At 46.5% G+C, this 62,729-nt stretch overlaps 1 protein-coding gene across 3 annotated transcripts; it reads right to left on the bottom strand.

Annotated features, from left to right (window-relative positions):
- Nucleotides 1-33,792: 33,792 nt before the first annotated feature.
- Nucleotides 33,793-53,544, bottom strand: Det1 (DET1 partner of COP1 E3 ubiquitin ligase). 3 transcript variants are annotated; one of them, XM_052712378.1, is made up of 5 exons: nucleotides 53,264-53,540; nucleotides 47,882-48,974; nucleotides 44,733-44,920; nucleotides 38,293-38,484; nucleotides 33,793-34,431 (listed from the first exon to the last, which is right to left on the bottom strand). In XM_052712378.1, the coding sequence occupies exons 1-5, from the start codon at nucleotides 53,446-53,448 to the stop codon at nucleotides 34,197-34,199; spliced, it is 1,893 nt and encodes a 630-aa protein (XP_052568338.1). In that variant the 5' UTR covers nucleotides 53,449-53,540; the 3' UTR covers nucleotides 33,793-34,196. The 3 variants fall into 3 exon arrangements, with proteins under 3 accessions (XP_052568338.1, XP_052568339.1, XP_052568340.1); XM_052712379.1 differs by lacking the exon at nucleotides 53,264-53,540 and adding an exon at nucleotides 52,381-53,213; XM_052712380.1 differs by lacking the exon at nucleotides 38,293-38,484 and having other exon boundaries at nucleotides 53,264-53,544.
- Nucleotides 53,545-62,729: the final 9,185 nt, after the last annotated feature.

Here is a 62,729-nt window from a genome sequence, read left to right as displayed (position 1 = left end):
AATCCCACTATGTGTAGCTCAGGCTGGCCTTGAACCTTGTGAGCGCTTGGTTTACAGTGTCATCACGCCTGACATATACACACACACTTACATACATACATATATATATATATATATATATATATATATATATACACACACACACACACAGTTGCTATGTGCGAACTGCGGCTATTTCTTTATTGATGGCAATAAAAGTAAAGATTTCAAATAAAATAGACTTGAAAAGTGAAGCTTTTGAGGCCATTCTTCATGGTTTGCTGTGGTTTGGCCTTCATAAAGTGGAGAAGGGGCCTGAAGCAGCTGATTGGGGCTCCAGCAGAAACAGCGAAAAGGTTTAGGAAAACAGCTATGTGAAGGTTCTCTACAGAGGACTGGGCAGGCTCAAGAGAAGAAATAAGGGGCGTGGGGGAGTGCTAGAAACTCGGGACCGGTGAGAACCCAGAGCAGCTTCCACCCTAGGCCTGAGGTCTGGTGAAGGAACTGTAGCCTGATGGGATCTGAGCCAAGGAGACAGGTACTTCACAGGAGTGGCCACACAGACAGGGACAAGAGGAAGTTCTCCAACAGCTTTGCTCCAGACACTGGCTGGGCTCTTGGTTCAACCCAACAGATAGCCAAAAGGCAGTAGTGTGGACCTAGGGAACTCAGGATAGAGCCAGAGGGGCCCATGGTGAAAAGCAAGCCAACTACAAGTGAAGTCTTTTACTGTACCCCACAGATAATGGTGACTTTGAAGCCTGCCAGGGCTTCGTGAGACATGGTATCAAATCAACCAAAGCCTTCTTGTCAAACCCGACTTGAAGATCAAGCCCACTGTTCAGAAATGCAGCCCCGGCAGACCTAGCCTCGAGCTAACCTTGTGTGGACCACTTTTTCCAAATGCTTCACCAGGAAATGAATTGGCTTTATTGTGGCAAATGGTTGAGTAGCAAGCAACACCCTCCTCTTTTTCCTGTATCATCTCAGTCTTTTGGACTTGGCTTCTCAAAGGCTGTTGTGTACCCCTTGCAGAAACCAAGGCCTCCTCTGGGAAGGCTGACCCATCCAGGCAACTTTTGCTTCCTCATACTGGGCTGTTGCCCCAGGCCTTTCTCACCATCAGCCTCTACCCAGAGGAGTGGCGAGCTGTGAACTTATCCTCCCATGCAGAGAAGAGGCCTATGATACCTTCTATTATGGCACATATAGCACTTACAGACTTCCTCCTAAAGCCAGTGCCACAGGACTGGCAATGTAAGGATTCCTTTCCTCTCCTGTACACACGGAAAGAATGAAGTCTCTCCTTTCAGCATAGAGCACTTTCATTTCTCTCAGCCAAGATACGGTCACTGCCAAAGGAAGCCTGTTTAACAGTGTGTCCCTGGCTGCTAGAATATCACTGGCTTTCCAGAAACCATCTGCCCCCAGCCTGAATGACATGCCAACTTGAAAGAAGAAACAAAGAGAAAAAGTACAAGAAAATGTATACCTTTCCCCCTCCAGGCTTTTTTTTTTCTTCTATTCTTTGTTTTGTTGTTGTTGTTTTGTTTTTGTTTTTCGGGACAGGGTTTCCTCTGTGTAGCTTTGGAGCCTCTCCTGGAACTCACTCTGTAGACCAGGCTGGCCTCGAACTCACAGACATTCGCCTGTCTCTGCCTCCCGAGTGCTGGGATTAAAGGTGTGCACCACCACCGCCTGGCTCGTTTTGCTTTTTTGAGACAGGGTCTCACCTCCCTTCCCCCCTCCTCCTCCCACACACACAAAAAAAGTCCAGGCTGGCATTGAACTTGCTGTGTAGCTGAAGACAACACTGAATTCCTAATCCTCCTATCTTAGAAGCATCCCAAGTACTGGTTACTGGTATATGCCACCAGGCCCTGCTTTCTTTATCTTTTTTTTTTCCTAATTTGGAAAGACAGGTTGGTATTTAAAAATTTGAATATTGTCAGCCCCAAGTGATGGAGTGGTGTTCTAGTGTGCTTTCTCTTCCTGTGATAAACACCGTGACCCAAACAACCTGGGGAGAAAGGGATTTCTTTTCTCTTACAGGTTACAGTCCATGAGTGAGGGAAGTCAGGGCAGGAGCTCAAGCCAGGCAGGAACCTGAAGCAAGGATGCTGCTTCCTGGCTTTTCCCCAAGTTCATGTTCATTTCCTTTCTTAGACAGCCCAGGCCCACCTGCCTGAGAATGCTCTTTCCGCATGGTTCTAGGCCCTCCTGTATCAATCAGCAGTCAAGAGAATGCCCCCTGCGGGCATGACCACAGGCCAACTTGATGGAGGAAATGTCTCAGTTAAGGTTGTCATCCAAGACTGTCAAGTTAACAAGATTAGCCATCACAAGTGGACACCTGCCTTAGGGTTTTTATTGTTGTGAAGAGACACCATGACCACAGCAACTCTTATAAAAGAAACGTTTAATTGGGGTGTCTTGCTTACAGTTTCAGGGGTTCAGTCCATTGTCATCATGACAGGGAGCATGGCGGCATGCAGGCAGATGTGGTGCTATAAGAATAGCTGAGAGTCCTAAATCTTGCAGACAATAGGAAGTGACATTGTCACCCTGAGGGAAGCCTGAGCAAAAGAGATCTCAAAGCCCACCCTCATAGTGGCACACTTCCTCCAACAAGGCCACACCTCCGATTAGTGCCACTCCCTTTGAGGGTCATTTCCTTTCAAACCACCACAACACCCAATTTCCTTTTACCAAAAGCAAAATCTATCCACTCACCCAAACTGAGCTATGATAGGTTCTTCTACAGACACAGAGGCTAGACATAGGGAGCACAGAGGTCTGGTGTGGACACTGCTCTCCTGGGGATAAGTCTGAGGCCAGACAGGCATGTAGCAAAATTATGAAGATGTCCCTTAAAGGAGGCATAAATGTTACCAATGTTTATGAGAGTGGTGCCTTTAAGACAACATAAGGGAAGGCTTAAGGAAGAGGTGGCACTGGAGACAGGGTCAGATGGGTTAGTATATGACACTTGAAAATTGATTCACAGCCAAGGCAAGAGTAAGAGGTCATCAGTTTATTGTTACAACTTATTTGTCATGGAGAGTCATGGGATTCAGACTGGAGAGGAAGGCATGGCGGTCAACACTTACCGAGGGGTCAGAGGGAAAACAAAGTGAAAAAATTGATAGTCACACCAATGATAGGCATGCTCAGCTGATGGGATGGAGAAAGAGTGCATATGTAGAAGTCTGTGGCCAGGAAAGAACTTGAGTGTCAAGTCTTAGAGATAGCTCATTTACAGGAAGTAAATTTCATTATGTGGTATCTTAGTTAATTCTCAGTTGCTGTGACAAAACACCATGACCAAGTCAACTTGCAAATGAAAGTGTTTGATTAGGCTTACAGTTTCAGAGAGTTAGAGTCCATGATTGGGGAACAAAGGCATAACAGCAGGAACAGCTGGGAGAACACATCTTGATCAGAAGGCAGCAGGAAGAGAGGACAGTGGGAAGCCTCGAAGCCCACCCCATCACACACACCTCCAACAAGGCCATGCCTCCCAATCCTTCCCAAACAGTTCCACCAACTGGGAACCAAATATTCAAACATATGAGCTTATGAGGGTCATTCTCATTTAAGTTACCATACATGGTGTCTACATAGAGTTGAACTAAGTCACTGGGGTTTAAATAAAGCAACTATGAGATGTGAACCAAGAAAACTATGGCTTTAGATTTCAGTAGAGAGCACTGGAGCAAGGAGCAGGAGACATGCACACGTCCATCAAGTAGTGGTTCCACCCACTGTTTTCTCAATTCCGAAGACATCCTTGTCCAATGCCCTCCTCTCAGCTGCCATTTGTTTGACATCAATCTGGTTCTGTCAAGATGATTCCTTTGTTCCAGGGTCTAGCCTCGCCCTCTTGGATAACTGCCCTCATTGGGGGGAGGGGGTGCAGGAGCTGTCCTGTGAGGTTTTATTCTTCCTGCTATCGAAGGTGGCTTGTAAGCCTGAGTGAAGAGTCAATGCTTTTTAACGAAAGCACCTTCTGCATACCTGTTTCCACAGTGGGGATGAGACTGCCCAGGGAAAAGTACAGAACTCTGAAAGAAGATGGTGTTGTCTTCTCCTAAACATCGTAAGAGAGCCAAAGAAGGGGTGGGAATAGAGTGATGAGAGATAGAAGAGCATCACCTCTCAGGGGCTGCAGAGACCCAGTACATCCTGTGTAGAATGCCACCTAGAGGTCAACTAGCTGCTGTGTGAGGTGAGCTCTAGCAGCCTGGAAGGTCATGAAATACTAAAGTAAGAGAGGGTGGAAAACATCGAGGAAGGAGAAAGTGGAGACCTGAGCCAGATGCCGAGCCTGGTAAAGATGTCTGCTGTCATGAGATCTGTGAGGGCCCAGCACTTTCTCTCTGACATGGTGGACTGTGGGTTCGGGTGCACAGAGAGGATATGATGCTTAGAGGTAAGAAGCAGATCTCAGCAAAGCGGCAGAAGGCTGGGCTTCCAGGGCAGACAGTCATGTGAGACCCCAGGGGCAGGTGTGCCCATTGTAAGCCGGGAACAGCCAGGCTGATGAGAGCAGTATGGACAAATCAGAAGCAAAATGTCCTTGGAATCGGTACACAGGGACCGTTCCTTGTTCTTTCTAAGATTTCATATGATTGTCTGAAACAAAAGAGGGCGCCTGCTCCCCCAGCTCTTACCGAAACAGCACAAGTAGCCAGAGCTGCTTCAGAGGGAGGGAGAGCTGGCTGTGTCTGGTGCTGTATCTTACACAGGGCGGCTTCAGCTTCATAATTGCTTGTAGGAACACTCCATCCAGTAGGCAGTTCTATCCCCCGAAATCTGCCAAATGGCAACATGCTGTATCTGCTCTGCCAGCAGATAGCCCCGCGTGGCTCTTAAATGTGGCTAGCATGGTTAAAGAACTAAATTTTAAATTTCATCCATCTGAACTCATTGTAATTTAGATAGCTACACACAGCTGGTACTACTGCATTGGGACAGTGTGGCCCTGGGTATCCTCCCTGTGCCCCCACCCTGCAAAGACATCGTGAAGGCCTGTGAGTCAGAGCAAAGAGCGGGACTTAAATGGCCATCAGTCTGGAGCTAGTGGGAGAAATTGCAGAACATCCACGGGGGATGTTAGCCAGGAAACAAGCCAAGATGTGTGGCTAGGGGACAAATGGAGATGTGGGTGGTGGAATGACGTGTGTGGTATTAGTTGCAAAATTTGATAGGAAAAAGGAGCCTATGGTGCATACATGTATGTGTGTGCATTGACATGTGACAGTAACACAGAGGCCATGAGTGGACGGAAGACTTAACTTTCTGCCTTCCTCACCTTTAGACTCAGGTTCCCTGAACATGCTACTTATTCAGATTAATTACTAAACCAATAAATAGAAATAAAGACCTGGTTTTACCAAAAATATTCAAGGTATAGATAAATATACAGACACACACACACACGCACACACACACAACACACACGAGCTGCAGTTGGGCAGTGTGTAAATTACCTGCTGAAGTGTGTACAGAACATTTTTTTAATATAATTTCACACGCACAGACCCTGTAACACTGCCTGTCGCCCTGGTGGTCCTATAAAAGACGCTGGCTTCGGCTCTGAGGTTTGCTCTGCTAATTAATCTGATTTCTCCCCTCTGCCGAGCTAGGTTCAAATCGAATTGTGCACTTGCTCTCAAATTAGCATAACAAGTCCTGCCAGAAAAGTCACCTCAGTGTCATTATTGCCTGGCTGGAAGGAGGGGGGAGATGGAGCAGGTGCTGTTTCCATAGTGCCCTGTGGCAGCTTAACCACCTAGGATTTGTGTAATCCCCTTGAACGAGGAAGAAATGTCAACTGAGGGGCAGGGCTGTGTCACAGGGGACCCGGGCTGGGAAGACACCTGCTGTCTAGACTCAGGTTGAGCCCACACTCCCCTCCCCCATCAGACGTGGGTGTCCCCCTCAGGACAATGGAGGAGAAAAGAGGATCAGTGCTGATCCAAAGAGCCTAAAGTCATTTATGGAGCATTGCTCAGAGGAGAACCCTGGGGGTTCTGCAGAGACCAAACTGGAAGTCCTCGAGACCCTGTTAGGTCTCCGCTGGGCTCGGGATACTGCTTCCTGTGGTCTCCTAGTTTTTCTTACATGTTGGGATGGGAAGAGCTTGGGAGTTAGAGTCCCATCTGTGTTCTTGTAACCTCAGCTGTTCCCTTCTTATTAGTCCCTAATATGGGGGTCCAGGAAGACAGTGTTACTCCACTTGCGCTCAACTGGTATTGTCCAGCACGACTCTGCCCCCACTTGTTGGGCCCCTTGGATGGAGAGACCTTCAGCTCCACTCTGTGGAGCCCTGCCTGGGAACCTTGTCGTGAATGCAGGTGTTAGCCCATCTGGCCCTGGTCGTGCTGTTGTTAGTACTGTTATTATTCTCAAATATTTACCCTGAGATTGTCATTAGAAAGTGTTGTATAAGAGCCAATCGCCCATCTTCCATTTTCCCTTAACCTACTCAGCTGTGGAACAAGCCAGATTGTTAAAAATGTGCAGCCAAAAACTAAAATGAAATAGGAAAGCCAAATGATTCAAGAATATCCCTCAAAAGACTTTCTTCCCTCCCTCATTCCTCAACATCTCGCTGTAACCAGATGCAGGATTGTGATGCCCTGATAACTGTCTTGAGCAAATAAGAGGCCAGTAGGGAAGAGAAATTCCAAAGCCTATGGTAATTTCACAGGATAGAAAGTGAGTGTAAGTGTGCATGTGTGATGTGAGTGTATATGGTAGAGAGTATTGATAAGAAGGGGGATCAAAGAATAGGGAACACTGCTACTCAAAATCCTAATAAGAGGCTATGAAGGTGGGGTGGTGGGTAATGGTGATTTTCAGAGAGACCACGGGGGAAAGTGTAATACATAGTCTGTGGGTGAATTAGTTACTTTCCTCATTGATGTGACCAAAATACACAAGAAAATACCTGGGCTTACAGTTGAAGGAGACACAGTCTTGGGAAGGCGTGGTGGCAGGAGCGTGCATCGGCTGGTCACATTGCATCCACAGTCAGGAAGCAGAGAGAGATGAATGCTGGTACTCAGTTTCCCCTTTTTTTTCAGTCCATCAATCAGTGGTTCCACCCACTTAGGGTGGTCTCCTCTGTTCAGTTAAACCTTTCTGGAAACACCCTCCGAGACAAACCTAGAGATGCATTTCCAGGGGTGGGTATAACTCCAATCTGGTTGGTGGTGGCGATGAACTGCTACACTGTGGCAAGTGGGAAACAACCCAGTGTGGGGGAGGGAAGTGCGGTGGACTCTGAAGGCCTCAGATCCCAGCCAGGAGCCTTTGGATGTTGCCTCAGACAAGCAGTCTTTGCAGATGGGGCTCAATTAAGGACTCCAAGACCCAGTGCAGAAATGCAGGGGATTGTGCTGGGCTACCTGTGTGGGTCCTACATACAACTCCCGAGATCCTTATAAAACAGAGAGAGGTTGGACCACAGAGAAGAAAGAGGGTCATGTGCCTCAGAGGAAGACTAGAGAGAAGCATCACAGGAAGCCACAGAAGCAGATTCTTTCCTGGGCCCTGGGAGAGCTCACAGACTCAGGAACAACTCAATTTGTGTCCACCGCTGCCTGACTTCAGACTCCTGGCCTCCAGAACTTCACATAACCAAACTCTTCGTTTTCCTTCTTTTCACTGTCCGAGAAATCAAACTTAGAGCCTCAAATGTGCCAGGCAGGCACTCCACCGCTGAGTGCCAGCTCCAGCCCCAACACCCCCTGCTCTTCCTCTTTTTATTTTGGGACAGTATAAGCTGGCCTTGAACATATCCTGTAGCCTAGATTGGCCTTGATCTCAAGGGCCTCAGGCTTCAGCAGCTGGGCAGCTGGGATTACAGACCTGTGCTACCAGGGCTTGCTAGCTCTGTTGTCTCTCAAGACGACAGAATGTACCCATTTGTCTTAGCAGCCTCCAGCGTGCATGCAGAGGGGCAGGAGAGAAAGTGGGGAAAGTCAGTGAGGGGAGACTGGGTAGAGGGCAGTCGTGTGGGAGATAATTAGACCAGGCTTGGGTGGACTGTGCGTGGGGAAAGGAATGGGGGGGGGGGGGGTTCTATAGGACTGTGGCCAGTAGGCAGGAGGAGCCCTTGGCAGGTGCCAGGGTCACAGCATAGGAGGAAAAGCATTTGAGAAAGATCTTTCTGGAGCCCAGTGGAGGCAGGGAGGCCCAGGAGCCCTGCTTTAGCCCAGGTGGAAAGTGAAAACGCAGCTGACAAGCATCGGCAAGCAGGAGCATAGCGCAGTGCCCATCCAGACAGGCTTGGGAGGGGCAAAGATGGGGAGAGACATGGAGGATGCCGCAGGGCGTATCCCAAAGGGGCCTGCCAGTCCTCTCCAGTGCCTCAGCCTCTGGGAGATGGGGTACTCTTTCCACACTTGCATCCTGGGCCCTCAGAAGGGGCAAGTGCACCCCCCCTCCCTATCGAGCACAGAGGTTCACAGGGATCCTGAGGACAGGCAGGGATCCTGAGCACTGCATCCCTGGGAGCAGGCAAAAGCACATTTTTTTTTGTCCTGTTGGGACTGGGATAATTGGAGCATTAAGGAAAATGCATTTCTCACCTATTTTCTGTCTGATTGAATCGTACTTTGCAGTCATTTAGAGCCCTCACACCTCCTATAATCAGAGCTCAGTTCACTCAGATGGAGGCAGAAAACTGGGACATCTCATGGCTCTTGAGGCTCCCAGGATTTGACAAGCCAAACATGTAACCTTACCCACTTCCCTATCACCTGAAGACATGTCCATTCTGGGCAGACTAGGCCTCTTGCCTGCCAGGACCCTCCATAAGCAAGGTGGAAGTCCAGGGCTCCCCAAAGAGAACTGCATTTCCCTCCCATCACTGCTTCAAGACAATGCTGTGTCTTATCGTCCTCTCTAGATCCCAAGGGCACCATTTCAGGGAGAGTCCCTGTCTTCGTGGTTATTCCTGATGGCAAGACTAAGTCCCCTGTGAAGCTGAAAGAGGGAATGTGGGTCAGTGATAGGGTGCTTGCCTACCATGTGCAAGGTTCTAGGTTCAACCCTCAATCACACACACACACACACACACACACACACACACACACACACACACACATACACATACATACACAAACATACTCACACATGCACACACACATTCATATACACAAACATATACTCACACATGAACAAGGTGCACACATGCACAGCACACACACATGTGCTGTGGGTTGTTCTGCATGCTGTGAATGTGTTGCTCTGATTTGGTTGATAAAATCCTCATTGGACAGTAGCCAGGCAGGAAGTATAGGTAGGACAAAGAGAGAGGAGAATGCTGGGAAGAGGAAAGCTGAGTCAGGAGTCGCCAGCCAGACACAGAGGAAGCAAGATATAAAGGCAGAACTGAAAAAAGGTACCATGCCATGTGGCTAAGCATAAATAAGAATTATGGGTTAATTTAAGTGTAAGAACTAGTCAATACTTAGCCTGAGCTAATGGCCGAGCAGTTTTAATTAATATAAGCCTCTGTGTGTTTACTTGGGTCCAAGTGGCCACAGGACCGTGAGAGCTGGCAGGACCAGGAAAACTTCAGCTACACACATGCACACCCATACATACATACACAAACATATACTCACACACAAACACATATACACACATATACACAAGGCACACATACACAACACACACACACACACAGGAAGCCTGGATATCTTCCTTTTTCTCTTTCTTTTCTTTTTTCTTTTTTTTGACTAAAGGAAAAAAAAGAGAGAGTGCATGTGTCTGAGAGAGGATAAGGAGCTTTGGCCTGGATCCTGCTCTAGGCCCAGCACTTATACTACCCATCCTCCTTTGTAGAGCCCAACCATATGAGATTTAAGAGAAAAAGGTTAGTCTTTCAAAGAATGTTCTTTTTCCTCCAGCACCATATAAAACTGAGTGTGGTGGTACACACCTGCAATCCCAGCACACAGGCAAGAAGATCAGGCATTCAAGGTCATCCTCTTGGGATATGTGAGAACCTGTTTCAAAAAAAGTTCAATCTGATAGTTATAATTCCTTCAGTGGTCTGAAAATCTGCCCAAATATTTAACAAAACCTAAGCCTCACAACCTGCTCAAAGTTTCTCTTCCTCTGGCTCCCCACCTCCATTGCCAGGCTGAGTAGTAGAAGATGGAGCCAAGATGCTCTGCAAAGGATGCTGTACCTGGCAGGTGCTGTTCAAGGACCTCTCAGACAACACGGGTCATCACACCTTCCTTACTGACATGGTGGCTTTGCTGTGGGGCCCATGCTGAGCTCTGTGGACACCACCCCACCACCCTGCCCTAACCTCCCCCACGCAGAGCTCTCTGTCCTGCACCTTTCTATGCTGGCCACAGATCTGTGCACCCAGATATGCTCAAGGAAGGACCTGTCACTCACCTGATAGAAGTGCTTTTAGTCGAAGGGACAGTCCCAGAGAGCTGTCTTATCCAGTTCACATGCTTCCAATGGGCATAGCCAGTCAGAATCATGGTTGTAGAAATCAAAACCACTCTGGCTATTTTAGGCAACAAAGGGTTTATAATTAAAAATTGTGTGTTCCCAGATTCTGGGAGGGGTCTAGCTTTGTTGCTCCAACTTGACCTCATCAGGAAGACAAGTATTCTGAGGGACTGCAGAGAAGGATAGCCTTCAGACCATTGCTTCTCCTTGACCCAAGAGTCATGACTGCCTCTTATCATTGGCAAGGCTGCCATGGAAGAAGTCTAACATCTCTCCAAATGCCATGGGGAGCAGAAGGGATGTAGCAAGGTAGTTTCCAACTCACTCCTTCCTCCCATCTCCTATGCAGCTGACTCATAAGACATCATACGCAGCCTTGGCTGCTCCCCACTGTGCCACCAAGTGGTGGAGAGAGTGGCTTGGGGTGGGGGAGGGGGACACACATGGCTGTCATAAGTGACAGCAGGTCTTGTGAGTCGCAGACCTGTGAACTGGCTCCATGCCACCTGGAGAGCAGAGTTGGACAGGAGCATTCCTGGTAAGGAAACACTGGTGATGTCTCATAGAGCTTGACTAGGGGACAGGCACAAAGATGGAGATACTGCCTGATGCCAGCCTGGGGAAAAGAGCCTGTGGGGCAAGAGGAAATGCAGGTTTGTTGTTGTTTGTTTGTTTGTTTACTCTTCGCTCTTTGGGGGCCCGCCACCCAGCTCCCAAATAAAAACACAGAGACTTATTCTTACTTATGAATGCCCAGCCTTAGCTTGGCTTATTTCTAGCCAGATTTTCTTAACTTGAATTATTTCATCTATCTTTTGTCTCTGGGCTTTTATCTTTCTCTAGTCTATGTGTCTTTCTTTACTTCTTACTCCATGGCTGGCTGTGTGGCTGAGTGGCTGGCCCCTGGAGTCCCCCTCTCCTTTTTTTCTCACTCCTCCCTCTTCTCCTTCTTTCTCCTATTTATTCTGTCTGCCTGCCAGCCCCACCTATCCTTTCTCCTGCCTAGCTATTGGCCATTCAGCTCTTTATTAGACCAGTCAGATGTTTTGGACAAGCAAAGTAACTCAGATTCACAGAGTTAAACAAATGCAACATAAAAGAATGTAACACACATACACTCACACCACATATACACACTCACCACACACACACCACATACACACACATACACTCACACTCATACCACATACACACACACACATTCCACATACACACACTCATACCACACATATACACATACAACACACACACATTCACACCACATACACACATACACCACATACACAAACACACAGCAAACACACATGCACACATGCATAATAGTAGTAATAGTAATAGTAATAACAATAAGTGCTGGGCGGAAGTGGAGCACACCTTTAATTCCAGCACTCGGGAGGCAGAGGCAGGCAGATCTCTGAGTTCGAGGCCAGCCTGGGCTACAAAGTGAGTTCCAGGACAGCCAAGGCTACACAGAGAAACCCTGTCTCAAAAAAACCCAAAATGATAATAATAGGAAGAAGTAATCGAAAAGATTACTTACAGTCAACAAGATGGCTCAGTGGGTAAAGGTCTCGCTGCCAAGCTGGACAGCCCGAGTTAGATCTTGCTACCCATGTGATAGAAGGAGAGAACAGACTCCGAAAAGTTATGTTCTGGCCTCCACAAATGCACCGTGGCATGTGCATGTCACACAAATAAACAAATGTAATAAAAATGACTTACTTCTATGTATATATACACATTTTTCTGTTTTCTAGATGACCTATGAAGTCATATTTCTCCTATGAATGCAAATTCACAAATCTCTGCATCACAATTTTATGACTCAAAGTATTCCTATATGTTTCCTATATATCTCAAAACAAGTTAACTGGTAACTTTTTTTCCAAGCAGAAATCGTTCTTGAAAGACTGAAATCAGTTTTCTTTTTAAAAATACAGTTGTTTGTTTCACATCCACACGTGCGCGTGCTTGTGAATCCACACAGAGGCCAGAGGCGTCAGTTCTCTTCCACCACGTGGGGCCCAGGGATAGAACTCAAGCGGTCAGGACTTCACCTGCTGAGCGAGCTCACTGCCCTCACAGACTTCTTTTAAGCTGCAAAAATCTACATGCTCTATTACTGTCTAAAAATCACCAACATAATTACAGTATATACATTAAAAAAAAAAAAAACAAGAGACAATGTCTGGAGAGATGGCCCAGGAGTTAAAAGCACTTGCTGTTCTTATAAGAAAACTGGCTGGGCGGTGGTGGTGCACGCCTTTAATCCCAGCACTCGGGAGGCAGAGACAGGCCGATCTCTGTGAGTTCGAGGCCAGCCTGGGCTACAAAGCGAGTTCCAGGAAAGGCGTAAAGCTACACAGAGAAACCCAGTCTCGAAAAACCAAAAAAAAAAAGAAAGAAAGAGAGAGAGAAAGAAAGGAAGGAAGGAAGGAAGGAAGGAAGGAAGGAAGGAAGGAAGGAAGAAAAGGAAAACTGGATTCCATTCCCAGCACCCATATGACAACTCTCAACTGTCTGTGACTCCAGTTCCGGGGGATCTGAAGCTGTCTTCTGACCTCTGTGGGCACTGCACGAATATGGTTCCCACACATACAGGCAGGACATTAATCCATATAAGATAAAAATAAATAAAATCTTTAAGAAAGGGAAAGACAATCAGTTAACCCTTCTCACTTAGTGCAATGTAGAATCCAGACATATTTTAATGCTTCTGGAACTTTCTTGGCCCATAATAATTCTCTGTATTTCCTGGCAGTGTGATGCGTGTCTGTAATCCTAGCACTTGGGAGTCAGAAACAGGATGGGGAGTTCAAATCATCCTCAACTACATATCAAGTTTGAGCCCAGCATGAGATCCTGTCTCAAAAAAATAAAAAAAGTAGGCTTGAGAGGACTGGATAGAAATCCACTGCCCCCCAGCTAGGACAGAAGGCACACATTGGAAGGGAGGCACTCCAGGGGGTGATCTGGAGATCTGTCATTCTCTTATCTCTTCAAGCTAGGGGACATTTGCTGGGTGAACAGTTTGGCCCTTGAGAAGTAGGAGATTTGAGTGTCTTAGGGATGGCTCTGGCATCTTCTGCTGTCGTGGGGAAAGAGATTAGCAAGCAGTATGCACCCAGGGTTTGGAGTTGCGGGAAAGGGCATCCAGAAGGGCCCATAGTGCCTCATTCTCCAATAGTCGCTGAGGCCCCAGGGTACACCTAATCCCACAAGTCACCCAGCACTTGCCGCCAGGGCCTTTTCCTGCAAACAGCAGCTGGTCCCAGCTAAGTTCCATGGCTGCCCATCTGCCACTACTCTTCTAGGCCAGAGAGTCACAGGTGTCCCTAAGACAGCCCCTGTCCTTAGAGCATATTGTCCTCTTCCACCTGCCTTGGATCAAGAGGTCACGTGGAAATTTGCATCTTTCCCACATGGCTAGACTTTTACATGCAACATGAGCCCAGATATGCCAATTGCCTCCCTCCATCCAAGCCCTTTGCTAATGCCCCTCACCACCTGTCAGGTAAGAGGGTAGCTGGAAGGCAGACTCTAGTGTCTGAGTTAGAATTCTGCCCCTGTGACTTATTTAACCTCTCTCTGCCTCAGTTCCTCATCCAGAAGATAAAATCCACTCCACAAGGCACCTCAGGAATTGAGCAGATTAAGTTAGTTCACACACACACACACACACACACACACACACACACACTCTTAGCACTACATCTGCTTTAAGTGCCCAAGAAATGATTACTCTTCGTAGCTCCCCAGTAATTCCCTGGGGACTTGTAACCACAGCTCTGGGAACCCCCTTGACCTCCACCAGGACTTCTGTTCCATCTGCTTAACAGCAGCTTTAAGAAGCCTCTTCAGAAGGTGGCCCGAAACAAGTGGACTCAATGAACCTACTGGAAAACCTGTCAAATGAAAGAGAGGCCTGTGTGCGAGCCACGTTCCCTCAGTTCTCCCTGGAGATCTTGTCCTCTTTGCTTTTCCCACGCTGGAGGATGAGAGTCGCTTTGCCTGATATGGTTACTCCAGCCTAGGGTCTCAACACTCTTGTTTGCTGTTTCCAGATATGAGAGATATGAGCTGAAAAATGCTACTTTGACACTAAAGCATAGTCTTACTATAAGGGGCCCACTGCCATAGCCAGGGAGCTCCCCACATCAGCCCCTCCCACCCCTGCCACACACACACACACACACACACACACACACACACATACACACACACACACACACACACACACACAGCTGATTCCAGAAGTCTGCCATGGGAGGGCCTGTGGAAAGAGCCTCAGCAGCGATGGCCCTGTTGGGAAATCTGGTCTTGGCTCACACAAACCAGGAAGTGATTCACTGGGATATAAAACTGACGTGTGACAGCGTCACTCAAAAGTTGTGAGTAGAACTGTGAATTCTACTCACTGAACTGAACTGTTGTGAGACCGCTGTGATGAACAGAGGCCTTGAACTTGAGGCCGTAGGGGTTCTGAATGAGGTGACCTCCGCCCCCCTTTCCAGCTCTGCCTCACTGTCAGAGTGCAGGACAGGACTTCCGCTCCATGACACCCAGGGCACCCGAGGGCAGAGCCCAGCCGCTCTTCTGTGTTCGCCAGGGCAGGGTGAGGAGGGAACAGCCTTCCCTGGTCTTCTTGTGGACTCCTCAGGCCAGGCTTCCTTGTGTTCTGTGGTTCACAATACAAGATGCACACACCTCCAAGGCCCCTACAGGCTGGGACAGGCCGGCCTTGCCTGCGCAGTGGGGAATGGCGGCGAGGTGGTAGCTTCCTATTTTCACTTCATCAATAGGAAAGCAGCTGCAAGGGAAGGCAGAACCAGGGTTGTCATCTCCCGCGGTCTCTCTAGAAATGGAAAAACCCTCATCTTTTCTTGCCTCGGGTGGAGGGGCTGGAGCCTGCCAGGTTAACCCTTCAAATACTCCCTTGCTCCCACCTTAGCCCAGTAAGAGGCTGCAGGCTCTCTAGAGGGGAGTGCAGATCACTGGTGCTTGGCAAGTATTTCCTATTATAATTAATTATTATTGTGTTTGTATGTGTGTGGATGATGTGGGGGACCTGCCACTACGTATCTTTGGAGGTCAGAGGACAACTTTCTGGAGCCAATTCTCTCCTTTTCCCTTTATGTGGGTTCTGGGGGGGAAACATAGTTATGAGGCAAGTGCCTTTACCCACTGAGCCATCCTGTCTTTCCAACAAGTGCTTTCTTCTATGTGCTGAGAACTGACTGTGTGTCACAACCAGACTAGATATGCAGTCTCTTATTTCATACACACTCAACCGTGGGAAGTCAGTATTGTCGTCTAGTTATAAATTAAGTAAAGGCTCAGAGGTGACGCAATAGAGTGCAGGGAGTCGGGAGCCGGAACTGCAGTCACTCACATAGCCTGCCCTCCCTCAGTGAGTCCCATGGACCCTTCGCTCCTCTTGTAGTTTGCCTCTCAAATGTTCCCTCACAGCTCAAGAGTGGAAAGTTTGGTCCTCAGCTGGTGCATTCCAAGAAGCTGGGGAAACCTTTAGAAGGCAGAGCTTCCGCAGTTGGTGAAAGCAGGTTGGCGGGGTGTTCCCTTGGAGAGCATGCACGATGTTAGTCCTACCCTCTCCTTCCTTCTCTGCTTCCTGGTGGCAGCTTTAATCCCCCTGTAGTGGGTAGCCATTCCAGCTTTGACCTGGAAGCTCCAACACCCATTGAGGCTTCGGTAACGGTCACGCCTACAAGGCGGGGCTGAGAGAGGACCCTGAAGACCCAGGTTCCAGATGCATGGGCTCTCTTGGTTCCTGGACCCTGGACGCTGGAGGTAGACAGAGCAGAGTTCTCCAGAGAACACCGCTGGACTGCGCCATGCCTTTCCCAGACCCTGTAAACTATCCCTTCACTTGTAAGTTACCCCACAAAATAAACCTCCCTTTTAACTACGTAGAGTGGCCTTAATAATTACACCAATATCCGCCCACATGGCCCCTACCCTGATGCTCTGCCTCACCACCATCCCCAGCACGAGGGAGCCATGAACTGAGCCTCTGAGGCTGGGAGCCAAATAAATCTCAGCCCCTTTCAGGTAATGTCCTCGGGCATTTTGTCACAGCAACGGAAAACTGACTGACTCACTTTAGTTAGTTTTCTTCCCTCTTCTTCACCCTTCTGTGTGCATTGTCCTAGTCAGGGTTACCATTGCTGCAATGAAACACGTGACCAAAAGCCACTTGGAGAGGAAAGGGTTTATTTGGCTTCCACTTCCACTTGGTCGTCCATCCTTGGTGGAAGTCAGGACAGGAACTCGAACAGGGCAGGAACCTGGAGGTGCGAGATGATGCAAAGGCCATAGAGGGATGCTGCTTACTGGCTTGCTTTCCATGGCTTGCTCAGCCTGCTTTCTTATAGAACCCAAGGCCACCAGCCCAGGGATGGCACCACCCACAATGGGCTGGGCTGCCCCCCCACCATCAATCACTAATAAGAAAATGCCCTACAGCCAGATCTTATGGGGGCATTTTCTCAATCGAGGTTCCCTCCTTTCAATAACTCTAGCTTGTGTCAAGTTGACATAAAATTAGCCAGCACATGCATCGTTTGACCCTCAGCTGACTAGTGTCATGTGAACTTGACATGAGCTAGTGTCATCTGAGAGGAGGGAACCTCAGTTGAGATTAAGTTGTAGGCAGACAAGCCTGAAGGGCATTTTCTTTTTCCTTGTTGTTTTGTTTTTGCTTTTCAAGACAGGGTTTCTCTGTGCAGCCCCGGCTGTCCTAGAGCTCGCTCTGTAGCCCAGGCTGACCTCAAATTCAGAGATCCACCTGCCTCTGCTTCCCAAGTACTGGAATTAAAGGCTTGTGCCATCACTATTCAGCTTGAGGGAATTTTCTTAATTAGTGATTGATATGGAAGGGCCCAGCCAATTGGGGGGGGGGGGCAGGGAATACCCCTGGGCAGGCGGGTCCTGGGTTCTATAAGGAATCTAGCTGAGCAAGCCATGAGGAACAAGCCAATAAGCAGCACTCCTCCATGGCCCCTGCATCAGCTCCTGCCTCCAGGTTCCTGCCTAGTTTGAGATCCTGCTTTGGCTTCCCTCAGTGGACTATGATTCAGGACATGCGAGCCAAATAAACCCTTTCCTCCCCAAGTGGCTTTTGGTCATGGTGTTTCATCATGGCAGTAATAGCCCTAACCAAGAGAGCCTTCTGGTCCCCCAACCCTTTGGATGCAGGTCTGCATGGAGTCTTCCCAACCTTCACTGTCTAGTCTGGACCTAAAGACAGAGCGTTTGTGCAGGCAGCTTGACCTCTGAATTAGGCAGAGCTAGATTCAAATCCTGAATGTTTTGTCCAATGTGTGTTATCCAGTACATTGTTCCCACCTTAAAAAAAAAAAAGAAATATTGTCAACTCCCTCACAGGGCCCTCATTTTGACTGCTATACCTGACAGAGAACCCTCTAGGACAGGAGCTCAGAGACTCAACAATGGAGGCCGGTGACAGGTCTCCATATAAGCTCGGGAGACAGACCACTTGCTTTCGACCCAGACTCTTCTACTCATAACCAACTCCAGAAGCTGAGGGGCTAGAAGCATCTTCTAATCCCCACTTGGTCATCTTCAAAGTGACAGCTCACAGTGTCTGCCTCACTGGGTTTGTATTAGTTACATTGTCATAGCTGTGCCGTATACACCTGCCAGAAACAGATTCAGGAAGATTTATTGGGGCTCATTGTTTCTGAGAGCTCAGGCCATCATGGCAGAGAGGAGATGGGAGAGCAGACCCTTTCATAACTACGGCAAGCAGAGAAGCAGAACACCAAAGCACTCGGCTGCCTTTCTTCTTTGTCTCCTCTTATTCCACCCAGGCCCCCAGGCCATGGAATGGGGCCACCCACATTCAAAGATGAGTTCCCCTCCTTCAATTACTCCTCTCTGGAAGTGTCCTCATAGACATGCCCAGAGGTGTACTTCAATTTCCCAAGTGATTCTAGATTTTTTTTTTAATGTATGTGATTATTTCATATGCCTGTTTATGCACTTTGAGTGTGCCTGGTGCCCACAGAGGCCAGAATGATTGTGAGTCAGATGATTATGAGTCATCGAGTGGCTGCTGGGAATTGAACCGGGGTCCTCTGCAAGAGCAGCCAGTGCTCTTAACTACTGAGCCGTCTCTGCAGCCCTCCTAAGCGATTCTAAATCAGTCAGCCTGAGATGAAAATTCACCATCACAAGGTGGTTGTAGGATTTAGGAATTAATAAAGGCGAAAAAACTATTTTCTTCTCAAACAAAACACTCTCCTGGGTAAGCCCTGTCACCGGCTCCTAGAGGTCAGCACATGCTTTGCCTCTGACTCCTCAGTGACCTCCGGTCTAGAGCTCTGTCCCTCTAGGTCCGTGCCACCCTGATGTCTCGAGCATGGCCAGCCATGTATCTGGTACCTTCCCCTCCCGGGGGCCTAACTCATCCTTCACTCTATCCTTCCCTCGTTCTCCACACGTGACTGCTCCCTGCTCTACAGCCGTCCACCCTCCCATCCTCGCCACCTCTCAGCCGCTGCCAGCCCGTGGATACACACGTCCATCCCATCCAGGCCACGGGGCACTGAAGTCTGGTAAGCGGTTGGAGGGGCAATGCCCGGGGCCACGTGTGAGTGTCCAGCGCTGAGATGACCATCAGAGAGAGGGTGACCAGCTGAGTATCCTGGTGAGAGCCGTCACTGACTGATGCTGACTCCGTGAGCCTCTGCTGACATTATAGCCTGACACCTTGTCCTGAGCATCAAATCAAGAAATCAAGGGTGGGAGAAGGTGGGAACAAAGTGGACAGGGCAGTGTGATGGCTATTATGGGTTGTCAACTTGACTACATCTGGAATGAACTACCATCCAGAAACGGAGGGCACACCTGTGAAAATTTGTTGTTGTTGTTTGGTTGGTTGGTTTTGTTTTTGTTTGTTTTTTTTTTGTTTGTTTTTTGCTTGGTTTGAAGTGGGTGAGTCCACTTCTATTCTGGATCTTGAGGTGAGAAGACATATGCCTTTGATCCGGATCTTGAGGCAGAAAGACACACCTTTAATCTGGACCATACCTTCTGCTGGAAGTCTATACAAGGACAAAGAAGAAGGAAACTCTTGCTGTTTGCCTGTTTGCCTTGTCTTGCTAGCATGGCCATTCCTTCACTGGCATTAGAGCCTACTTCTCCAGGATTCCAGCATGTACTGAAGACCAGCTGAGATACCCAGCCTTGAGGACTGAGCAACTGCTGGATTCTTGGACTTTCCATTCACAGCTAGCCTTGGTTGGACTGCAGCCTGTGAATCATTCCAATAAGTACTATGGATAAATAGATGATAGATAGATAGATAGATAGATAGATAGATAGATAGATAGATAGATAGATAGATAGATAGATAGATAGACAGATATGTAGGTAGGTAGGTAGGTAGATAGATAGATAGATAGATAGATAGATAGATAGATAGATAGGTAGATACATACATACATAGATTCATTCTATAAATTCTGTTATTCTAGAGAACCCTAACTAATACAAGCAGTTGCAAAAGTGCAGTTGGACACAGTGCACAGTTTTTGATCCTCTGAAAGCAGATCTGCTCCTCGCTGCTGTGGGTTCAGCTGCTTAATAGGTGGGAGGGAATCAGGAGACCCCCGTGCCTTGGTTATTCTTTCTCTTGAATGCTGTAACGGCCTCTTTTCTCACCTCCCTGCTCCCTGACTGTTATTTCCTCAACAAATCCATTCTGTAGATAGTGCTGTCTTTCTTTTTATATTTTACCCTTTCATTCCCCCCCACCCCGAAACCCAATATATTTGTCCCTTTAAAATATTATTAATGCATAATAGTCATGCATATCAATGGGCTTCATGATATTTCCAATCATTAGTTGAACTAATTTTATGAACATAAATTTGACAAATGACTTCCCAAATTAAACTCAAGGTCTCTGTAAGCACACAGCCTCAGCAAGATAGCAAGGCTCCTCACATTCGGGCTGGCTCCCACACTCCCTGCTCTCCCCAACCCACCCCACCTGCCTATCTACTTCCACAGGAGCACTTAGCATTAGGCTACTGAAGGTCTTGTTTGCTGGCCCCTACATATGCCAGCTCCCCTCTGCACCCCATCCTTCTTGTCTTACCCCCCAACCTTTCCTCCTTTGTCACCAGGTGAATTTCACTCATCTTGGAGAATTTTCAGCTCGGGTAACATCATCACTGAATTTTCTATGCCATCTCCTTCAGTTTGGGTCATATATTAGAGGTTTCTGCACTCCCCTGGGGTACTCTGATACTTCCTAAAGACAGTTCATGTCCACTGCCTGTTTACATCTCCATTTCCCATTCTGGCCCATAAGTTTATCGAGTGCAAGAACTATACCTTATTGGATTTCTCAGCCCAGTTACTGGCTCAAGATCGGATACTCAAAGACAACTTAGTAAATATTCACAAGGTGAGTGGAAGAGAGAATCCAAGACAACCTCCTCAGAGGCAGCCATGCCATGATGGCGGTCTCCAAGGAGCACAGCAAGTTACATACTCACACAGGATTGACTCAGGAGCGCACAAGCCCAGTCTAGATGGCCCCAAATGATTGGCACGCTGGACTGGAGGCCCCCTGATGGCAACATAAAAAGGCAGGATATTAAGTTGGAAAAAGACCAAGCAAGGTAAATGAAGCCTAGCAGCAGGCAGCGTCTTAGCTCAAAGCCTCCAGCACTGAGAGGGACCAACCACAGCTCGGCCTTAGAGTGCATTTCTCAGGCACCAAGGATAGGCAAGTTCAGCCTCCGAGTAATGGCTGCTGCCCCCCTACTCTCTCTTTCCAAGCCCTACAAACCCAAAGCAGCTAGCTGGACATCCAATATGAGGCATCCCTGTTAGCGCCTCACAGATGGTGTGCCTCAGGGGCCTAAAATAGCCCTCATTACCTCCGGAAAGCTACACTCACCCACCAGAGGCTGTGAAGCTCTTTCCTCTCCAAGTCATTCATTTTAGCTGCTCTTTGGAATCCCAGTGACCTTAATTTGTTAACATGTACTTATTGTGTGTGTGAATGCACATGTCCATATGTATATACATATACGTTTGTATGTGTATATATTCGTACATGTATGTACATATGCATATACACTCATGCTGCGGCACATGTATGGAGAGCAGACAATAACTTGGAGTCAGTTCTCTCCTACCAAGTGGGTCTTCTTCTGTGGATCCAGCATGTACCTTTACCCTCTGAGCCACCCTGCTGTCACTCAGGGGACTTTCTGTGGCTGTGACTATTCCACAGCTGCAATGTTCTTTCTGTCTGCTTTGATCATGAATTTGGAAGGAGGGGGTTAGTAAAGCACCTGACCCACTGGGAGTAGGTCATTCAAGAGTCAGAGGACTTAGCACCATAGCTGGCAGAAATAACAGGTTCAGCTCACTCACACCTCTGGAAAATTAGCCTGGGACCCAGGGCTCCCTCCCCCCCACCAGACATGACAGCAGGTGGACGGCCATGGACAGAAAGTGCCTTAGAGCAATCTGCTGTACAGGCGGCATGTTGCTAGGAAGCAACTGGTAACAGCTGGCTGGAAAATCAGTCCTGTCCTTGGCAAAGCATGTCCCTGGCTGCTAATTAAATGCTGCCACAGCCTCTCTTCCTTCAGGGAGCCATAGAAATGTGCTGAATTAATGCAGACGGGAGTAGTTGGGCTCGCAAACAGGCTAAGCCTCCTCCTGCCTCTGTACAAGGGTCGGGGGGGGGGGGGCTACAATGAAGTCGCTAACCCTCCCCAGGAAGTTGGTAAAGAAAATCCTAGCCTCAGAATACTTGGTTCAACTCACTCAGAGTATCTCCCTGATACCTGCACCGCCAACACAGATGAATTCATGGGGGATAACTACTTCTTAGCAGTCCCGTTAAGCTCCATATCTGGATATAGATCTAGAATAATGGAAAGCAGATTTCCAAGAGATGTTTGTACTCCCATAATTCATAGCAGGCAGCACTGTGATTCAGCCAAGAGTTCACAACCCAAGTGTTCATCAGTGAATGAGTCGGTAAACAGCTGTACGATGTATTCAATGTCGTTCAGCCTTAAAAGGGAAGAGAATTCTAAAATATGCTGCCACGTGAATGAACCGTATACACACAGTGCTGACACGAGCCGGGAAAAACACTGTAGGATTCTATTCATAGGAGATGTCTAGAGTAAGCAAATTCACAGAATGAAGTTGTGTGGTGCTCTCCCGGGACTTGAGGAGAGGAAAATGGGCAGTTACTATTTAATGGAAAACACAGTCTCAGTTTTACAAGATGCTATTTGCAGGGGCTGGGTTCAGTGATAGAGCAGAGGCTCAGCACTTCCTAGCACTGAAAAAAAAGTTCTAGAGACTGGTTGTAAAAGATACATATGATAATGTGACTAGGGTTTGAAGGCAGGGCTCAGTTGGGTAGAGTGCTTGTTTAGCATTCGGGAAGCCCTGGGTTCTACCCCCAGCACCATATAAACCAGGTATGCTAGTACACACCCATAATCCCAGCTAGGCGAGGACAGGAGGACCAGAAGTTCAAGGTCACCCTCAGCGACATATGGAGTTTTAGGCTAGCCTGGGATACATGAGGCCCTGCCTCAAAAAAAAAAAACCAATATATTTAATACTGCTGAACTCTGTGTATACTTAGACAATTCAGATGACAAGCTTTGTTTTTTATTAAATTATGTTGGTGGTACTGGGGATTGAACCCAGAGACCCACAAATTTAAAAAAAAAATAAGTGCTCCACCAGTAAACTATATACCAACCCTATAATTTTTTTCATTTTCTTTATTTTTGAGAATTTCATACATATATGATCATATTTACACCATTTACCCCCACCCCACCTTGCTTCCAACTTCATCTTTTTAATTTTTTTGGATAACCCACCAAGTCTGGTTAGTGGTGCCCATACATGCACAAGTGGGGAGCCATCCACTGGAACATGCAAAACCTACCAGAGGCCACACCTCCAGTAAAGAAGGAAATTCTCTCCCCAGCCCCTATCAACTACCAGTAGCTTCTCAGTAAGAGGTGGGGCCTGGAGGTCACCTAACCCATCTATACTGGGATTTTAGCTGTCTTGATCTTGTACACATCCTTGGGAAGACAACCACAGCGGCTGTGCGTTCGTTCCCAAATGCAAAAGCCATGTCCTCCCCAGAAGCCAGCCTTTTACAGCTCCTCCCCTCCTCCAGCTCTTTGCACTTCCTGGATGTTGTAAAAAGTTTTATTGTTGTTTTTAAGAAATACCTGTTCAGCTGGACATGGTAGCTTATGTAATTCTAGCGCTCAAGAGGCAGAGACAGGAGGATTGCTGCCAGTTTGAGGTCAGCCTTGTCTACATGGTGAGTTCTAGATCCTGTATCAAAAGAAAAAGAGAAAAAAAAATTTCAATCTTAGGAATGAAGAAAGAGGGGACAGAGGGAAGGAGGGAGAGAGGGAGAAAAAGAAATGTTTAGAGCTGGGCATGGTGGAGCACACCTATAATCCTAGTGCTCAGGAGCCCAAGGCAGGAGGATCCCTGCTAGCTCAAGGCCAGCCTTGGCTACACAGTGAGCTCTAGGACAGCCTGAGCTATATAATCAAAACCTCAAAATCAAAACCAAACAAAGCAAAACCAAGAAATTTGAGTTCATCATAAAGCAAATCACCAAGATTAAAGGAATAAGCAAAATAGTAAATGTCTGCCTCCACACCCAGACCCACCTTCCAGGAGCTCACAATAGCCGTGTCCTCTTAAAATCCTTCCCTGGCTCAACAAGCATGCACCTATTTATATCTATATTGACTTCAAATGCAGTAAAGAGCTTAGACCTTAGTTATTGGTTTGTTTTTACTTTTGCAAAAACAAAACAAAACAAAACAAAACAAAAAGCTAGCACCACACTGAACACGGTTCTTCAGTTAGTGTGTCTGGGAGAGCTTTCAATATACACAGATCTGCCCGTTATCTCTCACAGCTGTATCGGATTTCATTGTTTTATGGATGTTGCATAATTTAGCCTGCCTTCTATCAGCACACACTTAATAGCTTCCAGTTTTTATAATGAAAAAGTTGCAGTGAACATACATCTTGTCCACACACACACACAAATATTTTCCCATGATACATGTTAGAGTTAGAATTTACCTGGTTAAAATGTATGTGTATTTACTACAGTATTTCTTTGTCTTAAAAGAAATCTGAGCCGGGCGGTGGTGGCGCACGCCTTTAATCCCAGCACTCGGGAGGCAGAGCCAGGCGGATCTCTGTGAGTTCGAGGCCAGCCTGGGCTACCAAGTGAGTTCCAGGAAAAGGCGCAAAGCTACACAGAGAAACCCTGTCTCGAAAAACCAAAAAAAAAAAAAAAAAAAAGAAATCTGAATCAATCTATTCTACCATCACTGGCTAAGGCCAGCCTATGCCCTTGGCAATACAGGTCCAGCAAATGTTTTTAACCTTTGCCAATCTACTAGATAAAAATAAATACTACAAGCATTTTTTGTTGTTGTTGTTTTTAATGTAGCTGCTTACTGTGTGCTAATTTTTTCCTACAAACACCCTACTGATAATAGCTTCATATTTTCAATTTTAGATTTTATAAAATGTTGTTACTAAAGAAGTCAGTCCCTTGATAAAGGTATCTCATTTGACTTTGCTCTGGTATGTTTGAGCAGACGTATATTTTCAGTCGTAGGTATTCCGTTTTATAGGTCCTTTCTCACTGTAAAATTACAAATGGAGTCTTGACTAGTCAGGTCTAGTCTGTAGCCCTGGCTCCCTCTGACCACCACCACACCAGCTTGTCTCTCCTAATTGTCTCTTCCCGAATCTCAGGGAACATTCTCAGCCCTGTTCCAGCTCTGCCCCTGCTCCCACCAGGAAAACTGGTGTTTGTCTTTTTCCTTGGCCTGTCTTTTCTTTTCTTTTCCAATAGGGGATCTGCCTACGGAGCTCACATTGCCCTCAGATGTGCGACCCTCCAGCTGCAGCTTCCCGAACAGCTGGTGCAAACAAGGGCACATTGAAACTACCATGTGTGAAGAAAGGTTCATTCTGGTGAATTCAAAACTGCCATGGCTACCTCTTCGGGGCACAGAGAACAGCAAAAATGATGGAAGAATCTTGCCAGTTATATGGGGTTCTGTTGCCGTGGGAGGAGGGCGAGTTAGCTGGAACAGCCTGGGAAGGAACTAGCCTGGGGCTTTGATCTGTTGAAGGCTTGTTTGAGTTAGTGGAGAATTAGCAGCCCTGTCCAGAAGTTGGGGGGCTGTAGGTAGCAGATAAGAAAGTGATGGGTTTTCCTGGCTAACAGAAACTCACATTATAATGTTTCTGAGGAACGCTGATTTTGAGTAGCAGTCCTTCTGTTTACCAGTCAGAGATCAGCCTGAGCTGAGGCCAGGCTGCCACCTATGATATTGTCAGTGGCACTGCTGTTTGTGGGGGGGGGGGGGGGGCTGGGATGACAGGCATGTGCAAGCATTCAGGAACTGCATTTTCCTAATACATTTCTCAACCTTCTACTACCAGCAGGATAACCAGGAAAAATCTCATGTCCTTCCAAGACTTTGAAAGGATGTGTTCCAACTACTAATTACTGTGCCCTCTGTATGACCTCATCAGGAAATTGCTTTCTCAAACCCTTAAGTTTCTAACATGAAAATTTACGAATTTTTCATTCCTCCCCAAAATGATACTAATTGGGTCCCCCCCTTTTTTAGCTGCCCTTAAGAGCCTCATATGCCCACTACCTCAATCTTACCTGTGGCCTACCTTAATTTGAAAATCACTTCTCAGATACGCTTTATCAAAAAAATTTTTTTTATCCAAAATGACAGCAGAAAAGCAAACTGTGACCTCAAGGGGACAAGGTAGATGCAATAGTTGTGAGTAATACATTCCTCTTGGGGACAGATTCCAAACCTCAGAATCTGCAACAAAACCTTTCCAAGACTAGGCTGAGGAGCCTGAGTTTGAACTCACCACCGGGCACACCCAGCCTTTTGACACAGCGGCATGACATCACCATCTACAGAGTCCACACTCATATGGAGCACCATGCAATAGAGAACAATTTCAGGTTTTAAGTGAAGTTTGCCGTTTTGTGTGGGGTGATGTTCAAGACATGTTGAGGAACATCTCATTTCACCAGTGTTCCGGATTCAATTTAGACTCGTTTTCAGGTCTTCCTCTATTGGATCACCTATCCTTAGGAGCTAATGAGCTCCTGTTCAAAGGCAGCAGGGAGCCTCTGACAGATCTATTCCCACCTTAACGATTGGCCCTGTGCTTAGCATGCATTGGTCCTGCTAGGCTCTGGTCCTATTAAAGCTTCTTCCATCTATTTCAAGGGGTGAGATGATCTCTCCTTCATTCACGTGACTTCTTGATGTGGCAGGTGATACTGCACCAAGCTTCTTCCATCTATTTCAAGGGGTGAGATGATCTCTCCTTCATTCACGTGACTTCTTGATGTGGCAGGTGATACTGCACCACTTCATCATGTCAGTAAACTGTCATTTCCTGGTGGTACCTTCTGCTCTGCAAAAAGCTACGGCTTGCTGACAGTCCTGCGCTTCACTGATTTGAACGCCGCCGCCATGGCTCTGCATCTGCGCCAAGTACAACAGCCTTGCATTAGGAGACCCGACCATTGAGGTCTTTTCGACAGTACCTTACAAAGCGCTTCTGTGGAAAACCCGTGACACCAACGGTGCACGTGACCAAAGTGATGGCAACAGGGACAAACACAGCCAGTCTGCACGTGCACAGGTGATAACAGCAGTCACATCACGATAGCTGCATGCTTTTTTGTTTTTTTTTGAGACAGGGTTTCTCTGTGTTGTTTTGGTGCCTGTCCTGGATCTCGCTCTGTAGACCAGACTGGCCTCGAACTCACAGACATCCGCCTGGCTCTGCCTCCCAAGCGCTGGGATTAAAGGTGTCCTCCACCGCCGCTCGGCTCGACAACCTCCCATTTTTAAGAATGCACAGCAATATATATTACAGAACTGATGGCATGGATTCCATTCCTTCCTATGCAAGGCACTTAATGTAGTTTCTGGCTCTTGACAATGATAATCAACAGCCCAACAGAAACAAGCCTCAGGAGACCAAATTCCCTTTAATCAACAAGCTCTGCAAAGAGCATAGGGATGCTTGGGTCCTCTCAGACACAGGTATTCTGGGAACAGAGGCTGTGGCAGCAGAATGACACCTCTTGAGATGCCACCAGTTTTCATTCAGTGGCCAGGGTCAAGTTGATCTCAGTCACCAGGGCTGTGGGATGTCCTGTGTGCTGTAAATACATGTTGCTATGATTGATTGATAAACAAAATGCTGATTGGCCAGTAGCCAGGCAGGAAGGATAGTGTAGGCGGGACAAGGAGAGAGGAGAGTTCTGGGAAGTAGAAGGCTGAGGCGGAGAGATAATGCCAGCCACCACCATGGAGAGCAAGATGTAAAGTACTGGTAAGCCACAAGCCATGTGGCAAGGTATAGATTTATAGAAATGGGTTAATTTAAGATATAAGAACAGCTAACAAGAAGCCTGAGCCATTAGGCCAAACAGTTTAAATAATATAAGCGTCTCTGTGTTTATTTGAGTCTGAGTGGCTGCTGGGCAGGACCAGAGATAACTCCAACTACACACTAGGGCTGGGAGCAGTCTCTGAGGTGCTGAAGAAACAAGAAACTCCCCTTCTGGCCAAAATGTCTAAAGGGAAGAGAGAAGGCAGTAGATATTTAATGAGTCCTTAGTAGAGTAAGACCTTTAACTGACACCCACTGTGTGCTTGCATCTGTCCTGTGAAGTAGGAGAAATACTCCCATTTTATAGCAGGGAAACTGATACTTAGTACAGCTCTGACGATCAAGCCTAGGGTTGCCCAGCTAGTAGGTGATAGAGCCAAGGCTGGTACTAGGCATCCATGCCAGCCAGAGCTGATCCCACAATTGGATAAGGGCACCATGGATGAAGAATCTTGGTCCTACTATGCACCCCTCGTCCAGTCCTAGAATGCATCTCTTAGCTCCCTACACGCATAATCAAATGCTGTCTGATGCAGAAAACCTCTAAAATGTTTTCTCTGAAACAAAAGAGGTTTACAGAGATCAAGGCTATGTAGGCAGCAAGTTAATGTTGTAAACAAAATTGCCCCTTGGAACATCCAAGTCAGCTAATAGGCTCAATTGCTTTCAAAGCACGTGTTTCGGGGAACTGTTATGCTGATTAGCAATAATTATAATCTACTCATTAAGAAATGTCCCTAAGAGCTGCTACAACAGAACACTTCATTGCCGAGTTTAAGTTACTCTGTGTACTCGAGAATAATGAAGCTACTGTCCTTTTAAAAATTATCTAATTTAGGCTTTTCACTCACTCATGCTTCTCTGCAAGGGCTACAAATGAAAGAGGCAGTACTAAATTAAATGGCAGCATTCTCTGAGGGCCAGAGCAGCAGCTCTGAGGCCAGCTCTGCCAAGGGGGCGTGGGGGGAGGGAGGAAGCTCAGGGAAGATTTAGATCTAAAAGATATTCCCTGAAGTCTACTCCCACTTTTCTCAAACATATGAATTTCAAAGAATTGGTTTCTCCAAAGGGTCTTGAGACTCCTTGGACATTTACTAGAATTTACCGGGTGCCACCTTAAATCCTTTAGGAGCTAAGCCAATATACACAATGCACACAGATTGAGAACTTAATATCGGCAGGTACTCAACAGGCTGAGTGCCTCATCTCCAGTTTTAGTTAAATCCTCTTAGTTATCAGAAACACACAGAGAAACCCAAGGATGGCTGCAGGGAAGCCACAGGAACACCAGAAACTGTCACAGAGCCCCGAGAGCAGGAACCCTGGCAGCTGACTTCATGGAAACCATCACCGGATCCATTAAGCTCCAGCCTCCTCAAATCCCATGAATCTACGACAGACATGTGGAACTGTACACTCTGATAAACACTGGAGCTGTTAGCGACTCCGGAGGTCAAGGCAAGATGATCTCCTGGACTCAGGAGATCAAGGCCAGCCTGAGGAACATAGCAAGACCCTGGCCTGTCTCAAAAAAAGAAAGAAAGGGAAGAAAGGAAGAGAAAGAAAGAAAAGGGGAGGAAAAAAGAAAGAAGGGATGACGTCAGGCTGAAGCTTTCCACAAGGACCTTTCTCTTTACATCTATAAATTTGCTCTCAATTGCAAGAAACAGACCACCCAATTCAAAGAGCTTTAAGCAATAAGGACATTGTCTCACAGAACTGGAAATGCAGACGTATTTGCTTTCGAGGCCAACTAGCCATGTCATCAATAAGCAGGGCTTGTTCCTGCTCTGTTTTACACCAGGTCAATTTTATCCTAAGGCTGATTCTTTTGAATTTGGATGTAGAGCCTTGGACTATGGAAAAGTAGGTTTATATGGTCTCTCACTGCCACTATCAATAGGGAAATATTACTCAGAAGCCTATACCCAGCATGCCATTGACTTGAATTAAGTCACATGCTGTCTTTAAAGTAACCCCCTAGGCTAGCAGGTTTTGGTCTAGACTCCTGTTCTAGTCAGTAGCAATGAAAAAAGGGGCTGCCAAAATTGGTTTAGACTGCACATGGCAATCCCCTAGAATGAAGTCAGGTATGGGGGTAGGGAGCAGATTAGAGAGGCATTATTCTATTATTCAAGCTCCAGTCAATGGGTACAGATTTTGAAGCCATATGGGAAATCATTTTGTTTGTTTGGTTGTTTAAGTTTTTTGAAACAGGGTCTCATTTAACTCAGGCTGTCCACAAACTATGAGCTGAGATTGGCCTTGAACTCCTGATCTTCCTGCCTCAGCCTCCCAAGTGCTGGATTACAGGCATGTGCCATTACAGCTGGTTCTCTATGGGGACTCTTGAAAGAGAAATAGATTGGAGGTAGGACAAGAATGTTGTTAGGGATGTACTAGTTTTGAAAAGCCTACTAATATCCAAATGAAGACTTTATGTAAGTCATGGGCTATATGAATTAGGAGCTCAATTAGAGTTATAACTTTGAGGGCCATTGGCCTATCACTAGAACTTAAAACCATAGGAAAAAAGAGAAATCTACTAAAGAAAGAGGTGAGAAGCCAAGGTCCAGTGCTAGAACATCCCAACATCTAAAGGCAGAGCTTAGAGGAGCCAGGAAAGGAGCAAGAAAGCAATCATGAAGGCAGGAGAACTAGAAACATGCTGTCCTAGAAACCAGAACCAAGTGTTTCTCTACTGACGCACTAGGTGTCCTCAAACGGTGTACAGAAGGCAGTGCCGTGATGTGGGGAGTAGACGAATTTACCAAGATGTGAAAAGACGAAGAGAGAATTTATTGAAATGCACTGCATGAAAGCAGTGGGCAAGTTCCCAGTGAAGGAATTGTGCCATTGTGTGGGGGGCGGGTCTTTTATAGCAGTTAATTCTTCTTCTTCTTCTTCTTCTTCTTCTTCTTCTTCTTCTTCTTCTTCTTCTTCTTCTTCTTCTTCTTCTTCTTCTTCTTCTTCTCCTTCTCCTTCTCCTTCTCCTTCTCCTTCTCCTTCTCCTCCTTCTCCTTCTCCTTCTCCTTCTCCTTCTCCTTCTCCTTCTCCTTCTTCTTCTTTTTCTTTTTTTTGGTTTTTCGAGACAGGGTTTCTCTGTGTAGCTTTGCGCTTTTCCTGGAACTCGCTTTGGAGACCAAGCTGGCCTCAAACTCACAGAGATCCGCCTGCCTCTGCCTCCTGAGTGCTGGGATTAAAGGTGTGCGCCACCACCGCCTGGCTGCAGTTAATTCTTCTTATCATCATACCACAGATGAGATGGTCAGCTCTAATTGTCACCCTGGAACAGTCTAGAATCACCTGGGAAGAAAGTCTCAGTGAAGGACTGTCTGTCAGGTTGGCCTGTGTGAAGAGGAATTATGGTAATTGTGTTAACTGATGCAAGAGAACCTGCCCACCGTGGGCAGTACCATCCCTTGGCCCTGGACTGTTTAAGAATAGAAAAAGAGAGTTTAACAATAAGCATGCATACATTTGTTCTCTGTGCTCTGAACTGTGGATGCTACTACATCAAGTTCCTGCAAGGAACAAGTACAGGCATGTCTTCTGGTTGACAGGGTAAAGGAAAGGGGGAGAAATCCCCACCTGATGATTTCTGTCTTGACATGAGGAGCAAGGTGGCCAGCTGAGAAATATAGAAGGAATTCTGAAGACAGACAGAGGCAGGCAAAGGTGAAAACTAGCAGCCTCCAGAAGTGGGAAATGAGACAAAGAGAATGTAAAAGGCTGACTCTGCAATGCTGAGAGCCCACTTTCAATGCTGAGAGTGACCATGAACTCAAGAGCAAAGTTTTCAGCCACTCAAAGTAAACACAGAGTTGAGGTTCTAATACAGCATGCAGGAAGAACAGAAAAACAAAACAAAACAAAACAAAAGGCAGTGGCCCTGGCAAGACAGTATCTATATTATACCAAGTCACCTGGGCTGAACTAGAAAAGAGAGGACCCTGAGGGGAGGTGACAGCTAGGGAGGAAGCTCATATCCGCCCAGCAATGGCTAGTTGTCTATCAAAACTCAGTCTCCTTCCTTTTGAATACAAGAAAAACCAGCAAACGGCTAGCCAGGCACATGACAGGTCTCACTCTTGCTAATATGTGTCCATTTGGCTAGGTTCACTACAACGGGATGTCTGTACAAGGGATGTCTACCACTCACGGACAGGGGCCTATGAACAAGAAGAGCCGTCTCCACACTCTTCAGCCTTGCCCTAACTCAATGCAGAATTATGGCACAGGGGACAGCAGGGAGACCAGAGGCAAGACTTCTGGGTCCTAGGAGAGTTAGCTGTGTGGCAGAACTGCTCACTGACTAAACACCTGCCTGATCAGAGGCGGGGCTGTGAACAGTTTGAGTACACAATGTCCCTCGCAGGTGTCTATGTTTGAGTGTTTTTCCCCAGATTGGTGATGCCAGTGTCGGAGGAGGTTGTGGAACCTTCTGCACCTAAGACTTCACTGGCAGATGTCGGGCCATGGAGATGGGTTATAGCAGGCCATTTCCTACCTCAGGTGTTTCGTTCTGCATTTGCAGCCAAGATGAGAGTAAATTAAGACTCTCCTTCAGCCCCATGAACATCGCCATGGCTTCTTCACCAGATAACTGCGAACTAAGTAAAACCAACCCTTGTTGCCCTAAGTTGCCTCAGTCGGGTTATTTGGTCATAGTGACAAGAAAAGTAATATAGAGGTGTGGTGGCTTTCAACTTGACAGGAACTAGAATAATTTGAGAGACAAAGCTGTGGGCATGTCTGTGACAGAATTTCAAGGTAGGGTTAATAGAAGCAGGGAAAACCCATCTTAAAGGTAGGTGGCACCATTCTGGATTACAGAACACACTCAGTAATCCAGTAACTCTTCCCCAGGATTCCTTGCTTCTCCTTCACCTCCCACCACTGTCCTCAGGGAAACTCTGTAAATGATTTTTCTCTGTTGAATGAACAGCCACATCTTTCCAACTCTCCTCACTCTTAGTACACTATCACCCCGATTCACGGTAGGTACTCACAAGCTTGAAGGCAGAGAATAAATTTAGCTATTCAATACTGAAGACAACGACATTAATAGAACTGGCTTGGGTGCGGCTCAGGATCTCCTATCACCTTTCTTAGGCTCCCCAGAAGTCTGGCTGGCAGAAGGAATATAGGACCCAGCTGCTTGCATCCATGGCTCCTTCTTTGGTACAAAACATTTCAAAGGTACCTTTTGAGACAGATGTTTCTAAACAAGCGGACTACATCATTACTGGGGGGAAACATTATGCAAATGAAATGTAAACAGGCTGACAAGCCCTCTGGAGGAGACTGGTTGACAATGTGACAGAAGGGTGCAGTCTAGGGCCAGCAGGGGTCTAGAGGACAGCTATGAGAGCTCAGCCACCCAGGGACAACCAGTTTGATCTGTTTAGGGACACCTGGAGCTTTCCAGCTCCTGCTACTCAAGGACAGTACGTGCTACACATTGTTTGTTTCTGCCAAGACTCCCAGGGCTGCACGCTCTCTCACCAGCATGACATGGGCAGCAGATGTGAGCATGCTTCCACATGAGGATGTGTGATTACCCCCACTTCTCCGGTGCTAACAATTACCAGCAGAAAACCCCTGGGAAGGAAACAGTGCCGGCAAATGACTGCCTTTCATGCAGGCACTGGCCACTTAGCACACCCAGGAGCAGCTGCTGCATTCAGGGCCTTTCGTTTCTCTCACGGTCCCTCTTTCAACCCAAGCATCCAAAAAGGATCGGTGTAGGGGAACATCAAGCGAGAGAGAGAGTTTCATAAGAAAATACCAAGGCTTTATTCTCTTTTATAAAGAGCCCTGCTTGTTGGAGAAATGGAAAGGTGTACATAATTCTCAGGCGTAAACATGATTTACCTGCTGCAGGCTTCAGACCTGAATGCCAAAGAGGGGCAGCCAGGAGGAAAGGTGTAATGCTTCTATTTTCACAGCCATAAAATGCTAAGTAAACAAAATAAAATGGACTTAATGCTAGGTGTTCCCACAGGGAAAAGTGAGAAAACCTTAAAAAACCATCAGCTGGGTATCAGGAACACCAATCCCACTCGGTTGCACCCCATCCTCCACTCCTCTAAGGCTCTGTCTTAGGTGGGGGGGAGGTTCCAGTCTGGAATCCCCAAAGCTGGCAACCAGTGGCTTCCGCTCTGGAGTCCATGGAGTCAAGCAGGGGCGAAGTCCTGGCCGGCGCGGCTGTGGTGAGGCGCCGAGGTGCAGCAGTGTCGCATGTGGAAGTTGACAACGTACTCTGCATTAGTCCTCTGCACCGAAATAGCAAACGGCTCAAAAGGGTGGAAGGTGAAGGCAACGAGGCGGCGCACCGTGTGGTTGATGGGGCGGCCCAGCAAGCCCGCCTGGATCTCGAACTTCAGCAAGCCAGAGTCCCGGGCATAGAACCTAAACAGAGAAAAGACACGGTGCTGTATCACTGCCATCTTGATATCTGGACAGCAGGGGAGGCAGACCCTCAGGAGTTCATCTGATAGCAGAACCACGAGGCCACCTTATCTGATCAGCTCAGCTGAGAGGCAGAGTGACTGTAAAGTTAACTCCTGTCCTGAGTCAGTGATCACCTCTTCTCACGATGACCCTGAACTAGACTCTAAAGCAGAACCTCCCTGCTTCCAGAAGCTCCTGCCTGAAGACTATTTAAGGTGGTATTAAAAATGAAATGCAAACAGCAAATCTAAGCTTCATGTGTAACTTTAAATCTTTGAATAGCCACATTTTAAAAAAGTAAACCAAAAAAGTGGAATTTATTTTGTAAAATATTTAATGTAATCCAATATATCCAGAATATTACCATTACAACCCACAGTCATGCAAAACAAACCAACCAACCATGGGATACCATACACTCTTCCTTTCACTACATCTTTGAAATCTAAACATACCTGACACCTGCACACATCTCTGACTGGCCGTGGCTCACATTAGGTGCTCAAGTTGTAAGTGGCTAGCGGCTCCTGTATAGAACAGTGCCATTCTGGGCTAATCTTTAAGATTTTCAGTTATAAGAACAAATTCTTGCACCAGGTATAGTGGCACGTGTCTGTAATCCCAGTACTCTGGAGGGCAGAGGTAGGAGGATCAGAAGTTCAAGGCCAGCCTTGGCTATATAGCAAGTTTGAGGCTTGCCTGGGCTACATGAGAGCACCTCAATAAATAATAAAAAATAAAATAAATTCTCTCTGAAGGCTGTCATTTTTCACACACAGAAATAAAATCACATGCTAGGGATGCAGCTCAGCAGTAGGGCACTTGCCTACAAACAAAATGGCGAGTGATTTGGGTTAGGATTTTCCACCTTACACAATTAGACAAAAGATGTTTCTGAATAACTTGTGCTTTGGGAAACTAGAGATGATGAACAGACTGGAGAATTCCAGAAAATGGAGAGTTCTGAACCAAATGGAGAGTTCTGATTTTCTTTTTTGGATACTCATACTTTTATTATAACTACTATTTTATTATTATTTTGCAGAGCTGAGGCTCAAATCCAGTGCCTTGCACATACTAGGGAAATGTACCACCCCTGAGCTCAAGGATAGTCATACTTTTTGATAAAATAATCCCATCATTGAGAATTCATATCCTCAGAATTTAATTTAAATGATTAACAATGGCATTATCAGAGCTGCTCTAATATAAAAATGCATAAAAAAGAAGGGCAGAAGGCTGGATAAATGATGACATGTCTACTTGATAGAACAGTGAATCAGTGTGAGGATCGTGTAACACAACGGCCAAACACCCCTAAAGTTAAAGCAATTGACACCCATGATGCCTGTTGTGATTAAAGCTGCAAATGAAAACATGAACACACACACATATTGACAAAGACCAGAATGGAGGAGACGGCGAAGGTGTCTGACAGTACAGCCTTGTCAGAAGCCTGTAATATCCTTCCAGTTCTCATCTGGAGTGAAAACATTAAGGAGTTACAAGAGAAGCCTCCTCAGTCCGGCAATGGCATTGCAGGGGTGTTCCTTGGGCTCATCTTTTCAAACTGAAAAAGCAAAGAAATCAGCAAGGACAGAAATGTATCTATTTGACTATATCAAAGAGGCCCATTATGTGCTCTTATGCATAAAAAGCACACTAACCTACCCACATAGTTCTCAACACATACAGGGTTTATAATTTAAAGTGAGTTGTTGGGGCTTCTAAATCTAACCACCCATTTGTAGGCAAGCAGGGGGAATGAGAAATGTAGTAAATATTTCTACTCCCAGCATGCAATGAACAGAGCCCAGATGTGAGAAGACTACGGGATGAACAAGTTGGTGATGAACAATGATGTCATTGCAAGGAAAAGCAAGAGAGAAGTAAACCTGTAGACTACGATTTGAAGGGTAGAGCCACATGCATATGAACATGAGTCAAACAGAGGAACTGTGCAAAGAGGACTCACAGGCAATGCAGGGGAACTAATAAGATGCTTGGGGACATTAACAAATGACTGTTCTGAGGCATGGTCTCGTGTAGCCCAGGCTGGCCTCAAACCTGCTATGTAGCTGAAGATGATCTTGAACTCCTGATCCTCCTGCCTCCGTCTCCCAAGTGCACCACCAGGTGTGCACCACCACCACTCCAGGTCTATGTGGGGCTGGGAAATGAACCTAGGGCTTTGTGCATGCCAAGGAAGCAGTCTACCTACTGAGCTACATTTCCAGCCCCATTAATGCATTGTGAATTTTGTTTAGATAGGATGATATCAAGGCTTTTGGTGTTTGTTAAAGCTTGTTAACTTTTAGAAATCCACACTGAAATGTTTGTGGGTAAAATTCAAGGGAAACAGCGATTTACTGAAAAGTAATCCAGAGCAGCAGGGAGGTGAGACGAGGAAACAGCTGGTCAGGAGTTGACAACCTCTGAAGCTAGGAGGTACAGAGGGCCATCACAGATATAAAATTTGCCATGATAAAATAAAAAAAAAATTTAATTGAGTTTAGGAACTTGACTGCAATATACCAAAGGAAATACTGTGAATAGTGATTAACTATACAGAATATGTTACAAAGATCCATTTAATACATATACATAATGATGCTGATGACAAACAGACTTACTACAGGTAGGTGTGATAAGGCATTACTTATAAAACAAGGGGGGATGAGGAGTTCAAGGTCATCCTTGGCTGTACATTAAGTTCAAAGCCAGCTTAGAGAAGAAGGGAAGGAGGAAGAGAAGGAGAAAGAGGGAGGAAAGGAATGAACAAAACTATAAATTCTGCGTGCTACTGTCTCTGTGTGAAAAGACCTTCCAAGCTACAGCTAAGGGCTCCAAGCCCTCCCAGCCAGTCAAGCCCACTAGAGACAGAGCCCGTTCCACCTCACAGCATCCATCGCAGCAGAGGCTCAGATTAGAAGAACAGGTGTGGCTTTAGGAGAGGAGGAAGCCTACAAGGGGCTAAGTTTAAGGTCCCAGCAGTAGAAGTTGGGAAGACAGATAACTCAGTGGTTAAGAGTACTTGTTGCTCTAGCAGAGAGCCTGGGTTCAATTCCCAGCATCCACATGGTCTCAGACGACCACCTGTAACTCCCAGGATGGTGGCTCACAACCAACCATAACCAGGTCAGGGGATCTGACACCCTCTTCGGACCTCTGTGGGTGCCAGACACACACGTGGTGTACACACACATGTAGGCAAAACACTCATACACATAAAATAATCTTAAACAAACAAAAAGATTCCAAAAGTAAAAATTATCTTTGCTTTTTCTACTTAGTAACATTGATAAAATAATTTCAGTAAAATATAGTGGATACAAAATCTGTTATGGAATGCCATTGGGTTATTAAAAATGGGAAATAAAGTTCCTTTCCTTGGATGCTTTTATTTTTTTGTTTTATTTTGTTTTCAAGACAGGGTTTCTCTGTGTAGCCCTGGCTGTCCTGGAACTTGCTCTGTAGAACAGGCTAGACTCAAACTCAGACATCCACCCTGTTTCTGCCTCCCAAATGCTGGAATTAAAGGCATGCATCAATCACCGCCCGGCTTCCTTGGATACTTTTAATAGCAGACAGCAGTTACCTGAATAAAATGTTTTCATGGGAAGCCAAGAGCAGTAGTAGCTAACTTCTGAGAATAATACCTAAGTGATCCAAGCCCTCACCACTCAGAAGAAATGGCCTGCCCTTTCCTTTCAGCACAAGAAGAGACTACCAGTCACTGACCCATGTCACAGAAGAGGAAGAGAGGAAGCGCGGTGCCCTTCGCCTCAAGCAGCGTGGAGCTGTGGGGTGACAAAGTACCTGATGGGGTGATCTCCACAAGTCTTGGGTCGCTCCATGACTGACACCCACTTGTCATCGTAGCTGAAGAGAGACAAATCCAGGTAGGGGCTCCCACTGTAAGACTGGGCACTGATGGGGAGCTGGCCTAGCAGCCGGCGCACAGCCTCCGTGTGCCCTCCATACTTGGCATTTATAATCGTATCTTTGAACCTAGAACAAAGCACCAGTGAGGAAGGCTTTCTCAGCAGCTGCCTCAGTTTAAAACTCACATGCACAGGTTTAAAATCCAGAGAGTTCAGCAGGTGAAAAGTGCCACACAAGCCTGAAGACCTGACCTGAGTTCAGTCACCAGACCCCACAGTGGAAGGAGATAACCGACTCCCCAAAACCGTCCTCTGACAGCCTAAGTGTGCTATGGCACATGCACTCATACTATACACATACAGTAACGTGTGGTGATATTGTGTCCCCCAATATATTGTGCACCCTAATAAACTTATCTGGGATCAGAGAACAGAACAGCCACTAGACAGACATAGAGGCCAGAAAATGGTGGTACGCACACCTTTAATCCTATCACTTGGGAGGCAGAGATCCATCCAGATCTCTGTGAGTTCAAAGCCACACTGGAAACTGCCAGGCATGATGACACAAACCTTTAATCTCAGGAAGTGATGGCAGGAAGCAGAAAGGTATATAAGGCGTGAGGACCAGGAACTAGGCTTGTTAAACTTTTAGGCTTTTAGCAGCAGTTCAGCTGAGATTCATTCTGGATGAGGACTCAGAGGCTTTCAGTTTGAGGAAACAAGATCAGCTGAGGAACTGAGGTGAGGTGAGGTGGCTTGTTCTGTCTCTAATCTTTCAGTGTTCACCCCAATATCTGGCTCCCATGTTTTTTGTTAATAAGACCCTTTAAGATTCGTGTTACAGTAACGTTTTTAAAAATTTTAAATCTTAACTTCCCCTGCAGCTTGTGAACCAGGGCCTTCATCAGCTGTACTCCTAGTCTACATATCTCTGAAACCATCCTAAACCTCATTCACCAGGCAAGAAAAGGTTTCTTAGCAACCCTTTTAGATATAACCAAGAAGCCACCAAACCAAGTACATACGCTACTGTAAAGACGTTTTACCACAACTCCCATGTGAGAGCCCCATACCACGTGGGTATGTCTCACCCTTTCCCGAGCACCTCTCTACTAACCTTGTTCTTTACCCTGCTCTTAAATCTGTTCAAAATGTCTTCTAATAACTTCCAATACTGCCACACCCTGGCTCATCCTGAGATTCTTTTCTGCTGCCATGCCATGGATCTGGTTTTACTCCGGTGAAGGTCCCCAAAGGATAGGGAACTCCTCAGGCTACTGAAGGTGGCACCATGGAGCTGTGTCTCTGTCCTGTCACCACTGACAGTAACATGATGGGAGCTGTCTCACGGCTTTGTGAGGCCCCAGAGCCTCCAGGGGGGCCTCAGGATCTGTACATTGAAGCAGTTCCTATTCTTCAACAACCAACACCATAGCTCCCTTCTCCCAGCTCCCCACTGCCTGAAATATGAAGAAGCCTTCCCTCCGGTATCTGCAGCACTTAGCTCTTGGCTGTGTCACTCTGTCCAACTAACATCTCTTAGTTCTAGGGGACTTTAAAATTCTCAGTAACCATCCTTCTAACTGCATGGCCTCCCAGCCCCTACCTTCTCAGCTGCAACCCTACATTCCCACAGCCTCACTCTCACCACGCAACCACTGTAACCCCAGGGGACCATCCCATGTTCCGGCCATCCTCTATCTCCCCAGCTCCAGCCTTCTACACATCCCAACTTCAACAATCCTTCAAAACCCACTGACTCCACCACCATTTCCTCCCATTTCACACACCCATTACGTCATCTCTCTTTTCTGAGGCATCTTACAATCCATAGTTAATCATGAAACAGCTCCACTGCATGCTCTAACCCTTGATCTATGCTTTCAAGTAGGGCTCTAGTGAAGTTCAGCTCTTCTGACTCTATGCTTGTGCCTGCTCAGTTTCCCATGGCTGGAGAAAAGCAAACAGAAATGCTCACTTCAACCTTCTGGCCATGAACCCTGCACAGGCCTTCAATGTGGAGGGATACTCCTCTGCGCTTCCACAGTCCAGCCATCTCCTACTCTCTCCACGGCTACCTCATCTCCCCCTGGTTTGTTACTGATGAACACAGGGAAGCAGAAGAGGACCTTTGTCCTTGCATGGCATACCAATCTCTCTCTTGGGCCAGTAGATCTCATTCCCTCTCACATACTAGGCAGGTTCTTTCTCTACAGGATCAGTCCCATCAACACACAAACTTGTCCTTTTTACTTCTCAGTTTAAAATAAGGAAAACCATCTAGTTAGTGACAGAGGTATGTAATCCCAGCTATTTGGGACACTGAGGCAGGAATGAAAGTTCAAGACCAGTCTGGGCAACTTGGTGAGACCCCGTAAAATAAACAATGTAGAAAGATGGCTGGGATATAGCTCAGTGACAGAGCATTGCCTAGCATACCAGAGGCCCCTAGGGTCAATCCTCAGTGGGCAGAGGCAGAGAGGGAGAAAGAGAGAGAAATCAACACCATTTGCCACTACTCTGGTCAAACACTGTACCATCTGAAGCTGTGTCTCTGGTCCCATCTCCAACTACTGTCCCTTGCTCACTCCAATCCAGCCATCTGCCCTCCTTGGTGTCCTTCACAGGCCTCAATCCAGCCATCTGCTCTCCTTGGTGTCCTTCACAGGCCTCAATCCAGCCATCTGCCCTCCTTGGTGTCTTTCAAAGGCTTCAGAAATACTGCAGCCCTTGGCCTTGCTATTGCCTCTGCTGGATGTTATCTATCTTCCTGATTAACCACGGGTAGCTCCTGGTCTCCTTCAACACCTCTGCTCACATACCATTGATGACCCTACAGAACAGCAGTGAAGATACACTCAGACCCACCAGATAATGCCCCAGCTCTGCCTTTTCCTGAAATCCTTCCTTCCTGGATCCTTCACTCTCTCATGCTCCTCCGGTCTGACCTGTGAACTGTGATCCTGCAGCTTCCCTTTTAGCACCCTCGGAACTCTGACTCTGTGGCCTACAAACCATCTCTTAAGGGTTTACTGATGACATGTGTTTTCCAAAGGCTTCCTCAGAAATGCACATTAAAAATGATTTTATTTTTGAGTCCCACAGATCTGAAAATGTCTTTGTTCTACTCTATTTGAATACAGGATTCTAAATGAGAAATCCTTTTCACCAGGCAGTGACAAGCATATGTAATCCCAGCACTCAGGAACCCAAGGCAGACGAACTGTAAGTTCAAGGCCAGCCTGGACTGTTCTTGTCTCAAAAAAATAAAGAAAAGGCCGGGCAGTGGTGGCGCACGCCTTTAATCCCAGCACTCGGGAGGCAGAGCCAGGCGGATCTCTGTGAGTTCGAGGCCAGCCTGGACTACCAAGTGAGTTCCAGGAAAGGCGCAAAGCTACACAGAGAAACCCTGTCTCGAAAAACCAAAAAAAAAAAAAAGAAAGAAAGAAAAGAAAAAGAAGACGGTCGTTTTGGGTGGTACCAGGGGTGGGAGCAGGATTGAACCCAGATCTTTGTGAGTAGCAGAAAGTACTCTTTCACTGAACTACAGTCCCACGCTCTTGAAGTCACTCCTTTCACAAGACTTTGGAGGCACGGTCTTCACGTGTGTAAGCCCTCAGCACGTCACTGTCACGTCTGATGCCATTCTGACACTATTTCTGCATGTGAAATGTGTGTTCTCGCTCAAAGTTTTTATGATTTACCGTTTCTCCAACATTTTGAAACTTCATAGCATGCCTCCGTGTGGGCCTTTTTCTCACTGACTACACTAAGTACTTGATTGAGCAGAATGCTGGCAAAGCGGGTGATTTTTCTTGGGGGTAGGCATGATTTGTAGCATTTGCCAATTTCTGTGGTGTAAAGCTTCCTGCTGGGGCCCATCTCAAGGTACCAATGTGACATCATCAAACACTGTTGGAGATGAGCCACAGCACTTCACTATGTAGCTTCCAGCAACCTGGTAAAGACAACCTCAAAAGGATGGATAATGCCAAAGTAAGGAAGTGATTACAATTTAGTAATGGCTATGTTTAACAATCAGCTTGCAAAAATTCCTCAAAGTTTAACAGTTGGCTCCAATAGCCATGGATGGTCCTGCCAATCTAGACAGTTCTATCTGTCAGAGTTAGAAAGTGCTCTTTGGTCTTGGATTTCTCTTTTTTTAGAAACAGCCAGGTATAGAACTTTAGGGCAAATGCTCTCAACTTGAACTCTTTAACTCTTTCCTTCCCATTTCCCTACCCTGGCCCCTTCTTTTTCTCTTGGAGAGTTCTTCAGCTAAATCTAACAAAGTTTAGGTCTCCTAGAGCATCAGTGTTCTAGAATACCCTTGTATTTACAGCTTCAGTTGTTTCAATGACTACAATTCTGACGCTCCCTCTCCTAGTCTGTTTTGGTCTCTTTTAGGATAATGGCACTTCTTAAATGATTCAAGACTTAAGAGTCCATTTTGTCTGTTTGCATGCTTTATGCTAACCCATAAGCTACTCATGTTTTTTGTTTTTACATAAAGACTACTAGAGAACATTTACCACACAATTTTCTATTAAGAGCCATGTGTTTACAAGAAATAAAAAAGATTATTTCAGTTTACATGTACATTATATATTCATTAAAGCAAACTACTAAAGGGCACTTAACAAAATCTACTCAAGATATATTTTGTGGGCAAGATGTACAAGAGCATCTATACTTTTCAGTCTTTGGTGGCATGAAACAAAATTTTTAGGCTCACTGAATGAGTATACAACTTTTTTCCTCAACTGTTACTGCCTCTTCACAAGGTGCCTGCGATGCTCCTTAATTTGAAAGGAATTCTGACATCTTTGCCAGCAGAGTGTCCTCTGACTCCTCGATGACTCCATCCATTCAACAGGCATCTATCTCTCTGCTCCTCTCAGCAGATAGACACTAGCCTCGCTGTGGACATGGCAGTGAAGAAAATCAAAATTCCCAACCACATGGCGCTTGCCTCTTTGCTGTTTTGACTGAGTATACCCACTGTACTAGTATGGAAGAATTGCCACACTGAGGAATTACCCAGATCATACTGGTCTGTGGCCACATCTGTGGTGAACTGTTTTAATTATTGATGAATGAAGGAGGGCCCAGCCCACTGTAGAAAGGCGGTTCCAGACTAAATAAAAAGCTAGCTGGGAAAGAGCCAGGAACAAGAGTGTAAGTGGAATTCCTCTGTGTTTCTGCATCAGTTCCTGCTTCCAGGTTCCTGCCTTGAATCTCTGCCCTGATTTTCCTCAGTGATGGAGTGTGACCTGGAAGTGTAAGCTGAAATAAATCCATTCCTCCCCAGGGTGCTTTTGGTCATGGTGTTTATCAAAGCAACAGAAAGAAACAAGAACACCTACCTTCTGTAACTTGTTAATGATATGATTAACTTAATTCTGAAAGAAGATTCCCAGGTTCAGTTCCCAGCACTGCCACCGAACAGGGAGTGGAGTGTATTCCACACCTGTAATCCCAGCACTAGGAAAACTGAGGAAGTGAATCACCATGTACAAGACCAGCCTAGGCTACACAGTGAGACTGAAAAGAAAAAAATCATGCTTCTAAGGCAGAAGTAAGTGCACTGAGAGAAGGCACAGGCAAGGAGGACTCCGACTCTCGAACTCACAACTGTCCCTGGACACACAGAGCCACGGCACTGAGCTACCTTTTTGCTCCTCTTTCCCAGAAGCAGTAATGCTGGCTCTGATTCATCTGCTCAATGTGATCTGGCCTATTTGGGAACCAAAACCAGGTATTTTCCACACCTCGTTAAGGTTAGAGCAATTTAGGTATGAAAGCTGAGGAGGCCTTGCCTGGCTATACCAGATTTTGCTCTTAGCCCAAAAGAACCAATTCTTTCATGCTAATATACTAAGATGGTTCTTAGGTAACATGGACTTTCTACTTCCAAAACCATATCAATCGCTCTGGTTTGTCTTCTCTTCTTATGGTCCCCCCCATCCCTTGACTTTACTTTTAGTGGGATTTACTATGGAACAGAGATAAATGGATGTGTTCAGCATGCCATATTTAACCAGAAGTTCTAAAATCATCTCCATCACTCATTCCATAAATATGCAAGGGCTTGGCAGTGTACCACTAAGAGTATAGCAACAAACAGATAGATGTAGTTTCTATCTTTCTGCAGCTCACATATGGTCTAAGAAGGACCCAGAAAATGCATGAATTATTACATAGGTCCTCAGAGATAGGAAAACTTGAGGATGACACGAGAGTTGGTTCCAAAAGGCACACCTACCAAGGCCAGGTGGACAAACAGAATACATAGTTCCTGAAACAAATGGCTACCAGCCTAACCCCGACCATTTTCAAGTTAAGCCTGGGAGGGCTGGCAGAACAGCTTACCGGCGCTGGATCTGCCGTGCAAAATTGTTGCTAGAAGCCGAACAAGGAAACTGGACTTCACTGTGCAGGGTAGCATTGCGGAAGAGGTCACAGAAGTTCTCAAAGAGCTCCAGAAGCTCATCTGATGTATTCTCAAACACTGCGATCACCTCCGTTGTCACCATGTTGTACACCACAAAGAAGGACGCCTGCAGAAGGAGAGAGGCAGCCATGGGACAGCCATGCCTAGGAAACTTCCCACTTGACTTAAAGTCCACACCCTACAACAATCCGCTCAGGGACCACCTCAGTCTTGGCCCGGGAGAGGGAGCATGGCTCCAGAGAGGCTGGAGCTGGACGACATAGCACTGGCTCCATCAGCTGAGAGCCGTGATGCCACCAGATTTCCCACGGCCACCGCGCGCGGTGAGGATTACTGAGCTAGCCAGCATGTAAATATAAAGAGGCTTTCAATCTTTCATTTCACACTGTGCAAATTCAATATTTTTCCTTCCAAGTGTTTATTCCCTACTTGTTCCCCAATCCACCCTAAGATTTAAAAAAAAAAAAAGTTTTTAAAATGCCAGATTTAATTTTCTTTCCTGCTGAGAAAGTGATTTGCAGCCCAGGGCTGCCTGTTGGTAAATTATTTCCTCTTCTGTGTGTACAGTTGAAAGTTCAATTTAGGGGCATTTATTTTTCCCTCTTAATATTTCTAGCACACAGAGAGACACCTTAAGTACATTGTGTGCTAAAACTGCCCAGGCAAGTTGTAGCCACGCAGGATACTGCAGATGGACAAATGAAAAATCAGACAGGCATTTTTCATTTCTTTCTCCATAAATGTTCTTTCAGCCAAGAGCTTTTGTAAGATACATTTGAGATTTCTGGCAATTAGGAGTAAAGGGGGCACCTGAAAAGCATTCAAATACCATAGGTGGCAGGCAGGCAGGCAGGCAGGCAGGCTTTTCTGAATGGGGCCCTGGGTGACTGGGCCTCTTCCCTGACACCTCCAGCGCTCTGCCTTGCCTAACAGAAAGCTCCAGGTACCTTGAGTTTTGTCACGGTGAATGCAGCAGTGTGAAGTAAATCTGCAAGCTTCCAGCAGGCTTCAAAGTCGTCTTCAGGACACCAGGATTAGTGTTTCCCCCTCCTCTGATTGAGTCTAAATCTCTACTACCCATCGCTGGAGCCATTTGGCCCACCTGTCTCACTAGTAATTAGTCCTTCCCAGGGCTCCTCTTACATGACTCTGCAGTCACCTGGAAATTAAATTTGGCTGCAAATTAAAGAGGCTGAAGGGCAACCCGAGAATAATGCCCATAATATTACCAAGGCTTTGTCTATGGATGCAGTTTTTACTCGTTAACCTTATTGGAACTTATCAGATTAAACTGGAGGAGAGAAGAGGACAATTGGGGCACAGAGGCTAGGTTTCGAGGGTCAGACTCTGTGAGCAGAGGGCACATCCCCAGTAGTATGTCTAGCTGTAACTGACTGCAACTACCACAAAAAAATAGGTCACCTCTTAGCAAAGGACAAAAAAGGATAATCTCAGTGCAGTGATAACAGACAACTTATTCCTTCCAAAATAGAAAGGTAATTATAGCTGAAACCTAAATAAAAGACTGACTCATGTCCCATCTATAGACTAGGACACCGCTTTGATCATATCAGGGTTTTAACAGGATCTTTCATAATGATGTGACTATAAAATTACACAAACACTTGCCAGCTTTCCCTCTACAGCAGACTGGGAAATTAAGGACAGGAGGGAAAAGAAGTCGAGGACTCTACCACCCATCTTCCATGACGCATACTATGAACCCGACGCTCACCTGTGGCGGCTCAGTGCCCTGCTCATCACTAACAAGCAAGAAAAAGAATTTTCAAAAATAAAACCTAACCCAATCACCTCCCCCTTTTAGAATGTACAATCTCTGATGGGGGGTGGGGAGTTGGAGAGGGAGAAGATACTTTACCAAGGTTGAGTGAGGGCTTAGAAATGGTGCCCTGTATAGTATCTCTCGTTTTCATTTGTTTCTCGTGCGTATCTGGTGCACTCGTGTGTCTGTGACACAAAGGCCTAAGGTTGATGCTGGGAGCCTTCTTCAATCCCTGTCCACCCTATTCATTAAGGTAGTGTCTGTTGGTTGAACCCGGGGCTTGCTCTTGAGACCGTCTCCACCTTCTCAACACTGGAATTACAAACAGGCCACCACACCCCCTGGCATTGACACTGTTTGCAGGAATCCACACTCGCTCCTGTTTATAAGCAGATGCTTTATCCACTGAGCCATCCCCCAACAATGTACAGTATCTCTTAAAGGCAGAACCGGCTGATGTCCTAGGTAACTACTGGCCTCACTGTTTTCTGTTTCCAAACCAGAGAATTTCAAACGGGAGAACTGGCGTGGGGTGAAGGAGCCACAGGCACAGAAAGGCAGGCTCTTACTCAGTCAACACTGAAGTGCAGAGCTTTCCAAAGACCAGTATCGAGGGTTCCCTGGACTTGCAGAGGGCACTTTAACCTGTCTCAGTACCATCTGTGCTACTCCCTCTCATCACCTCTTATCCTCCTGTGGTTTTCTGAGTCAAGGTCTCATAGCCCACACTGGTCTGGAACTCACTGCCCTTGAACCCAAGATCTCTTTCCTCCACCTTCCCAATGCGGGGAGTGCTGGCATTATAGGAGTGTTCCATCACACCGGGCTGCAATGTCAGAGTTTTCAATTTTTTTTTTCAGTGCTAGGGACCCAGAGCCTCATATCCTAGACAAGCTCTCTACCACTGAGCCCCAAAGGATTTCCATTTTTGCATGGAGTGCTCATTCTCACTGCCGGAACCTGTTTGGCTCAATAAGCAGCCTTATAAAAGTCTAGGTAGGATTCTACATATGTGGTCCAAAGTCTGACCTTACAGCATTTGCGCTCCTGTCTGACGGGTACTGAAAATGCCCTGTGGAACAACTGAGATCACAGCCAGAGTTGGCTGTCCACACGGCAGTGCTTTAACATTTACCCTCCACTGTCAATCTGTATGTGAGGCCAGACAAAAAGGAGAGCAGCTTTGACTTTGAACCCAAGCATAGCCAAAATCGCCACTACATCAAGGGGTGTATTCCTGAGGGTGGAGACAAATGGGGCACGGGCACGAGGGTCCACCCATACCTGAGACGGGTCTGTGACCCGCAGTGTCACCACGTCCTCGCTGGTGTACTTGATGAAGAGATGGTTCTCATCCAGAAGCTGCATCTTCCACATGCGCAGCTGTCGCAGCTGGTCAAAGTACTGGAAGAAACGCCTCTTGGCCATGGCGCTACCATCCTGTTCCGCCCTGCGCCAGAGATAAACCAGCAAGCGGTGCTTGAGGGAGTTGATGAAAGGGTCCCTGAAGGGATTGGCCATGCCTGTCTGACTGTCCCGCTGCACCTCGGGGAAAACAGCTGACACGGTGAGCAGGTCATCCTCATAGCAGAAGCGGCCAATGGTCCGCACGTCGATAAATGTACCCTCAGGAGTCACCTGGAAGACATGAATGGTCTGCTGCTGCACGGACAATATGGCCAGGATGTTTTTGTACAAGTACAGCCCTTGGTTGTGTGACAGGACCACTTTGTCACACTTGAATGTGCGTGTGTCACACAAACGGCCAGTGTGAAGGTCAATGATGTGGAGGGAATAGTCCTCTAGAGGGGATCGTGGATTGGGGGTCACTGACTCACTGTTCCGATAGACCTCATAGAAAGGAGGGTGAGGCTCATCGGGGAGATAGGCAGCGGAACCCACGATGACACAGCGGCAGTCATCAGTGAAGAGGCTACACTCCCGGTTCAAGTGCTCGCCGTTGGCCGCTACATTGGTAATGTGCAACAGGACAAAAAAGCGCTCAAAAAGCCGGCCTCGGATGCTAACTGACCGCTGGTCATTGCCATTGGATAAGATCTCCCCTTCATATCCTTGCAAGAGGTCCTCTGCTGCCTGACAGCCCTGGTACTCGTAGATTTCAAGAGATGTCTGGTCAGAAGAAAAAGCAATAAAGTAGCGTCCATCGGGTGAGAATTTACGCAAGAAGCAAGGCGGCTTTTCAACGTTGACGACTGTGAAGTTAGGGAAGACATTCTGGTGGAACACTCGGACCTGATGCCAGTGGGTTCCCGCCTTGCCTGAACTGATACGCCGGCGTTCTAAGCGGTGAATGACATTCTGATTTTGGATTCTTCGAGGTTTAATGGTGGAAACATGATGATCCATTATAACATCTCTGAATAGGAAAAGAAAAAAAAACAGAAATGAAAGAAACAGAACAAAACTTACTAATACATAAGTACATGCAAATTAAACAAATTACTTTTACTCTGACTGAACCCAGGATCTCCCAGGACAACAGTGACCAGCATTTCTCCTTCCAAGATTAGAGTTACACAGTGATCCTGACATATCTAAATCTAAAGGTCTGAAAGAAGGATACACTACCCAAAGAATACCTTCCAAGTACAAGCTAACAGGAATTTTCAAAGAGTAAGCCGACAAGTACATCAAATGTGAAGAGCACAAAAACCACACTCCCAGGGTATGGTAGCACACAAGGAAAAAACACCACCACCACCACCACCACCACCACCACCACCACCACCACCACCACCACCACCACCAAAAGCTTCCTAGTGACATCTGAGCTTGCTTTACATAGCAGGGCTGCATTACACTTTGGGATGGCTGTGTTGCGGAGGAGGTCTTTTGCTCCACCCCTTCGCATTCCTTTAAAAGCCCTTTAGTAGAGATAGAAGGGGCTGTTGGGTTTTGACCCGGGCCCTCCTGAGGCTATCCTGTGTTTCTGTCTGTCTCTCTCCTCTATATTTCTATCTACATATTCCTCATTTCTCCCTGCAATTGGGGGGGGGCAGGCCCCCCCCACACCACCACTCAGGAGGCCAAGGCAGGAATATCACTTCAAGTTCAAAGGCCAGACCAGAATACTGATTGAAATCTTGTCTTTGTCTGTTTATTCTTGAAATAGAATCTCACATATCCCAGGTAGGCCTTAAACCTGCTATGCAGCCATGGATGGCCTTCTGAGCCTTCTGCCCCAGCCCTCCAGTGTTGGGGTTACAGGCTTGTGCACCCATACCAGGTTTACAGGGTGCTGGGTGCACATGCTAGGCTAGCACTCTATCAATTTTGCTACTTTCCCCAGCCCCAAGACCCTGTCTTAAAAAAAAAAAAGTAACATTGAATGTTCATATATACACAGAGTGTTATGTTAACGTGATCTATAGATTAAAGCAATCTCTCAAAATCCCAATGGCATTTTTGTGAAAACATAAAATTTCACCCTAAAAGAATACCAAGCAGCTAAGATGATATGGAAAATAACACAATTAGAGTGCTGATATTTCCTGATTTCAGAACCTATTACAAAGCCACAATAATAAAAATAATAAAGGCATAACTCTTGCATAACCAGGTCAATGGAAACAAATAGTCTCAGTATAAATCATGATTAATCTTATCAACATGACTGAATTAGAAACCTCTGGGTTCTCAACCTGTGAGTCATGACCCCTTTGGTGGCTGAACAACTCTTTCACAGGGGTCACCTAAGACCACCAGAAAACACAGATATTTACGCGATTTATAACAGTAGCAAAATTACAGGTATTGCAGTTAGGAAGTAGCAAGGAAAATAACTGTATGGTTGTGGGTCACCACCATACGAGGAACTGTTTTAAAGGGTCACAGCATTAGGGAGGTTGAGAACCCCTGCTCCAGATCAGTGAAGCACACATCTGGGTGTCTGTAAGATAGTCCAGAGACTAGCAGATTATGAGGGCTCAGACCTAATCAATGGATTACTATCTCATGGATTCTTTTTTTGTTTTGTTTTGGTTTTTGGTTTTTGTTTTTGTTTTCCGAGACAGGGTTTCTCTGTGTAGTTTTGGTGCCTGTCCTAGATCTCGCTCTGTAGACCAGGCTGGCCTTGAACTCACAGAGATCCACCTGGCTCTGCCTCCCAGTGCTGGGATTAAAGGCGTGAGCCACCACTGCCCCGCCTATTTCATGGATTCTTCATGGCAGCATTACTGGGAGGTGACGATGAGTAGACGAAGGCCTGAGGGGAATTAGTAGGTGGAGAGGGACATGGACACTTGACTTTGAAGGTTAAATCTTATTCTGGCCCTTTCCTGTACCCCCTTTTCTCCACTTTGTCTGCCAGACCCTCCCCATAATGACGGACTGAGCCCTCTGAAACTAAGACACAGCAAAGCTCCCCTTCTTTACGCTGCTTTCCCAGATAGCCAGCCGAAGCCTAAGCTCACTCACAGGGACAAACACCATTTGGTGTTCAGTAAGGCCAAGGCCACACAACAGGAAAGGGGAGTTTCTCCAATGTATGGCTTCTGGACAAATGGATATCATAAGCAAAAGAATTCTGAAAATAAAACTATACCCTTATCTTGCACCATTTACAAAATTTAACTCAGAATGAATTAAAAACTAAGTGGGAAGACCTATAGCTATAAAACTTCCAAAGGAAACCACAGGGAGAAACTTAATGAAAAGGGAGCGAACGATGTCTTTTTATGATGTGAAACCAAAAGCATAGGTAACACAACCAAAAATGGCTAAATGTGAATACACAAAAGCATCTGTATACCAAAGGTTACGATTAGAAAGTGAAAGGGTGCTGGGTGATGGTGGTGCACGCCTTTAATCCCAGCACTGGGGCGGCGGAAGCAAGGAGATCTGCGAGTTCCAGGCCAGCCTGGTCTACAGAGTGAGTTCCAGGACAGTCAGGGCTGCACAGAGAAACCCTGTCTCGAAAATACAAAAATAAAGCAAGCCAACAAGGCCGGGCGGTGGTGGCGCACGCCTTTAATCCCAGCACTCGGGAGGCAGAGCCAGGCGGATCTCTGTGAGTTCGAGGCCAGCCTGGGCTACCAAGTGAGTTCCAGGACAGGCGCAAAGCTACACAGAGAAACCCTGTCTCGAAAAACCAAAAAAAAAAAAAAAAAAAAAAGAAAAAAAAAAAAAAGAAAAAACAAGCCAACAAAAGGGAAAAGGCAACCTACAGAATAGATAGAAATATTTGCTGGTCAAATATCTGATAAGGAGTTAATACTTAGCATATTAAAGAACTCCTAGAACTCAATAGCCACAAACCCCAATTCTTTAAGAAAAAAAAATTAAATAAAACCAGATGAAAGACTTGAAAGACATTCCCCCAAAGACATACAATTGGCCAACAAAGAAAGTATGTACATCCATAACCATCAGAGAGGAATCAAAAGTGGGGGGAGGCGGGTTCTGGCAAAGGCTTTCGTAACAAGTAGCCCAGATCCCCAGTGCCATAAAACAAACAAAAACCTTACAACATAAAGGAAGGGCATTGTTTTGCAACCCTTTCGTTTCAAGCTTACCCATGAAGGAGCTACATCCACTGGACAAGAATCTAAAAGGCATGCTGAGCTAGACCTGAGAGGGTCAGGGCTCTCAACTACTGCTCTGGTTGGCTTAGGAAAGAGCCTTTCCCTGGAACACAACCACACTCAACTTATTTACATATTGCCTATGGCCACGTTAGCCCTAGGAAAGAAGACCTGAGTGTCTGTAACAGATCACAGGCTTAAATATACTATCTGGCCTTTTGTAGAAACTAAATTCTTCACCTTTGAGAACGATCTGCGGTTATCAGCTTCATCATCTTGTCTTCCAAGGCCTTCTTTCACCTCAGGAGACAGATAGCCCAACACACTAGCCACGCCTCTCCTTCGCTGCAACGCTCAGTATTTTACTTATGCGAATACTTAGGGTGATCTCTCCGGGTCAGCTACACAACCTCTTCTGTATGCCCACCACAGTGCCTGACACATAGCAAGCCCCCCACTTGAAACACTGAGCCTACCTCAAGCCATATTCTTGGCCAACGCGGGCAAACACAGGGGTACCTTTCTTTTCCGAAATGCATTCTCCCTGGTCCTTGCCATTAACTTCTCCTGTTGCAACTTTAGTGTCGATTTTGGGGAAGTCTTTTTTGACCGCCCTACCTAAATCAGGACTCATCTTTTTGTTGTTCTTTCTATAGAATCTGTCACGACTTTTATTTACATGTTCGCCTGCATGGTTGTGTTTAATGTTTGACTCTCCTCGCTGAACTGTACTCTTTCTACTGGAGGTAACCAGGTCTATTTCGGTCACCACGGTATACTCTTTATCTCCAGCTCTAAGGGCTAGCACATGGTAGACGCTTTGGTACGTTCTGAAACGAAAGAAAGCCTGGCTAAATCGGGTCACTAAATGTGTGAAAGCAAGTTGTTGTTGTTGTTGTTGTTCCTCTTTAGAGCAAGTGCACATGTCCCCTCACTTGGCTTCCAAAACAAGAAAAGGATGCCAAGAGGCAGACACACATGCCCAAGGGGCGCCCCCGGAAAGAAAAGCCCAGGGCGGAGCCTCCCCGGGCAAAGCCTGGCGCCGGGGCTCGTGGGGCCCGGCTATCATGCGGGGAGGAGCCCGCCGCGGAGCTCCCACGGGCCGAAAAGGACGAGTCCTCACCTGTCGGGTCCTGGCTCATGGGGCCGGGGCAAGGGTCGCCCTAGCCTGCTCGGTGCACACCTCCCCCGGCCCCGCCCACGCCATGCCTCCGGACCCCGGCGTTGGCAACCACCGGCCCCCGGCTTCCGCCCGCTACCGGAAGTGCTGCGCAACGAGAAGGGAAGTACGGAAGAGCGAGACGCCATCCAGCTGAGGAACGGCGCAGCGCACCCTGGCGCCGGGAGGCGGGATCGACGTCGTAGAGGCTGGATGAAAAACCCTGAGCCCTAGTGATCCAAGACACATTCATCACACCTTGAATAGGAACTAAGTTTTCACCTGCTTCTCCTGTAACGGTGGGAGGCAGGATTCTATATGCACCGTGTCATTCTCCGTGGGCACGGAGCATACAATAAAATCTTCTGTACTAAATGAATCCCATAGCATTTACTGGCCTTTCACTGACACATGACTTACAAGGTATTTCTTCCCTATGAGCCTGTGGATTCTCCTAGGCTGTCTAACCCCAAAATGTCCCATATCAGCTTCTTTTGGATCATTCAAGTCTTTACATATATGACATTTTGTGTGTGTGTGTGTGTGTGTGTGTGTGTGTGTGTGTGTGTGTGTATTTTGACGTTTTGGCAGGAAACCAAACCCCAAATGTCATCTCTTAAGGCTCCCTTGTCATCACGATCACTATTTCTTCACTCATCACTGCATTAATCTGTTTTTGTTGGTGGGCATTGCTTTGTATTGTTTCTCTGCCCTTTGGTAGAATATAAACTGGGAACAGCTGTTTTTGTCTTATTTTCTGTTCCAGCCCCACCTATAACAAGGCATCTTACAGAAGCTCAATAAAGGGTCTATCAGTGAGCCATGAGTGGTGGTCCATGCCTATATCCCCAGCTCTTATGAGGCATAGAATATAGAATTAGAGGTCAGGCTGAGCCTTGCTCTCCCCGCCTCAACTCCCAAAAAAGACTCTGCACACAATACCATGAGGAAGGAATATTGGCTGACTGTTACTGGGGGTTGGGGGTGGGTGAGGGATTAAAGCTCAAGAAAGAAAGGTGACTTGGGAATATTGAGTGGCTGTGATATTACTTTCCGTTTTGAGATAGAGTCTTATGTTACCCAGGCTGGCATTGAACTCACTCTGTAGATCTGGCAGTTCTTGAATTTGTGATCCTCAGCCTCCTGAGTAGCTGGGATTACCGGTTTCTGCCAATAGGCCCAGCCCATATGTTTTTGTTTTTTTATTTGTTTTTTGTTTTGTTTTGTTTTGTTTTGTTTTTCTCTCTTGAGACTGGATCTCATGTGGCTCAGGCTGGTCTCAACTCACTGTGATCCCAGATGGCTTTCAACTTCTGATTCCCCTTCAACCATCTCCCAAGTGCTAAGATTACAGACATGTGCCGGGCGGTGGTGGCGCACGCCTTTAATCCCAGCACTTGGGAAGCAGAGGCAGGTGGATCTTTGTGAGTTCAAGACCAGCCTGGTCTACAGACCAAGATCCAAGAAAGGCACCAAAGCTACACAGAGAAACCCTGTCTCGAAAAACCAAAAAAAAAAAAAGATTACAGGCATTACCTAGCACCCACCCAAATATTTAGCTACACAAATAATACAAAAGCACATTACTCTTGTGAAGTATAAGTAGTATAGAAACAGAGTGGACAGTAAAACACTCCTCCACTGGCAAGCCTGCTCCTCCCACTGTAGTTAGAACTGTCTATCTCTCCAGACCTTTCTACAAATTATTCACTTGTATGAGCACACACAGTTCTATTAATAGTTTCATTTGACTTTTGTCCTTAAATATGAAAAGATTCTGACATAGATATTGTTTTGCAAGCAGTCTTTTTCATTTATTTATCCATGTGTTTCTAAGATTGTTCTATGCTGGTACCTAGAGACTTCATGCAAGTATGCTGCTCCATTTAAGCAACGCTCATGATTGAATAATACTCCCTGTGGCTCAGTGGATAAAGGCACTTGCCACACAGCCCTGAGGACCTGAGTTCATCACCTGGACTAAAGGTTGAGGGAGAAAATGGACTTCCTGAAAATTGTAATCTGACTTTCACACACATGCCTGGCAAGCACAGACCCAACACCCACTTCCACCTGCCACACACAAGCAAAATTTTTTTCTTAAAAAGAAAAAAACCGCGGGACGGTGGTGGCACATGCCTTTAATCCCAGCACTTGGGAGGCAGAGGTAGGCGGATCTCTGTGAGTTCGACGCCAGCCTGGTCTATAGAGCGAGATCCAGGACAGGCACCAAAACTACACAGAGAAACCCTATCTCAAAAAAAAACCAAAAAAAGGGAAAAAAGGAGAAAGAAAGAAAGAAAGAAAGAAAGAAAGAAAGAGAGAAAGAAAGAAAGAAAGAAAAAGAAAGGAAGGAAGGAAGGAAGGAAGAAAAGAAAGAAAGGAAGGAAGGAAGAAAAGAAGGAAGGAAGGAAGAAAAAGAAAAAAACACTCCTATGAGCATTAAAGTTTCTTCCATAAGATCAAGGATAGTTCACTTGGTAGAGAGCTTGCCTAGCATGTATAAAACCCTGAGTTCAATCTCTAGCACAGCATGGCAGGAGAACCAGAAGTTCAAGATTATCCTCCAATACAGAGTAAAGGCCAACCTGAACTACATAAGATCCTATCGCAAAAAAAGAAAGGAAGGAAGGAAGAAAGTAAAGAAAGGAAAGGGAGGGAAAAGAAAGTTTTTTTTCTAGTTTTCATTGTTAAAAAAAAACCATTATTAACAAAGTTACTAGGTCTAGAATTTAGAAAATTATGGCTGGTGATGTAGCTCAGTTGGCAGAGTGCTTGCTTAGCACACACAAACCCAGTTTAACCCCCAGTGCCAAATAAACAGGGCAAGATGGTGTATTCTACTCCCAGAACTCCAGAGACAAAAGCAAGAGGGTCAGAAGTTCAAGGTCGTTCTCAGGTTCATAACATGGGACACCTGTCTGCAATATCTATAAAATACAATTTAAATATTAGACATTTAAATAAAGCTTTAGCACTCTTCCTCTTGCTGCCCGAGAAAGTGGTATCCCTCTCCTGCTCAGCATCAGGGCAGTCCTCAGGCCTCTGGTGAAATCTAAGAACACCAAAAAGAGACCAAAGCTTGCATCTGTTACCAGTAAATCAGATACGTTAAAATTAAGAAAAATTGGCAGAAAGCCAGAGGTTTTGACAACAGTAAATGGAGAAGATTCAGGAGCCAAACCCTGACCCCCAACATTGGCTACAGGAACAATAAGGAACCAAAAAGTACACGCTGCTCAGTGGCTTCCAGAAGTTACTGGTCCACAGCGCCGGGAAACTGGAAGGGCCCCGGGTTGCACATCAGTTCTTACTGTGTTTGTGATCATGCTCATTTCTTCCAAGAACCATCACGGAAAACAAAGTCGTCATGGAAAGAACAGCCCACCTGACCGTCAACACTGATTCCAACACCAGACTGCACAGCATAGAAAATGAATAGACAGCTCACATGTACACTTCGTTTGTGCTTAAATGAAAACCACAGAATTCTCCCCCAGAGATAAAGTTGTAGCAGAGAAGGATAATTACCTTAATCAAGTGTGTTAATTACCAAAAATATTGCCAAGTTGCACACTCATTTCAGTACATTCTTGCTTGCTCTTTATACCACAAAGCTGTCCTTTTTTTAAAAGCTGTATTGAATTTATTTGTGTCATCTGTCTGTCTGTCTGCCTGTCTGTCTTTCTGTGTGTGTTTTTGTGCCACAGTGAGTGTGTGGAAGTCAGAGGACAACTTGCAGTAGAAGTTTCTCTACTGTGTGGGTCCCAGGGATTGAACTCAGGTCATCGAGCTTGGCAGCAATCACCTTTATCTAGTGAGCCATCTCCCCAGCCCCACATCACACAGACCTTTCTTATTTTGCCAGTTGCATTAGCAAAAGAAAACATCGTATTGTTCAAATGTGTGACTTCCTGATTCCTGATGAGATAAGCTCTTTTTCCCCCTAGATACATACAGGACATTTAATTTTCTACTATGAGTTATTTTTGCATTGCCTTTTTCCATTTTTCTTTGTTGTTACACATCCTTTTTTTATTTTCTTTGTTGGCTTATAGGAGCTATTTATACCTTAAGATGTGTTAGTATTGCGCATTTTTCTATGTGAAGCTTATACTCATCTTTAAACTTTGTTTATAATTATGTCTTCAAAAACATCTGACCTTTTATCGCCTGTCTTGCTGTTAGCCATTTAATTCAGGGCCCAGTATGCAGAGGCCACACTGCTGCATTTCCTGGAAGTCAGCTAGCGGTAGGGGAGGCCTGCCCCATCTGCACTCCCTGCCTCTTCCCGGAAGTGGGGCTAAAGAGGCAACGGGGTCCAAGGCAACCGTGTAGGTCACTGTAGAGATTTTGCCTTCATTTGGGAGTAAGAGAAGGAATCATGGGAGTACTTGGAGCAGGGAAGTAGCAAAAGGACATGTTCTAGGAGATTCACAGAGGACCTGAGAGAACAGGCTAAATTAAAAAACCAAACAAGGGGCTCCTGTAATCGTCCAAGAGATGATGGTGACCTGGATTAGGGTGATAAGAGTGAGAAGTGGGAAGATTTCTAATAAGCTGAAGATGGAGCCACCAGGACTTCACCGTGAATTGGATAAACAGTGTGAGAGAGAAAAAGGGCGCTAAGAATGTTCCAACCCTTGGCTAGGCGGCCAGGAGTGTTCTGACTCAGAAAAGAAGAGCGCATTCTCTTTGGGCTAAATTTGATGCTACCTTCTGGAATATTGCCCCCCACCCTACTCCCCTTTTTTTTTTTAACTACCAACCCCAAGGCATAACACAATGCCAGGCACACAGGTCCTTGGTAAGTATTTGCTAACTGCTAAACCACTGCTTCCTCCCAGAGCCCAGAGAGTGCCCCAGGGTCAGGAATGGCAGAGCGAGTGGCAAGGAGGCCTGAAGGACCCGCAAACCTTCCTCATGCTCACTCCCATCTTGGGGCTCTTCTGCCAAGGCTTTTAGTAACCGCAGGCTGCCTACCTCAGTCTTGAAAAGGGCAGACAGAAGCAGCAGGCTAAGAGGCCCTTGTCCTTCCTCCCTTCTAGAGGAGGCCGCAGAGTGCTTCTTGCCTCACCATACTTCTCCCCTTAGCATTACAATGCCACCACAGTCATCAGAGCCTGTGAGTCCAAATAATTACAATCACCATTTAATAAGTATTTTCAGTTTGTGGGATCCTCTGCAGTTACCCACATTATCACATTTAATCCCCTGGATGACTCGGCAAGGTGAGTGCCATTGTCCCCATTTTATAGATACTCCTCTGTATTAGTCAGGGTTCTCTAGAGTCACAGAACTTATGGGATGAATCTCTCTCTCTCTCTCTCTCTCTCTCTCTCTCTCTCTCTCTCTCTCTCTCTCTGTCTCTCTCTCTCTCTCTCTCTCTCTCTCTCTCTTCCATATATATTTGGAATTTATTAGAATGACTTACAGGCTGCAATCCAACAATGGCTAGCTGTGAATGCAAAGTCCAAGAATCCAGTAGTTGCTCAGTCCCACGTGGCTGGGTGTCCCAGCAGGTCTTCTGTATTTGCTGGAATCCTGAAGAAGCATACTCCAATGCCAGTGAGGGAATGGATGTGCTGACAAGGTGAAGGCAAGCAGATGAAGGACGAACAGACCCTTCCTTCTTCCCTTGTCCTTCCAGCAGAAGGTGTGGCCCAGATTAACAGCATGTGTCATCCAGTCTCAAGATCTGGATTAAAGGCATGTGTCATCCAGCCTCAAGATCCGGATCAAAAGCCTGTGTCATCCAGCCTCAAGATCCAGATCAAAGGCACACTGTCTTCTTGCCTCAAGATCCGGATCACAAGTGTGCCCTCCATTTCCAGATTATAGTTCATTCCAGATATAGTCACGTTGACAACCAAGAATAGCCATCACAACCTCTCTGGCCTCCTCTCACAGATGTCCCAATCTCTGCTTCTTCTCCATCTCACCATTGTCCCCTCTCCCGGGGAGGAGAGGAGACCCTCCCAAGACCTGACCCCCACCCTGCTCACTATTAGCATTAGTACTAAAAGGACAGATGGGACCAGTGGGTAAGAGGTTCTTAACTGTCTGACTTTCTGGAAGAGTTGGACACTTGACCCTGTTTGCTCCCCTGCCCTGTTCCTCCTGGAAGGCTCATCTCTTTTTTGCTATTTGCAGAAAACGTCAGGTTTCTGCTTGCAATTGCTCCACCTTCCAATTTCAAAACAAATTCTCGTCAGCTCTATGAAGACTCCCCTTCCTGACATGCTTTATGCTCAATGCTCACTGCCCTGGAATTGCTTTACCTTATCCTTGGTGACCCTGAGACTTCTGTTTTTCTCAGATACCGTCATCCCACTGCCTCCGCTTTATCAGTGCCAGGGAAAGTGGATGAGTTTTGTTCTGTTTGTTCTGTGGAGAGAAGACCATCTGGAGCAGGGCCAAGGGAACATGACAGCAGTGGTTTAGGATGTTCATTGCTTTATTAGTGCTTGCCCTAGATACTATCTCTCTGTCTCTCTCTCTCTGTCTCTCTCTGTCTCTCTCTCACACACACATGCGCCATGTGCACGCGCGCACACTCGCATTTCTCTTCTCTAGAAAACGCTTGCATTCGAGGGGGCACAACAAAGAAACTGCAGACATAACTGCTCCGTGACATGGTTAAGGTTTCACTGCAGACAAGAGAGAGAACAGCCAGAGGCCTCTGGAAGAGTCCAGAGCAGAGAGGGAAAAAAAGAAGTAGACTGAACATGGCTACTGGACATAGCAGACTGGACACAGCCAGGGCTAGAGAGCTGAGAAAGCGGGAGAGGATGAGTGGAGACAGCGAGAGAGTTAGAGACAGGGAATGGAACAGGGCAGGAGAGAGGAAGTGGGAGGAAGGACGAGGAGTGGGAGGGAACTGGAGGAAGTTAAGGGCAGAGGAGAGATGAGAAGGGCTAGGGTGATAGTGTGGGCTTTGAGATGTGTGACAGGTCCTTGTGACTAGGCACTGAAGGAGCCTGGAGGCTGCCATGGGCTTCATACGCAGCCGCAGGTATATATCAATGGAGCCCGAAGTCCCTTCTGCCAGAGGGAAGGGAAGTGACTCCTTTTGGCCATTGAGAACCAGTTTCACAAGTTCCTGAGGAAGGCTGTCTTCATCTAACCACCAGAAGTCCCCCAATAGTCCAGCTTGAGCTCATTTCTGGATATTTGGACAGCCTGAGAGACCTAACCAATGTTTTTCCATTGTCCCTGATCATATGGTGGAGAAGAAGAGTGTGCCCCAGGGATACGTCAGCTGAGAGAGGCAGACCTTTCCCCACTGGTCTCCCAAGAGAGCCTGCTTTGCAGTCCATCCACTCAGAAGGAAGCCTTTCCTTAACTCCAGCATGCTGCACGACCATGGTTCCTAACAACAGATGATTTCACCCTTTGGTTGGAAGCCAGGCTTTGTGCTGGGCTGGTGTGGCAGAAGGGAGGTGAAAAGGCCACAATTCCCACCTTAGGGCTGCTTGGAAGGGCACTTGCAGACATCTGCCTTCCACCAGCAGGAGGCAAACACCCACCAGAGGTATTTATAGCAAAGCAGGTAGACGGATGAACCTTACATCTAATGCTCAAAAATAGATGCTGAGGAGGCTGAGGGACGGCTCAGGTTGTAGACTGCTTGCCTGGTAGGTGTGAAACCCTGGGTTCCATCCTTAGCACTGAGCAAAACTGGGTGTGGAGGTGCACAGTGCCCACCCCCAACAGGATGGAAATGAGAGAATCAGAAGTTTAGCGTTATCCTCGGCAGCACATATCAAACTCGGGGGTCAGCCTGGGCTACGTGGGGCCCTGTCTTAACCAAGGGGTGTGAAAAGGAAGAGACTGGAGGCGCCGAGGCTGGGGTTCGGGGCAGGAGGAACAGCAGAGACGAAAGGTGAAATGTGAAGAAGAGAGTATTGCAGAAGGAAGCACAGACCCGTGTTCCCGAAGTGAGCTGGGCAGTGGTGTGAGAGAAGACTACAGACTCGGGGGCTTGCCTTCTATGAGACCCAAGCAGGAACAACCCTGGCAGGTTAAGGTTTCTGTGTACAGTTAAAGAATAAGTTGCTGCTCGTCCTCTGTGAAGTCCTTGCAAGTTAAGTTTTCTATTTGTAATTGAGAATAAGTTCCTGTTTCTTAGATCTGATGTCAACGGCAAAGCGCATTCTTTAACCTACACTGAACTTGCTGAACCCCATTCACGTGGTGTATATCCTTAATCTTGTTCCTTCCTTTTCGTTGTGACTTTCTAACAATGTATAAGAGTCAACTCTCTCACCCTGTGAACAGCTTCTCTCTCCCTCCTATAAAAGGGACTTCAAGGGGCCGGCAGGAACCTCTCTCTCAAATCCCGACTTAAGGTGAGACAACCAGCTGGCCAGTCCTGAGCTTGCTTTAACTGGACAGTCGTGGGTCTGTTCTTCTCTCCTCGAAGTTCTCAGGTTTGACACTTCCTCATCTCAAGCAGGGGTATTGCCTCTGACAGTGCTGGACCACAAACTATTGCCATTTCCATGCCCTGACATTTGAAACTTCTCCAAAGTGGGGAAGGAGTCTTAAAATTAAGGCTATGACTTTGCCTTACCTGGGCTCTGGGCTGAAAATGATTTGTGCTAGATGGTTTTCGATTGGCCGGTGGCTCGAATGTGTATTAGTGGGGTAGGTATGGCAAGTCTTCTAACTTCATTCTGTCGTTGTGTCAAGTCCCGTGACCAAATGCAATTGATTTCAGCTTTGGGTAGCACTTACCATTGAGCAAAGTCAAGGCAGAAAATCAAACAGGAATTTGAAGTAGGACCCATGGATGAATGCTTCTTGCTGGCTCACACTCAGCCGGCTTCCTCATATAGTTCAAGAGCATCTGCTCACAGAATGGTACCACCCACCATGGGCTGGGGCCTCCTAGATCAACTCATAGTCAAGACAGCCCCCCCACCACCACCACCACAGACATGCCCGTGGGCCAGTCTGATCTGAGCAATCCCTCAATTGAGATTCCTTATTCAGGTGACTCCAGGAAGTGTCAAGTTGACAGATAATGCTAACTAGGACACCAGCATGGTGGCTCACACTTGTAGTCTCAGCCATTGGGAGGCAGAGGCAGGAGGGATGCTACAAGCCTGGAGGCCAACCTGGCTTCCATGAGAACCTGTCCCAAAAAAGTCATGATAAAGAAATAAACAGCTTGATAAAGTCATGATAAATGAATAAACAGCTTAACAAGCATGTGTCCAATGGATGGACCAATGAAGCCAATTTGAAGGCTGGTGCTCACCTGTTTCTAGGTCTGCCTAGGATACCGTGTTGGAAGAAGGTCTCTGAAGAGTCCCGTGAAGTGTTTTCCTTAAACCTGGAGTCCCAGGGCACTTTAGGGACTTTCCTCGGCTTCCCCTCCGAGGGACAGGATGAGGATCAATGGCTGGAGTTTAAGAAGCCATGG

The sequence above is a fragment of the Peromyscus californicus genome, unplaced genomic scaffold (assembly GCF_007827085.1).
Source record: "Peromyscus californicus insignis strain IS unplaced genomic scaffold, ASM782708v3 Scaffold_4__1_contigs__length_199733344, whole genome shotgun sequence".
NCBI classification, from domain to species: Eukaryota; Metazoa; Chordata; class Mammalia; order Rodentia; family Cricetidae; genus Peromyscus; species Peromyscus californicus.
The sequence above is the reverse complement of the archived record's forward strand: the minus strand, read 5'-3'. Positions and strand labels throughout refer to the sequence as shown.

Excerpts from the sequence above, each read along its gene's own strand:
- Det1 (XM_052712378.1), bottom strand. The coding sequence starts at position 53,448 with ATGGCGTCTCGCTCTTCCGTACTTCCCTTCTCGTTGCGCAGCACTTCC. Across the intron at positions 44,921-47,881 it reads GGGTCACAGACCCGTCTCAG|GCGTCCTTCTTTGTGGTGTA; the intron begins GTATGGGTGGAC and ends CTCCTTCTGCAG. Across the intron at positions 38,485-44,732 it reads GCACGGCAGATCCAGCGCCG|GTTCAAAGATACGATTATAA; the intron begins GTAAGCTGTTCT and ends GCTTTGTTCTAG.